Source organism: Aristolochia californica, unplaced genomic scaffold (genome assembly GCF_029961685.1).
Source record: "Aristolochia californica isolate CCGP_79_NKW_82.1479 unplaced genomic scaffold, dmAriCali1.0.hap1 SCAF_1, whole genome shotgun sequence".
Lineage (NCBI taxonomy): Eukaryota > Viridiplantae > Streptophyta > Magnoliopsida > Piperales > Aristolochiaceae > Aristolochia > Aristolochia californica.
The window spans coordinates 52,221,069-52,282,016 of record NW_027181770.1 but is presented as its reverse complement, the minus strand read 5'-3'; the positions used below and the strand labels follow the sequence as shown (position 1 = coordinate 52,282,016).

General features: G+C 37.4%; 4 protein-coding genes across 8 annotated transcripts; 3 read left to right on the top strand and 1 right to left on the bottom strand.

Moving 5' to 3' along the window:
- Positions 1 to 2,553: 2,553 nt before the first annotated feature.
- On the top strand, positions 2,554 to 13,584 carry LOC137960045 (adenosine kinase 2). Its single transcript, XM_068807513.1, has 13 exons — positions 2,554 to 2,742; positions 4,302 to 4,355; positions 4,620 to 4,666; positions 4,772 to 4,803; positions 4,887 to 4,988; positions 5,080 to 5,147; positions 12,076 to 12,152; positions 12,298 to 12,395; positions 12,473 to 12,543; positions 12,622 to 12,688; positions 12,801 to 12,923; positions 13,035 to 13,095; positions 13,220 to 13,584. Exons 1-13 carry the CDS (start codon positions 2,660 to 2,662, stop codon positions 13,360 to 13,362), a joined length of 1,026 nt encoding a protein of 341 aa, XP_068663614.1. The 5' UTR covers positions 2,554 to 2,659; the 3' UTR covers positions 13,363 to 13,584.
- Positions 13,585 to 15,495: 1,911 nt separating this feature from the next.
- LOC137950539 (uncharacterized) lies at positions 15,496 to 17,543 on the top strand. The gene has a single exon (XM_068797072.1). The coding sequence runs from the start codon at positions 15,904 to 15,906 to the stop codon at positions 17,278 to 17,280; it is 1,377 nt and encodes a 458-aa protein (XP_068653173.1). The 5' UTR covers positions 15,496 to 15,903; the 3' UTR covers positions 17,281 to 17,543.
- A 24,162-nt stretch (positions 17,544 to 41,705) lies between these two features.
- On the top strand, positions 41,706 to 42,077 carry LOC137948597 (auxin-induced protein 15A-like). The gene has a single exon (XM_068794694.1). The coding sequence runs from the start codon at positions 41,706 to 41,708 to the stop codon at positions 42,075 to 42,077; it is 372 nt and encodes a 123-aa protein (XP_068650795.1).
- Positions 42,078 to 45,271: 3,194 nt separating this feature from the next.
- LOC137960018 (uncharacterized) lies at positions 45,272 to 54,646 on the bottom strand. 5 transcript variants are annotated; one of them, XM_068807470.1, is made up of 11 exons: positions 54,487 to 54,646; positions 53,848 to 53,916; positions 49,533 to 49,775; positions 48,760 to 49,176; positions 48,531 to 48,671; positions 48,333 to 48,418; positions 48,015 to 48,227; positions 47,053 to 47,547; positions 46,180 to 46,616; positions 45,776 to 45,869; positions 45,272 to 45,689 (listed from the first exon to the last, which is right to left on the bottom strand). In XM_068807470.1, exons 3-11 carry the CDS (start codon positions 49,707 to 49,709, stop codon positions 45,533 to 45,535), a joined length of 2,217 nt encoding a protein of 738 aa, XP_068663571.1. In that variant the 5' UTR covers positions 49,710 to 49,775; positions 53,848 to 53,916; positions 54,487 to 54,646; the 3' UTR covers positions 45,272 to 45,532. The 5 variants fall into 5 exon arrangements, with proteins under 5 accessions (XP_068663571.1, XP_068663594.1, XP_068663579.1 ...); XM_068807493.1 differs by lacking the exon at positions 47,053 to 47,547; XM_068807478.1 differs by lacking the exon at positions 53,848 to 53,916.
- Between the last annotated feature and the right edge of the window lie 6,302 nt (positions 54,647 to 60,948).

Below are 60,948 nucleotides of genomic sequence, written 5' to 3'. Positions count from 1 at the left end.
TGTTTTGCATATTAGTGACTCACATATTAATTATTTGGACCAATCTCTCTCTCTCTCTCTCTCTCTCTCTCTCTCTCTCTCTCTCTCTCTCTCTCTCTCTCTCTCTTTCTGTTTGTTTCTTTTGAGCAGTCGTGATTTAACACCTGGTTTTTCTTTGAAACCTTTGTACAAGTTGTTAGGAGTTTGAGGTTCAAAGAAATGTAGAGTGTTGCTATCTGTTTTTTTTTGGATTCACAATGAGATTTTATCTCAAGCACAAGAGGCCTTTTCTTTTGTTGAAATACTATGCTAGATGATCAGTGGAGGCCTCACCATTTTTTGTTATTTCTGGATGATTTATTTTTCAATGATTGTTTTTACCTTTATGTGAGTAAGTATGGGGTATTTTACTTCATTGTAGTTACTACCTTTTAAAAGTGAATTAGATAAAGAGATCTCATTGTGCTCAATCCACCTTTTTGATCTCTCTCTCGCAGCTCATCTCTCTCTCTCTCTCTCTCTCTCTCTCTCTCTTTTACACATACACACACCTCCTTTCCTTCTTCTTTCTTCTCAATCTCACTTTTTTTTGTCTTAGTATTCTCTTCTCATAAATAGTAATAGGATTTCATGGGGTTAATGTAGAAATTTCAAGGGTTTGATACCGACTTTATAAACTTTCAGATAAGGTAGAGTCCAAAGTATAGGTCAATGAACACCCTCATTTGCCAAATATCTGGCTTCATGTTGGTCTCTATCACTTGGACTGACAGTTACTGAGAGAGTATTTTTATTGATGATTAATTCAATTTGAAAGTTAAAACAGTTTCAAGCTTCTCAAACAGCATGAGATGGAGAAAGGTGTGTCAAGCTATCTCTTTCCACCAGATCCAAGGCTGATTTAGTTGTCCTGACAACATGTTAATCTAACTATTGAAGCTAAGAAAATTTAATTCAATGATCCAACTATATGCCATGAGTGGATCAAGCTTTGAGGTTTGTTTAAACTGCATATCTCTTACCTGCTTTATTGATACATTTTCATCTTTCCTGCTTGCTCCTAAGTTATTTTGTATACATTGTATCATATCTCAATAATTACTACTGTTGTCTCTATTGTCATCTTGTTTTGTTAATAGTATAAACATAACATTAGCAAGTAAATGACCTGGTGAGCTAATCTCCCGTACATAGCTTTAATCTCTTTACTGCTCAAGTAGAAACTTGTATGTACCTCCTTATCAAAACAGATACAGAGCACTATCTCCCCCACTTCTGTTGTGCCCGAGGCTCTCAACGATGTGGTTTGATCTTTGAAAGCACCAGAATTTCCCCCTTGAAAAGGTGAGGAAACACGCAGAGTTGGTGAGTTAAAACATTAATGCAAAATAATTAAAACGCAAAACACAATAGAACGGTAAGAACTAAAACAATAAAAATCAACAATAGGGGAGAATGAAATTACATTTGAAAAATAAGTTGGAAGGATCTCCTAAAACACACATCAGCATGAGGCATTTGTCCGATCGAAGATAAATAATGTAATACAAAAGATAAAAATGAAAAGAAAATCAGTGTTAGGTTGGCGATGAAAAAAAAACCTAGAAGATTAAGAATAAAATAACTTACCTCTTTCTGTCACTTCCGTCAGCGAGGAAGAAGTTTGAAGGAAGAAATCGAAGAGGAAGAATATTCAAGAGGAAGGAATTGAGGAGGAAAAAATTGGAGCCTGAGACTAAGATTGAAAACAAGGAATCGAAGAGGGAGAATGAAGAATAAGAAAAAGAAATCCCCCTATTTTTGCTGAATCCGCCTGACGAGTGACGAAGGGTGATCTTTATTCCCTAATTCTTGCCAAAAGAACGAGAGCGGAGGAAACGAAGTCAAAATCATTTGACCTCCTGCTCGACGCTTCTGCTCAGACAGAGCTCTTGAATCCCCGATTTCCTGAAGTCCGCCTCCCGCCTCCTGTCTCCCTCCCCAAATCCTGGGCCGGTTCGCAAGCTTTCGAACTGAACTATGGTTTGGTCGAACTCGACTCGTTAACTTAAACAAACTTTATCTGGATCCAAATAAGTCGAATCGAACCGAGCTGAACTCAAGCCGCTCGTGAACCGGCTCGGTTCGATGCTAACCCCTAGAGACCACCACCTTCTTGCATGGGAGACCAATTAGCCCAGTTGAATTGGCTAGTTTATTGATTGCACCTAGAAAATACTATGTTTAAATCATTTGCAATTATAGTAAAAGGGTCCTAACTTATTCTATAATACTTTAAAGGAATAAAGTTCACATTGCTTTGCACCTAAAACTTTATTTTTAGATAGCCATTAATAGTGATAAAAACACTAGCAAGCGGAAGGGTTGGGTCATAGCCATCGTATTTCTTCCTATGGTGGTTCGTTATCTTTGTAGCCTTATTAGTTATTGTCTAACATCAACATAAATAGAGCAGCCGCAAGTTGCAAGTTCCATTAAAAAACAGCATTTCGCTACTGCGGGTAAAAAATGTCTTAGCGCAATTTGGACGGGAAAGACTTTTGTACCCACCAGATTTTCCCCGGCCAGTTGGAGTTGGTGAGAGACGTGACAGGGAAAGACCCTAGAACGGCAGCTTATAAAGACGATTTCATTACTTTTGCATCGCAGTGCAATTTTTTTTTCCATCACGCTGCTGCCAATGGCTTCCGAAGGTGTTCTTCTCGGAATGGGAAATCCCCTGCTGGACATTTCAGCAGTAGTGGACGATGAATTCCTAAAAAAGTAAGTGGATTGGCTCCCAGATCTGAGCTACTAGATGCACACATCTCGTTTGTAGATCTTTGTTATGTTGCAAATCTGATTTGCCTTCTTCTCCTTGCCGCTTTTACGTAGAGCTTGCTTTGCAATTTTTGTTTTTTTGATACTTGTATTGTCTAAATTCGTTATTGGCTTTTGCGTTTACTACTGGATTTTCACTCAACTCTTTCGTCATGATCTTTAGATTCATATCCACTCGTGCTCATTCTGTGTCTATTTTCTCCGGCATGCTGACTATAGTGTGGTTTTTTTTTTTTTCCCTAGAAAAGAAGTGCTGTAGGTGTGGCTTGTTTCGTTTTCCTATGGATTTCTACGAGTAGATCTCTCCTTTCAAAGACTAGATCTAGATATTTTCTTCCTTCACTTTTTGGATCCAAGATCATCCGTGGCTACGGTTCTCCTTTATTTTTAACGTGTCTATTATAAGAGTTAGAAGATATTGGTAATTTCACTGTAGAACTACCAACTGGGAAAGAAGATAATCAGTCTGCCATGAAAGCTGGTATTAGCAATAGATTTACTTTACCCAAATGGGCTGCTTTGACCTGCTTAGACACATCTCTACTGTCTGAATTTGTATGCTTTGTGAGACCTCTCTTAGCTGGAAGGAGCCAGGTATTTTGCTGCTAGCCTGTTTTTAGCCCGCATATAGATAGTAATTTAAGTTTTTATTTATCAGTTGTGAATATTGTTCTATTTTATGTACTTGACTTTTCGTTGGTGGTTGATACGTATGTACTGTCTATTAGCCATTAATGAAAAACCAAAAACATGTCTATTCAATTCATGCCCTACTGGAAAGTGCCCTTACAGTTGTTTCTTTTGAAATATATACCTACTTTCAGCAGTTGTTTCTGATTGTGAGAGAACTGCCGAGAGACATGCCTTTTGATTTTTCATGTACTACCCTTATTTCCTTTGTTGATTTCATCTGTATTTAATCACTTGTTGTTCATCATAGTTTTTTTTTATGGAAATAAAATAAAATTGCATTTTCTCTTAATTCACTGCTACAGATGCTAGTATTGGATTCATTTTCTCTATGAACTCGAGAGAACTTACGATAAAATTGTCTTTCGTTGCTCTAAATTGCTCTAAATTTTATGATCTATTTATGGAGTTGCTTTACCTCGTGGATAAAGAGAGGCCAGTACGTTCTGCAGACTGTAAGTATGTCGGCGTGGTGGCAATGAGTTCTTTTACTCTTGGTGTATGAAACTGTAATCTCACCGACTTTTTGTGGATTGGGTCATTCAAATCAATATTTATGTACTTTTTTATATTATATGTTTTGTCCACTGTTATGTTGTTATATTTTCTCTCTTTCTATTCCTATGTACAAGTATATTAAGTTCATTATTGCTACTGAAATTTTTTCCACTCATCTAGATGTTTTTTGAGGTTTTCTATTGGTTTTTTATTTCAGTGGTTTGGTTGAGTTTATATATTTTTGAGATTTGGCATACATTTTTAGGCAATCATTATTTCATCAGACAGTAATTTAAGTTCATGGTACACTGCAGATATGACATCAAGTTGAACAATGCTATTCTCGCAGAAGATAAACATCTGCCAATGTGAGTATTTGTTTTGTATTTGAAGTTTCTGTATCATCTAGTGAGTTTTTTCATCATACTAGATGCATGTTTGCGTGGAGCCCTTCAGTTTTATTCACTAGAGTGTGGATGTTCCCTGTTGATGTTGGATAACTGAACCATTGAATCAATTATTGCCATTTTTAGTATATCATATGCCTTACTAGATGTTCCAGGATAGGCAATCTGAGCCATTAGTCGTTGTTCATATCTGTATCCAAGCTAACTTTGTTTGTTTGTTTTTAGGTATGATGAGATGACATCAAAGTACAAGGTGGATTACATTGCTGGTGGTAATGGCTGATGCTGCTTCCTATACAGGGCTATTTTTTTATTCTACCACATTGTTGCAATGCCAAGTATGTTTAGAATGATTGTATTATTGTTTCCCTTTTCAGGCGCCACTCAAAATTCCATTAGGGTTGCTCAGGTGTGCTATCTTGCCACTGTCCTTTGCATGTAATATGGATTCACTCTATCTTATATCAATTGGTTTCTTCTCGGTAATTGTAGTGGCTGCTTCAAGTACCTGGTGCCACCAGTTACATGGGTTGCATTGGCAAAGATAAATTTGGGGAGGAGATGAAGAAAAATGCTACCAGTGCGGGTGTTAATGTAAAGTCATCTCTGTTAACTATTCTCTTATGGCCGTCTGTAGTATTTGTTGGTATAAAATTAATTCAAGCATTGGTTTTTCTCCTTATAGGTTCATTACTATGAGGATGAATCTGCACCAACTGGTACTTGTGCTGTTTGTGTTGTTGGTGGTGAAAGGTCAGTATTACAGTTCTGTTGCATCCTCTTTGTGTAATGATGGTTTCTTGTCTTTGTTTTATAAATGATTCTCACCATGTTTTTCGACTTGGTCACTTGGGAAATCTGAGTTGGATTGGGGTGCCCGAGTCCAAGGCAGGACTTAGGCCAATTTGTAAGGGAATTGCCCAAAAGGAGTGATTCCACCCCCCTAACCCGACTTGGCGGCCTTAAAAGGCGAGTCGACTTGCCGAGTCAGAAAACCATGATTCTGACATGCATAGGCAAATCGACAGATTACTGGACAGTGTATCCATCTGGCTTTTCACTTGGTTTGAGTTGTCTTTCGAAAGAGGCAGTGAGTGGGATGATTCCAACTGCCGTGCTCTTTAGTGCATTTATTAAGGGTGTCAAATCAAGATATGTCTACCATATGGATTCCTAGTTTGTTGATCAGGTTCAGGATAAAGACACCTTCAAAAGGAGAGTGGAACTCTATGACAGTGGACATTAAATGTCGTAGCTCACCTTATATCGATTGGATTATGCATACTTGATATTAGCCTCTCCTAGCAGTTCATTCTAACTTACTGAAGCATTTGAAACAGCTAAGTTGTTTATAAAAACAACTTGATGCACTATTGCATGTAAGCATTCAGTGTAATCACATTTAAGTTTTGTAAGTGTAAAACACCATAAAAGTGTCATTTCTTGGAGCCCATCACACTCATACTAGTTGTATATTAAATGTTTGAAATTTTAGACCTCTGATCTATATCAGCGTATTTCACACTTCCTGTAAAAGTAAGAATCCAATGGTTTTTCATTTAAGTTCCACCCTGTTTAAGGGAAGAAGCCTAAAAGATCTAGATGCTGTTTAGTGATAAATTTTTTGCTCTTTTTTCTTTTTCTTTTTAAGAACGATGAGATAAAAACATTCATAAGAGGGGGCTTAAAAGAGCAGAGATACATGAGATGATACAAGACGGCCAAGGCTAAGCCCAAAGCAAAACAAAGAACAACAGCAGTCACAGGAAAAGAATCATAATGGAAATGAGCTGCTCATAGTGAAGTGTTGTTGAGCAGGCTCGAGAGTCCGCTATTTTATTGGCAGACCTTGGACTATGCTGCAAAATAATGGTCAAGTGACTACATATGTTCTCTATTTCATCAAAGTATGTAAACAATTTCCAGGGTGGTATGCTTTTTCTTAAGGCCCATGCTATAACAACCGATAATTCTTCTTCCACAAGCAAAGAGGAAGAGCAGTGCTCCCTCTACAATCTGAGACCCTGAAGGAGGGCTTGTACCTTACTTATTTCTCAGTTTGAAAACAGGTGAAAGCCATCCGAGTGTGACCCTGAGGTGATTGAGACGTATTTGTCATTGGTTCTTCACTCTATACCTTTTTAACTCTTTAAAAAAGTAATGAAATGCACAAAAATTACATACTTTTTGTTAGCCATCCGAGTGTGACCCTGAGGTGATTGAGACGTATTTGTCATTGGTTCTTCACTCTATACCTTTTTAACTCTTTAAAAAAGTAATGAAATGCACAAAAATTACATACTTTTTGTTACATTTAGTTGGTTGGCCATTCAATTTGTTAGAAAAGGTAAATGGGCATGAATTATTAATACATTGTAGAAAGAAAGCGAAGGTAGAAGATGTTGAAATTAAATTAATCCATTAGAGCTAAATTTGGTTACTAAATTAGAAAATGAGGGCATTTAACAGTTCTATATCCATGCAAGTTATGCATGTCCAATTCTTAATTTAGGTATAAGATTTGGCTATGATGGCTTTTCTCTATAGCTTTTTTCCTTTTTCGATAAAGAACATTCTTGTTCTTCTTATGTATTTTTGTATGTTTTCTTTGTTTTGCTAAAAAATGTTCTCTTTGTAGTGGTTTAAATTTTTGTTTGTTCCTCGTGTACATTTTATCTTTTCTTCATGGTTGATGTTCCCTAGATCCTGTTTTTAATTCTGCCACAAGATTTAGATTTACTGGCTTTTCTTGAATGACTTTAATATTTTCTGAAAATATCTTCATTGTACTTTTTTTATTCATCGTTGTATGTTTTCTTGGGTGCAATGCTTTTTTTTTTTTTTTTTTGAAAAGCTTATGGCTTAAATTTTTGTTTGCTCCTCTTCAGCATTTTATCATTTCTTTATGGATGGTGTGTTTTTTTCCCTTTTTTTAATGATAAAATAGACCAAATGGAGTTGTTGTATAATTGAAGTGGCAATCATTTAAATTACATGACTTTCAAAGAATAAGAAAGTCGAGTCCAACCCCCTCTCCTTCTTTCTCTCTCTCTGCTGCAAGAGTAGGTGGCAGTCTGTTGAGTCAGGGTTTTCCACTAAAAACTGTCTGGTTCATTGCAGTTAGGGTTCAACTTGAGGGGGCTTATCCATTGTACAAGAATTTCAAATGTGGAATTAGAGATTTGAGACTCTTTTTTTTTTGAGTAAAAGGTGTAAATGAAAATCCCTAATCTTCTAGAATGAAGTGTCTAAAATGGAGAATAAGGCTCCGTTGTAAATGTGATGGTATAAGTGACAATAAGAGCGAAATAGCTGGATGCAACCAATCTTTGTTGGACTCAGCTATACTTCTTATCTTCAAACATGGTTTTCCCATACCTTGATTGATTTGTTAGCAAGAGTAAATGTGTACCAAACTATACATTGACATGGGACGAGAATCAGGCAGTTGTAGCAAAGGGGAATTGGAGGAAATAGAAGAAGAAGAAGAAGAAGAAGAAAGGAAGAGAGAAGGAAAAAGAGAAACCAGTGGGAGAGGAAGAAAATCAGTGAGAGAAGGATTTTTTTTAATTCATTCAATCAATAATACTCAATTACATGCATAACGGGTTTAGATAGCTACCCAAAACCGTAGAACATATCAAAATGACCAAAATACCCCTGATAGTAAAGATATCCCTAAAGACCAAAATACCCCTAAACAAATAAAATAATTACTCCTAAGAACAATATGAAATATAGATAATTAAGATAACAATTAATCTATCCTAAACGCTTTACTTCCCAATGAGAAAGTAGTGGGTCTTGTTGTAGTCTAGTGTCTTTGAGTGTAGACTTGTGCAATTGGTGCACATGAGGGATGTTCCCATCAACTCTCTTGGGCTGGGAAAAACTTGACCTTGTTGAGTCGGATTCTTGCTGACTTTTGTCGTACTCGAACAAATCTAGATTGAACTACTGTAGTGTGTCCCTGGTAATCCATGTGTCGTCACAATCTAGTCGCCCTATCCATCGCACTAGGAAAGGTTGTGCCGTGCCACTCCTGGTAAAAACAACTTGTCCATCCAAAATAGCATCAATATGTTCTTTATGTGCTGGTGCTACAGTTAATGGAATAGGATCCAAAGGGATATCAGGCAAGGAAGGAGGGGGTGTGTCCAACGATGGAGTGGAGTCAGAAGGTGAGGAAAAAGGGTCATCCGGAATGGAGGGGTGGCCCCTGTATGCCATCAAATCTTTAATGTCAATAGTGGAGCTAATGCTCGAATATGATGGCAAATCCACAACATAAGCATTTTGACCAACCCTTTTCAGCACTTTAAAAAGGTTTTGCACTATGAGATTGCAACTTCTGGGCAGGTCTAGTAGGAAACCGCTCAGGCCTAATCCGAATCATGATATTGTCACCCACTTTAAATTGTTTATGATGTTTATGCATATCGGCCTAAAGTTTGTATTGGGCATTGCTTGTTTGGAGTTGTTTAGCGATTTCAACATGCATGTCTTGAATTCTACATACAAATTTTGTGGTAGACTTCGAAACCTAGCATGAGGTGACACAAATATGAGATCTAATGGTTTCATAAGCTGATAGCTGTGGTCAACTTGGAATGGACTCATGCCAATGGACTTATTGACTGTGAGATTGTAAGCAAATTGTGCTATTGGGAGAACTAGATCCCAAGTACAGTGGTGCTCTCCTACGAGGCAGTGAAGGAGGTTTCCTAAGTTCCGATTAACAACTTCGGTTTGATCATCGGTTTAGAGGTGGTAGGTAGTGGGTTTAAGGTTGATGGTCTTTTTGTCAAACAAGAAGGAGAAAATATTTGAAGGCCCATAAATGGTAACATCTCGCTCATACAACCAGGGCTTGCCCAAGATGATGTGACCCACATCCATGGTAATTACATCACACAAAATGTCTTCTTTGTATTTGAGGAATTGAATGGGGACCAAACACCTACCCTCGACTGAAATAGAAGTGTCATCAACCCACGAAACTCGATAGGGCTTGGGATGTGGAACTATCTTTAGGTCGAAGTGGGTAACTGTGCAAGATGAAATGACATTGATGCAACTGCCGCTATCAATGATGACCTTGCAACACTTATCTCCATACTTGATGAAGTGGGAAAAATAGTAGTTCAACGCTAGTCGTTAGTTTCCTTGGGCTAAGTTAATGCACATTAGACAACATTCAGCCAGTTAATGGGAGTGTGAGCGGGCTTGATGCAATTCACAGTGGTTGTGTTTTTCTCACGTCTCATCTAGGAGATAAAAAATGGCAGGATTAGGCTCGTACTCCACGTTTTCCTGATCTTCCTTTAGGTATTCTTGATCCTTGACAAGAATTGGATGTGATGTGCCCAAATCCTCAACACTATGACACTGAATCCTCGAATTGAATTTGGACCATTCTTTTCTAGCCCTTGATGGAGGGGTGTCCAAATTACGACTCGGGTTTTAGGGGGGAGCTCCTAAAATTGACTTTCCCTAAAACTTGAGGATTGATGGTGGAAGACCTAAAAGGCATTGTACGGGTGTCTGACCCTTGTGTGGGTGTAAATTTGGAGGCTAACTTGTAATTATGTGCAAGTGTGTAAGCGTCCTCCATGGTGGTGACATCTTGAAGCATCATCTCTCATCTAAGGTCATCATTTAGACCCTTTTGGAACTTGCTTAAAGTGATGACCTTGTCTTCCATAACAGAACACCGCATTCGGAACTCGTCAAATTGAGCAATGTACTTGGCGACTGATTGGTTCCCTTGTGTAAGATTGCACCACTAATCTAGAAGGGTGCTCCTATAGGAAAGGGGAACACAAAATAGGTAGTGAGCTGGAGTTGAACAGGAAGCAAACAATTTTTTTTTATTTTTTTGGTACCCTTCTTTTTTTGTTGGTACATTTTTAAAAATAAAATCAAATAAATTACTCTTATCATGTGCGGGACACTTAAATCACATGTGCGATAATCACTTGTGTGTGTCTGGCCCTTCTTTAAGGCTTTGATTAATAAAAGATTTCTGATTAATCAAAGCTCAACAGAGCAGAAGCCTTGTGACGCCGAGGGAGAAGAAGGCACTACGGTTGGCCCAAAGGCCTGATTCCGGTGAAGGTGGTTAACAAAGGTTGTGGCAGATCTCTTCTGCGACAACGGTGATGTTTCGAGGGTGGTTGAGCCAAGGGTTGTGGCGCGACGGAAACTAGAGGGTGTCAACTGGGCTCGGGTTGCCCCAGCGGTCGGTTAGTTGGTGAAGCATGGGTTGTCGATGAGCCGTTTGAAGACCAACGACGGAAGGAGGGGAAATGGGAGAAAGTTCAACAGAAGTTCAAAGGGTGGTTGCGTTTTTTTTGTTTTCTTTTGCGCGGAGACGACTTGAGGGATCTGGGTGTGTGGATGACGGAGAAAGGGGACGTCGGCTACCTAAAGAAGAAAGGGGAAAGAAGAGGGAGGTTTCCCTTACCTGGAAACTCTGCTATCTGTCCCGGAGGGTTTCTAGCGACGCAACAAACTTCGACGAGGACAAGGAGCAGGTTTCGTTGTTGGTTGTCGTGACAGGAAGTTGCGTGTTGAAGGATTTTTTGGCTCTAATACCAAATCTAACTCGGGATGAGGGTCGGGCAATTGCAGAGAAGGGGAATTGGAGGAAATAGGAGGAGGAAGGAAGAAAGGAGGAAAATCAGCGAGAGAAGGAAAATTTTTAATTCATTCAATCAATAATATTCAATTACCTGCATAATGGGTTTAATAGCTACCTGAAACCCTATAACATTTCAAAATGACCAAAATACCCCTGATAGTAAAAATACACTTAAAGACCAAAATATCTCCAAACAAATAAAATAATTACTTCTAATGACAATGCAAAATATAGATAAATAAGATAACAATTAATCTGTCCTAACCAACCACAACGTAGTGGGTCTTGTCATAGTGGTCTTCGAGTACAGACTTGTGTAATCGGTGGTACACGAGGGATATCCCCATCATACATATTTACTCCCAAGTGTTATTAAGTTTTTGCAATATGTCCTAGTATAAAATGGCCAGATTACTTTTTATTATCTTGTTGCAAAGAAAAACAGAATTAAGCACTCTGTGGGTCCTATGTTGTGGGGTTTTTATGATGATGACCAACTGCCATAATTAGATTAATCCAAGTTCAGTTACCTGTTCAGTCCACTTTTGGGAGTTCCTTAGACATTTAAAAAACAAGTAGATGCCTAAATATCCATTTAGGTCTTAATGGAATCCTCTTTCTCATTATTATAAAAAAAATCATGTCGGTCACTGAGGATCTTCTTCTATGAAGAGTATATGGTTGGTTTATTGAAAAACAAGGAGATTAATCTGTGGTTGGTTTATTTAAAAAAGAGACGGTGGCTGGGTTTGCAACAAATTAAAACAGTGATAATCACTGGCATTAACTAAACATACATGGGTCATGCAACTAGCAGAATCTTTTATTTCAATGTCTATTACACACACACACCACACTCTTTTCTCCTCCAGTGAGATTTGAACCCAAGACATCACACTAGACATGCAACACCCATCTCCTTGGTACAGTGAAATATTGAAAATCTTTGGATTAAGTTTCATATCTTAAATCTTTCATGTATTATTTGCTTCAGGATGAGTATCTAAACATGACGTTCATGCATTCAACTGTAAACAGGTCTTTGATTGCCAACTTATCAGCTGCAAACTGCTATAAGTCTGAACATCTGAAGAGACCAGAAAACTGGGAGCTAGGTACTTGTTCTTTCCCATTGTTCATTCAGTTAAATGTTGATTAATTCTTTCCGGTTAACTGGGTTTAGACTTTCTGTTTGAACTGTTGATTACTGAGGAATATAGTTCAGTCCATTAACTAGGTGTGGACCTTCTGTATTAACAGTTGAAAAGGCCAAATACTTCTATATTGCGGGATTTTTCCTCACAGTGTCCCCGGAATCCATTCTTCTTGTAGCAGAGCATGCTGCAGCTAAAAACAAGGTAGTTTTAATGCTTTTGTATTTCAATGTTGGCAGAGCATGAACTTAAGTACTTACTATACTTGCTGTTCTCTCTAGGTATTTATGATGAACCTTTCTGCCCCTTTTATCTGCGAATTCTTCAAAGATGCACAGGAGAAAGTGCTGCCGTAAGTTTGTTTTCCTCTTCTTCTATCCTAGTATCTTACTCTCTTTAGTTGCTAGTGAAACTCATTTCTTAAATTCAGGTTCATGGATTATATATTTGGCAATGAGACCGAAGCAAGAACCTTTTCTAGAGTCCATGGTTGGGAGGTAACTTTCTCGTAATGTAAAATTTGTGACATCTTAAGCTTATGGTTGCTTAATAATGCCGATATATACAGTTAGGATGCAATGATTCTGACCCATGATTTTCGTTATGTAGACTGATAATGTTGAGGAGATCGCCTTGAAGATTTCTCAATTGCCCAAGGCTTCAGGAGCACACAAGCGGATCACAGTAATCACTCAAGGTGCTGACCCCGTTGTGGTTGCTGAGGATGGAAAGGTTTGTTTCATATAATACCCTTTTTTTTTTTTTTGAGAAGCTTGAAGTTCAACTGTTTCAGGGTTTTTAATCAACTTATGTATTTATTTATTTCTACAATACTGGTACCAGGTAAAGTTGTTCCCAGTCATCTTGTTACCCAAGGAGAAGCTTGTTGATACAAATGGTGCTGGTAAGTGATCATTTTACACTTGAGGAGTCTGTTATGATTAAAGCATTTCTGGATTTATAATGCATCCACGGGAATAGTGTCCTTTCAATATTAATTTGTTGTGGTTATAATCAATCTTTTGCAGGAGATGCATTTGTCGGAGGATTCTTATCTCAGTTGGTTCAAGAAAAGCCCATAGAGGAGTGTGTTAGAGCAGGATGTTATGCAGCAAACGCAGTCATCCAAAGGTCCGGCTGCACCTACCCGGAGAAGCCTGATTATAATTAGGAGGTCCATATTATAATATTGTATTTTCAGTGGCTTAAAAATATTTATTGCCGGTAATTTTGTTCCTTAATAATTTCGTTCCATCTTTTTCAACGCTGAGCTTCACCTGATTTTGGACATTTTAAGTTATCGCTTTGTAGTTTGAGCTTCTCCCGCGTTGACCCTTCTTCTCGGAGGGTATTAAAGCTTCAGTTACTATATATTCCCGGCCATGTTCTATTATTCGTTGGTAGTTACTACAATTGTGCAACGAATGGTTGTTCAGTTGCGTAGCCTGTCAATTTTCCCGGTGACCTATCTTGTGGTGCTCGTTGTCGATGATTTCCTTGGAGCTCTTCTATGAGAACAATTCTGAACAAAACAGAGTCACAGACCCAGCATTTCATTCTCGGCAATATGGATTTGGTTGTAAAAGTTCACGCGATCTATTTATAGCAAAGTTGTGAACGAGCAGAAGATTTTGTTTTGTTATTATATATTACGTTTAAGACAGGTTTTCTGACTCAGTGGTATGAGGTAAGTTCTATCCCTGATTTTTTATAAGACGAGTTGAGTTGTAGGAAGGGATTTGATTGTTTTGTTCTGTCAAATTTTTTCTAATTTGCCCTGGGTTTTCACCGGACCTGATCAGGATTTCCTGTTTTGAGTCCGAAAACCCTGTATGGAACTAATGCCCGTTGGATGCCACTCGTTTGTCATTTGGATTGGGTGCAGCAGTTGTTCTGATCACGTGGTTAGCAGTTGTATAATAATTGTATGAAGAGATAGTTTTTAAGTGCATGACGCGATATGTAGACAGTGACAGTTACAGAGCCTCCATGGTTTCCAGATATTTTTAAATACCGAAAAGAGATTTTTCCTTCGAATTTATTAAAAGAGGTTAGTGCACCTCAAAAGTGGATAGATTTAGGAAAGTGAATATAAGTTTCAAAGGAGATTGTAGTTTTTGGTGTTAGTGTATCTTGGAATGTATTTTTGTCTATCATGGAAAATATTTGAAGATTAATTTGTAATATTTTTATTTAATTGATATATATTTTCGGAATGAGATAATTAGAAAAAAATAAAAAACTTATGTAAATGTTGGCTCCAAGTCTCTAAGTTATAAAATATTTTTTAATGTAACAACTTTAGATTAATTTTTTTTAAATAACTAAGAATCAAATTAATTATAAAGTAAAATAAAAATATTACATGCCTAAAAGTTTATATTGATGTTAAATTAAATTACTATTATATAATATAATTTTGAATTTAATTTGTAATATTTTTATTTAATTTATATAATTAGAAATAAAAAAAATCACACATTTTCCAAATGAATTAATTCAGCTGATAATTTTTTATTGCATTGTGTGCTTCTCAAATATTCCAATATAATAAATTTATATATTTAACCAATGCTTGAAGTGAGTATAAAATGGATTGTCCATCATTTTGTTTTCAAAATCATACTCAAAATCATCATAAAAAATATTTTTCTAAAGGTTTAAAATCACATAAAAGATTTTCAAAAAAAAATTTATTTTGATTTAAAATCAAAAGATTTATTTTTTAGTTATTAGACTAATGAAGAAAGATCTTGGGCTTATTAATTAAGAAAGAGTAACTTGACTAATTATTTTTCAGGAATGTATGGACCCAATTTCACATGATATAAGAGAAGTGCTCCTACACACTGGTCCTTCGATGCAACCTGGTTGGTTCCCATAATAAACCTCATCCCCTTCCTGTCACCACATTATTTCCGATCAAATGTTTCTCATAAGTGGTCCCTACTAAATAAAATTGGGGTTTTTAAAATTTTTGGATTTAAATTCGATTCCTTTAAGCAGAGTGGGATCATGTTTCTATTGTGGCGTGGGATCGTACTTCCTCCTCGGAGTGATCTCAACTAGTCGAAAAGAATGATTGAGTGGCATAGCATTTTGGGTATTTATATCGAATTGTTCAAAATCTGAAACGTAGCAGACATTATGCATTATATAATATATGGTGCGTCCCGTCAACAAAAATTTCCTTTCAGCTGACTTTTCTCCTCTGTCATTTGTGTCAAAATAAAAGCCATGACCCGATTCCAGGGATTGCTTCTCTACAAGGTTACCGCTTTTACTCGATTTGGTGGGCGGTAATTTGTGTTTCGCCTTGTTGGATACTTGGATCGCCCCCGGCGTCGGAGGGGGAATGGTCAAGGCAGGCGGCCGTGGGCGTTTTGAGTCCCGACGATGCTCCATCGGTTAAAATATAAAATGGTGATGGAAGTTAAAAGGTCTGATACAAACCTCTCACTATACTCTGGTTGGACAAAAACAGTCATTGAGTAAACGCCCTCCACTTTCCACAGAATTACTCTTAACAGTTTTGAGTTCAGAGCCAGTTCAACGCCCGAGCCAAAGGGAAAGAGGCCAAAGAGTTACTCGCTAAAAGGTATCTGTCCCTCATCCTCACCGGAGTTCTTGCGAAAGCAAAGATCCTCATCATTGCAGACTTACAGTCGCAGAAATTTCACAGACGAGCTTCCAAATTCTCGGTTCGCCCCCCATGGAACCCCCTCCGGCCGCTCTTAACCTACGCACAACAAGGCAGATTATCAGGCAATCCTCCGTCTCCTTCCTTTCGAACCTCCATATCTTCCTCTTTCTTGCTCTCCTCCTTTTCTCTTTCCGTAACGCTGTCGATGGCGGAACCCTTTTCCTCACTTCCTTTATCGAGAGAGATCCCTCCGTGCAAGCTCTCATATCACGCCTCTCCGCCGATCCCCCGCGTCAGCTTCTCGCCACAAAGGCCTCCAACTTGCCGGAATCCGTCAGATCCACCGCTGCATGGAACCATAATCGCCACCACCGGAGACGAAGACCCTTTCTTCATCTGAGCCGTGTTGGAACATTGGACGATGATTTCTTTTCCGATGACATCGATGACGACCGAAGCCTCTTTGCTTTCTCTCATCAAGGCAAGTACAGGTCCAACGGCAGTTTCATTAGGTTCGCCCCTTTCATGCCACCGGGAAAGGTAGACGGATTTAGGGTTTTGGAAATCGGCGGGCCTGGATTTGTTTTCTTTGCCGACGATGATGTTGGTGAAAGCAACAATCCAGACGATGAAGATCGGCGCTTGGACTTGCGATTATTTGGCCGTGGCTTCAACCTTGATCGACACGAATCTGCCACGCTTCTCTATTTAGTGAGTCTCCTCACTGCCGCATACGGCGGGATAATTCTAGGGTTTTTCTTCACCTACTGCTTTGTCTATGGAACTGTGTTCTTGGCAGTAGTTAATTCCATCTTGCAAAGGTATCCTTCAGCAATCATCACCATTCGTGACGGCTGCCGTCTTGGTCTTCGTAGGCTTTTGGGTTTCGTTCTACTGCGATGGGCTGTGCGTGACGCCTTGACTCAGTTTCTTGGCATTTGGTTCTTCTCCGATATCCATGATCAGCACTCATTATTCAAACTGTTCGTTCGATTAAAATTGATGCCTTTCTCTGTAGCATCTTCTTCCCCTTGGACCGGTCCTTCGGGTTTTAACACGGATATCTCGGGGTTTCTGTTCACTTGGGTAATATCAGATATGTTTATTTCTTTGGTCTTTGCGGTTAATTGTTGGGTTGCGATTATGGATATACGGAGGGGCGGGCAGGACATTCTCAGGGAAGGGTGTTACTTGATCTCAATAATGGTCAAGCATGCTATCCGAATCAAATGGTTCGAATCAATCTTTTGTGGGTCTTTGGTGAGGATGGGTCTCTCTCAGGTTGGTGGGAATTTGTTTGCCATGTTTTTCCAGTCTGTGGCTGAAGTATACTTCATGGTCGTTTGGTTGGTTTTCTACTTCTCTGCAAGGGCAAAAGAGGCTGAGTCAGATGGAAGGAGGTTTGGAAGGAGAGAGCTGGAGGATAGTATCAGTAGCGTCCGATGAAGGAAGTTGACAACTGCTGCAGTTCAGCTGTACAACATAAAACTATGTTTTTGAAACAAATCTCACATTTTCTATATTTGTTGCGATTGACCTGAATTGGCAGTTTTGTGAAATCCTGTGATTTGTTGTAAGTAGTTCCTATGAGAAAAAAACGAAAAACAAAACCAAGTTCATGTATAGTTTTTCTCATGATCTGTACTCTTTGATTTTTTTTGCGAATGAATGCCCAATCAAACTAAGTGTGATCATCATTTCTGATTCTAGTGCATGTTGTTGTGGAATTGCAGCCCAGCTACTGGTTTATTTTTAAACTTCATTCTGCTGTTATTTCCAGGAGGTGTCTCCAGACATTGTCTGCAAGTTTTATATGCTTGTATGACATATACAAAAGAGTCAGGCCTTTTTCAGCCATCAAAAGTCCAAAATCCTTTATTAGATATGCTAGAAATCCTGTTTAATGAAAAAATTAAGCAGATATAAATCAGAAGTGCACAATCTGCCACTTACTAGTCTTTTATGTGCGAATTGAACTTATTGAAGCATCTCCGTGGGCATTGTCCTTGTCTGTTCTACATCATTAGGTAATCTTGAAATAAACTAGCTACAGAGAAGTCCTGCTTTTCTGTTTTCTCTTTATGTCCCCTTTTTGTTGATGTTTGCAGCCCATTTTCATTTCATATAGAAGTTTCTCTTGATTGCAATGCTTGTGCTGATGGAAATTACTGTGATCAGGATTCTTTAAATCTCTGCTAATTATCTGTTTATTATGCTCTCTTCATCTACTTGTCAACTTGTCCATTTGTCATCAATTTTGGGAGCTAGGGGAATTTTGTGTATGGAAAGTGTATCAATGCTATGCCAAGTCTTTGTGTTTGGCTTTTGAGGGATTGGGACATTGGTATGCTATGTTCCATCCAATCTGTTAGCTTGAGTTTTGCTTCTACTTTTTTGAATGCATTAAATAAGAGTTTATTACTGGTAATTGTCCATTCATGGTTATATTTGGGGCTTGTTATTGACTTTAGGTTGCTTATCCTTTGTGACCATTGGGATTTTGTGGACATGAACAATACCAAAAATAACAATTTCATCTCTGAAGGAAGCAACCATGCTGCTTGGTGCTTACAGTGGTTGACACAGTTATTTCATTTTTTGCATCTTGAGTTGACTTGGCAGGCTTTATAGCATGCTTAATTTCTATCCAGAGTAGCTTTTGTTATTTGAATATGGGCAAAGATTGGGAAAGGAACTGTAGTTTTCTTGAAAGAATTGTAAATCCTTGAGAAGATTGATAATTGGAAGATACATAATGTGGCACTGTCTTGGGTTTTGGGAAAGTGGTCCTCTGGTGAACACGGTCAGTTTAACCGAATGTTTTTTTGCATGTGATGGGAGTGATCCTTCTTCATCATTACTGGAGATATGAAGTGGATTGATTCTTCTTTGGGGCACAGTTACCTCAGATTCAAATAATTGTGGTGATTGCAGGAAGCATATCCGACTCTGGAAAGCATGGAAGTTGCTGATGTTTACCTTCAGATTGTAGCATTTGGGGACCACTTGTGCAGATTTGTGAACATATTCAGTGCGCCTGCAAGAAATTCCAATGTTCCTGCCAGAGTGTGATTGAGCTTTATTGCACTGGTTCGATCCTACAAATACAGTTTTTTTTTCATTGGTTAGTGGAAGGTTTGCTGTTTGTAGAATGATGTGTAAGAGCCCGTGGGTAAGTGGATCGGCAACACAGTAAAAGTAGTCTGTGAATGGCCATTGAGCTGCCAACCATGGATGAAGTCCAGGAAGGATATATCATAATGACTCTCTTCTTAGGTGACTAATTAAGTCTAGTTTACCTACTAGATACCATAAATATTTGAAATGGAAATAAGAAGCTAGTCCCGTTGCACATGAAGTACATGTGTTGTTCCGAACTTGTAGTTGAATGATCTTATGTGGGGTTTATTCAGTTGGCCTTACTGAACGGTCTCGAACAAATAAAAGATCTTCACTTTGACACTGCAAGATGAAACATTACACAACGAGCTTGCTGTGTACTATATGGATACTCATCTATTTATTTGATTTCTTGACTTGGGTAGGATCACCTTTTGGTGGGTACTTTGACCATGCAAAAGACTCGAGCAATTTGGAGGTTACTAATAGCAGATATTTCAATACCAATTTAATCAAAAGGATATTACTGCTGTTTATGATTTAGAATAGAGAGATGTTCATTTGTTCAGTTCCATTCTTGACAATTTCTATTTGGAGATTGACTCTTGACTGCATGCTGTGTTGTTTCAGTGGGTGGGCCGGTCCTATTTTCTGGCGGGGAAGACGAAGCAGCACTCTAATGAAACACCTTCCCTTCGTCATTTGGTTGGACTGAGAACGTAAAAGAGCCTTTTCTTCCTTGCTACTCCCCTTAACAGGTTGCAACGCTTAATTTCTGTTGGTTATCTCGACAAAAAGGAAAAGGAGGTCTGAGAGTTTGGTGACTTATAATGTAGCCTAAATTGGTTTAATTTTCACCAAGGGATACGAGGTGCTGTGTCGCACAAAGAAGGGGATATGAATTCATGATGATCACATAAAGATTGGGGAACCAGCAAAAATTAGAAGTCTGGCATGGGTGTTAAAGATGATTTAACCAAGGCTATCTGGAAAGGTAATTAATAAACGATACGAGTCGAGGAGACCAATGGAGCTGACTCAAAGGGAGGACAAGTTTTATACCGCATGGCTTTGGTGATGACAAAACCCCATGATAAAGGCTGCTACGGATTCTCACTTGTTACAATAATTTTAAGGGTGTTAGTTTAGGGTACCTTATAAAATCCTGAAATAATTTTTAGAAGGATAGATTTTTGTATTGAAAATTGAGATTACATAGCTATTTATTGAACTAACCTATCCGTTTTCTTTTATTTTGGGTTCAAATCAATAATAATTTGACGAAGAATCCATGAATTTTATGTAGAGAGAAGCTAACGTTCATTCAACCTTCTCTAGCAGATGCCATCCTCAACTCCCAATTCTTTTGACAAATTCACACCCATTGATTGGAGCGACTCTGATGCTCGTCTCTTGGCTTTTTTGGAGAACATCTATATGTACCATTTGTACATTAGTGCATTTTGCTCCATTTGAATCTTTCAATTTTTTGCGGTATATCTCAAATTTGAGTTGTTTTTTTTTATTTACATTTTCTGCCTCAACTGGGTATTTTTAAGATGTTCATGTTTACCTTGTTATGCTATCTCTTATGAAATTAATCCCTTAATTATTTTAATACATTTTTGTATTCTTAATAAATTATTAATTTTTTTTGGATATATGTTCTTAGTGATAGGATTCTGTGTGTTTTATGTTCCATTAGACGGATAAACAATGTATGAGTTTGGTGAAGAAAATGGTGAAGTTGCAAGTGTTAGGGTTATATACAATCTCTGTTTCATTATTACTATGGGTGGAGATATGCATAACAAATCTAATTCAAAGAATGAGAGAAGATCTCAAACCAAATTTCAATACTTATTTGTTTTCCATATGTATATGCTTTTTGATATAGTAATTTAGAATATATGGGTCATGCTAAAGAATGAATACTACTAATTGAGAAGCGACACTGAGCCATTGCAAGGAAGAACAAGAAGAACTTGTAAGAACACTTATATCTTCTTATTAAAATGAAGGAAACTTACAACACTTTCTCCAAGGAGAGTAAAATAATTCTCTTACAGAAGAAGATACTACTAAATAAAAGAACTTACTTTGAAGATTGATGCTTCTAATAAGAAATTATTGTAGTGAGGGAGCAGTATCTTGGTTCATCTTGAAAATGCCTATGTTATGCTTTGAAGTTGCCCAATTTTATCCATCATGTGAAAATTATGAATCTATGCATTGTTGAACTTGAGGAGCTTTCAAATTGGTATTGCTATGTATATCATCTCCATAGATTTCCTGGTACAAAGTTGATAACTAAGTTGCTCAAAGTATGCATGTTTTCTAGGAACTCGTTGTTTAATGCTGGATACCATCATGTGTGGATAGGAATATCATACCACTAAACTGTTGCCATAGGATCATGAAAATAAAGTTGTTTTCTTATCAGCCCTTGAGGTGGCATTCGTTAATTAGGAATGTAATCTAGTGGCATGTGGAATGTGATTAACAAATATTTTCCTTTCTTCGGCTAGATTATGTTTTTCCATTCAGATAGAAGGTAGAGCCACTTTAAGACTTTTGTCAAGTTGTTGTGCTTTGCCTTTGAAATTGATGAAGAGTTTCTAAGCCATGTGTTCAAGCAGTTGACCAAATATTGGGTTTTGATGTGTTTGACTTAAATTCCAATTGAGAGAACCAATTTGCCCATCTCAGTAGTTGCGGGTTTGGCGACATCTTATTTTTGAAATGTAGCATTTTGGCAAATGATGTCATGTCCATTTCCACTAGAATTTGTGGCCAATTAAGTGTAGCTTTAAAATTCCAATTCCTCTTTTCATTGTGAGTATTTTTTTGAATGTTGCATGATTTGCTTCCATAGCCTCAAAAAGTTCTTTCTGCCATTTACTTCTCTCGGTCGCATGATATCTACAATGTCCTTTTTTCCATTTTTTGGTAGTTCGATTGAGGGGAGTGATGTTGAGACTTTTTTTGAGATTTTATACTATTTTTGTATGCACATATGATCAATCTGAGGGGTTCTTTAGTGGATCGTACATTGGAACTGTATGGGATGCTAGATGTGGGATGAAAGGTGCCATGTAGTTCAAGAGCCTCATAAATTCCTGACATTGTTTTATTGAGGGGCACATTTGGAAACTCTTGGAGAGACTTGGATATATGAGGTTGGGGTGTATATGCTCCTTTGTCTATTCCTAGGAAATTAATTGATGTTTGGGTCATATGCATCTTTGATTTGAAGAGCATAAACCCATATTTTCAGAAAGTGGATGGAATTATTGTAGATGGTCCAAATGTTTGGTTCTATAGAAGATAAGATGAATGTTGACCATAGCTTGACTCCCATATTGCTTTTGATGATAAAAAAACTTAATTGATTTACCAACTTGAAAATCTAAGTATTTCAGATATGTTACTTTCTAGAGTAAATGTATATCAAAGTCTAAAACTTCAAGCCAAAACTCTAGACCTCAAGCACATTTGAAGAATGTCTCTTAAAGAAGTACCTACAAGGAATAAGGCAACGAGAAGACTAGAGTTCAAGTGTAATAGATAAATGTCTAAACTTAGTCACTTTTGTAAGAAAATATTCTAAACTCCCTTTTTTTAAATACATATGTGAAATCGGTGTTTTATGTATAATTTGCACTTAAACATGTTTAGAATTATCATAAACATCATTTAGAACATGCTAGAGCACTTAGAGAAAAAAAATCTCATGCTTTAAAAATCTACACTTTTGAACTGGTACCGGAATGGTCAATCAACTACTGGTAATGATCGATCATCCAAAATTGTGTAATCTAAAAATATAAAGCATGATTGATTAGCTATGATAGACTGATCAATGATCCAAGACATGACCATTTCATGCTTTAACACATGATCAATAATCCCACCAGATTGATTGATTATCTCTACCCAGGCAAGCTAATTTCTCATGGAATGATCGATCATCCCACTTGATTGATCAATCAACTAGAACCTTGCCAATAGGGGATTTAAAACAAGATCGATCATAGAAAAATACATCAATCGATCATACTTGTATTGCACAACCAGAGGGAATCTCGATTGATCTATCATCCTTTGATAATGATTGATCAACTTAAATTTTCTGGACCAATGGTAACATATTGATTGATAAATCCATCGACCAATAAGGCACTTTCTAACAGAAAAGTAGCTATTATGATCGATTGATTGATCAATAGCTTTACAATGATCGATTAATCAATGTAATGATTTGTGCAAACGAGCAAATAACGATTAGTTAGAGTTGGAGAAGCTATAGATACCCCACCAAACTGTGAGTAAAAAAGTGAATGAGCATTTATTGACAAATCTTTAAGCCATTACTATTTATCTTGCAATTTTCCATCAAATGTGCTTTAGAGATAAAGAGAGAGAGCCACATACTTTAAAATCCCTATTCTCTTGCATTCATATAGTTCAAGTTCCTTGATCATTTTACAATATGCTAAAAAGGATGAGGCAACTTGAATCTCTCTAGGAGAAACCTCTCTCTAAGTAAGGGTGTAACTTTTTTTTTTTCTTTTTGTGTAGTAGTGAAAAGTTCATCTAAAACCTGTTAATCTAGATAAAAAGGCCTATCTAGACCTATAATCTAGCATCCATTTTTTTGGGGAGATTAGTGTTGTATAAATAGTGTATTGAGCTACATGTAGCCATAGAGATCCGAAATCTCTTTTGTATTTTTCTAGCTGTTAGAGCATATAGTGGAAAATTTTAAAACATGGGTTTTTGGGTAATGACTACCACTAGGGGAACATTAATAACAAATGAATCTATTTGCCCTTGTGGTGTGTGCATATTATACTTTATATTAAATTACTTTTATGCATGAATTTTTAATCACACACATAACTCGTTTTTAATTTGAATATCTCAATTCACTCTTTTGAGAAATCACCAAGGCCAACGATTGGTATCAGAGCAGGCCAAGAACTTAATTGAATTCAAAATCCCCTTGATTTGGAAAATGATAATTGACATGACAAGACAAATTACTCATTTCTGAAGGACAATCTGCCACTCATCTACTTTTGTTCAATAGAACAAACTATGGATGTTGGAAGGTAAGAATAGAATTCTTCCCTAAGTCCATCGATTGGGATATATGACATGTAACAAAGAATGACCCTTTTGAGCCTCAAAATCTTGAAAATGGGTTTCCAGTTGCAAAAGAATTTAGTGAGTTGATTAGGAAAGACAAGAGCAGTTCAAAACAAACTCCAATGCCATAAACCTCTTGTTATGTGCCTTAGGAAAAAATAAGTTCAACAGGGTTTCCACAAGTAAGATCACTAAAGAAATTTGGGAAAAACTTGAGGTCACACATGAAGGAACCACTAGAGTTAAAGACTCTAGAGTTAGTTTATTGATATCCCGATATGATGAATTCAAAATGAAACTGGGTGAGTCAATTGCTGAAATCAACTCAAAGTTCACTTATATAATAAATGAGTTGAATATCTTAGGATAAGAGATTTCCTTATATAGGCAAAATGATAAGCTTCTCAAGGCACTTCCAAGGTCATGGGACATGAGGAATGCAAACTTTAGAACTATAAGCTCGGAAGAGGTATTAAAAATCCTTCTCACATATGAGATGGAACCAAAAAGTGTAGAGGAAGAGCATCCTAGGAAGAAGAACATTGTTCTTAAGGCCAAGACATGTGCGGAGAGTAATTCTAGTGAAGAAAACTCATATGAAGTAAGTTTCATCACTGGACATCTTCAAAGAATCTACATGAAGAAGAGAAACTTTAGAAAAGGCCAGATTAGAACTCAAAATGACAAATTTCATAAGAAAATTGATGTTTGTTTTGAGTGTGGTAAATTAGGACATAGAAAGGACAAATGTCCTAAGTTAGTAGAAAGAACCCCATCCTCAAACAAATATCCCAAGAATAAAAAAGAATAAAGTATTGATCTCAGCTTGGGATATAATGGAAGAAGAGTCTAGCCACTCAGATGAAGAAGAAATCGACGTCAGACTCATGACTTTTGAAGACATTGATAATGAGTCTACAACTTCTGAACTAGTAAGTGACTTCGACTATGAACATGAACTTGTATTACTTTTGGAAACATCAATTCATAGTCTAATTAAATATAAAGAAAAATACAATGCTCAATCTCACGAGATTGAAAAGCTCAAAGAAGAACTAATTGTCTTGAATCAGGCTGTTAAATTTAGGACCTCATGCTTAGAACCTCGAGCAAAATAAGAGATAGAGAAGAGAAGGAAGAGATAAGAGAAGAAAAGAGGAGACCAAAGAGGGAACTCAGGTAGAGAAGTAGGAAAGGAAAAGAGAAAGGGAAAGTCTTTAGGCTATAAGAGAGAGAGCTTCCACGAATTGAGTGAAGAAGAGAGAGTTTGATACTCTACCCCAAGCCAAGGGCCTCTATTTATAGTTTTTAAGAGGATTTTAAAATGTCTATAATGCCCTTAGGGCTACAAGCTTTACTTGAGAAAAAAACATAAGTAGACGTGTTCACCTTGACTAATTACACCTTTGTGTCATCTTATGGGATGACACCTTATTTATAATCATGCCATCCCTCTTGAATGAGTGGGTTTTCTCCATACTCGTGTGGGCTTGGGCACATCGTCTAACAGAGGCAAATGAAAGTCAATAACAAATGCCTCAAGACAAAGTGGATTGATAGATAAGCTATCATGAGATAAAGTTGCTTTTGAGAAAAAAAAGAGCTTAGACTTAGAACAACAAGTCAAACTTCTATCTCTCAAATCCACACCCAAAAGGAAAATTGGGAAGAACAAAACAAAGCAAAATAAGAAGCTCTCTTCCATTCCTGACTTTAGATGCCACTATTGCAATGAATTGGGTCACTATGCCACATGTGCAAAATAAAGAATGAAAATGGCATAAAACAAACTTGGGTACCCAAATCAACTGAAAAGATTGTGGTAACCAAAAGAACTTGAGCGAACAAGTTTGGAAGCCCAAATCACCTAGCACCTGAAATGTCATCCTAAAGGAAACCAACCTCAAAGGGATCTCTAAGGGTCAATTCATTCATGGTATAAGTATGTCTCCAAGCCAAGGCATCGAAAAATGTTTGGATTTTGGATAACGGTTGCTCGAGGCACATGACTGGTGACAAGAAGAAGTTTTTTGAATTCAATCCAAAAGATGAAGGTAATGTAACTTTTGAAGACAATAAGAATGGTACATAAAGGGAATTGGTTCTCAAGCTCTTTCATATCTGATGTATATTACATAGAAGAGGTGATGCATGATTTACTTAACATAGTTAATCTGTGATAAAGGAAACAAAGTTTCATTTGAAAAGGATAAATACTTAGTAAAGAATGAATATGACGAACTAGTTCTAGAGGTACATAGAAAAAGGAATCCCTATGTAGCTAACATAGTCAATATACCCTCAACTAGTACCATTTGTTTGGGTGCAAAAATTGATGAATCTTGGTTAGAGCATAAAAGACTAGGACATATAGGAATATATTCTTTGAACAAATTAGTGAAAAAGAACCTAGTGAGAGGACTACCGGATAAAATTTTTGTAAAGATCTTGTGATGCTTGCCAAATTGGAAAGCAACAAAAAATTTCTTTCATGAGTAAGAATGTAGTTTCAACCTCTTGTCCTCTTCTACTGATCCACATGGATATAATTGGTGATAGTGCCTAGCCAATATAACCCAATATACCGATCTGTTAGGTGTGGAAAACTATCACCTACAAGAGTGGACGAAACCACTCTGACACCCACCCCGCCCATTCTTGACCGTCTCTCATGGTATTCGAACGCGGGATGTGCCGTGCCCAACTCTGATACCAGTCAAACACCTAGCCAATACAACCCAAAAGACCGGTCTGTTAAGTGCGGAAAGCCAAGTACCTAACCCAAGTGGACCAGGGGTGGATGAAACCTAACTCAGGTGGACCGGAACCACCTAGATTTCACACTCATCGTCCCGTTTCCTACTGCTTCCGCCGGGATTTGAACGCGGAACGCAATGCCTAGCTTTGATACTATGTCAGCGGCTAGCCAATACAACCCAACAGACCGATCTATTGGGTGCGAAAAGCTACCGCCTACAAGAGTGGACGAAACCACTCTGACACACATCCCGCCCATTCTTGACCGCCTCTCACGGGATTCGCACGTGGGACATGGCGTGCCTAGACATCGCCTGACCAATACAACCCAACAGATCGATCTGTTAGGTGCGGAAAGCTATCGACTACAAGAGTGGACGGAACCACTCTGACAGTTGAACCTACGTGAACCTTAAGCCTAAATGGGAAACATTTCACCCTAGTGGTGGTAGATGACTATTCAAGGTTGACATGGGTATATTTCCTAGCCCACAAAGATGATATTTTTCCAGCCTTCACTAAGTTATGTGAAAAAGATAAAAACAGTAAGGCTATAACATTGTCAAAATTAGGAGTGACCATGGAGGAGAATTTGAAAATTTACACTTCGAGGAATATAGCACAAAACATGGTATATACCATACATTCTTAGTTTCACGAACTCCTCAATAAAACGGTGTTGTTGAGAGAAGAAACCAGACCTTAATTGAAATAGCTAGAGATATGCTTGATGCTTATAACATGCCACGTAGGTTTTAGGCCGAAGTTGTAAACACCACATGTTATATCATTAACCGAATTAGCATAAGGCCACTTCTCAAAAAAACTTCATATGAGTTGTACACAAGCCCCCTTCCCAACATTACTTATTTTAGAACCTTTGGATGCAAAGTATTCATAGTGAAAGTCCCAGGGGAAATATTAGGGAAATTTGACTCTAGATATGATATTGGAATGTTCTTGGGTTATTCTACTCATAACAATGCTTATGGAGTTTATAACATGACATCTATGAGAGTAGACAAGTCGGTTCATGTTGACTTTGATGAATTTGATTCACCAAATCCAACTCCAACTCCAACTCCAATTTTTGATGACGAAAAGGAAAACCCTTTCGATTCATCCCCGAGATCTCAACCTCATGACCAAACTCTTGAAGAGAACCCAAATGACTTGAATAACCAAGAAAAATCACCTATGGAGCCAAAGAACAGTAGGTTTATGGCTAATCATCCTCTAGAACAAATTATTGGTGATCCTCAAGGTAAGATTGCAACTAGAAGAGCAACTCATGAGACTATGGCAAATAGTGCTTTCGTTTCTCAAATAGAGCCCAAAAACTTTTTCGAAGCCGAAAATGAAGATTTTTGGATAATGACATTTCAAAAAGAATAGAATCAATTGGAAAAAATTAAAGTTTGGACTCTCGTACCTAGACCAAAAAATCAATAAATCATCAAAATGAAATGGGTCTTTAGGAACAAAACAAATGAATAAAATCAAGTAGTTAGAAAAAAAACTAGGTTAGTAGCCAAAGGATATAACCAAGAAGAAAGTATCGATTTTAAAGAAACTTATGCACCCATGGCTAGACTAGAGGCAATTTGAATCCTCCTAGCAAAAACCAAATTGAGCAAAAATGGTTAGGATGAAGGTCATTTCCAAGAAGAAGACTGCAAGAAGGGAGAATGATGCTTGTGAGGAAAGGCCCAATTGGAGGGTACATTTCCAAACATGGCTTCATAGAGATAAGTATTTCCATTATTTTGCTTCCAAGAGCATAGTTGAGGATCTCTCCTTTTGTAAATGAGTGATTGTTGATTTTGAAAGAATATGTAGATCTTACATGGGCAATGAAGAAGAAATTTATGCACTCTTGGTAAAAGTCTTCTACGGTAACCTTGAGGTAGAAGATCTCTCCTCATGAAACCTAAGGCTCACAAGGTACGTCAAAAACATGAACATCAAGACAAGTGAGCTCCATGCATGGCTTGGGAGGACGTCAATGGGATTTTCCAAATTTATAAAGGAGAGCTGGCCTATGGATGTCCATAAGGATTCTGTTTAGAATATCCAAGATGCCATTCAAATGTCGTTTGGTCAAACATGTGGAAGATCCTACGAAGTAAAGATCACATAATTGAGCATGGAACATCGAGTCTTCATGGAGATTGTGACACATTTCCTCAATCCAAGGAAAAACACATTCGCTCACCTCACCACTACTGATATCTTTTGACTTTGGGCTATCATCAAGAGAGTTCCACTCGATTATGGCTACATTATGGCAAGCTGCATGATAGATATAACCACCAGTTCTCGAGCTGATGACCTTCCTTTTTCCAGAGAGATCACTGCTATCCTCCGCCAGAGTGGTGTCGAGCTCTCAGATGAGGTGTCAGTGCATGACTAAGAAGACGTCTGTCATGAAAATCAAGGTTGGAAATTTCGGCTTCGCCAAGTGGCGAGGTTAATGGATTCAAAAGGAGAAGATACCCAAAGATTCAACTTCTCAGCCTACAACTAGGGGTGGCTTCGAACCGAGCCGACTCGGTTTGATTCCGTATCCCTGGATCTCAAGCCGAGTTCGAGATCCGGGATTGGCTCGTTTAAATTAACGAGCCCAGCTCGATTGAATCCAAGTTCGGCTCGACGGCTCGTTAATAAGGTGAGTCAGGATCAGGACCGGGAACGAAAACGAGAGCGAGGGGGGGGGGGGGGGGGATTCTTCCTCCCCTCGTCATCACCGAGTTCCTCCCATTGGCTGTTGTCGCCGCCTCTGTTGCCATCGACAACTGCTTCGGCCGCCTCTATGGCCGTCCGTTCAATTTCTTCCTCCCCTCACCTTTGCCTTTGTTTTCGTCGCCGTCCCTTCCGTCACCGTCGTCGCCTCCGTTGTAGCCATCATCCCCGATGACAGGTCCTCACCAGCGCCGTAACCTTCTTCCCTCCTCATCATGTCGGCATAAGAACATGGGATAAATAATCCCCTGCAAAGATGATTTCGCGCGTGCGAGATCATAAAGTGAAATTTTTTTTTCCTGAAACTCTCCTTCCTCATGGCTCTTGAAGTAATTGAAAATGTATTTTAGTAGAAATAAGTTTATAGGGATTATTAGTGTCTCATGTTTTTTGTAAACATTTTTCTAATTGAAAATTCTTATTAAAAAATCATATAATTTTCTAATTAAGATTTTCCTGCCAAGATGGGCAAAAAACTGTATAGAAAATTTTTCAATAGGTATTTGACAGTTGATACTATAATACTTTTAGCATAAGGCAATTTCATTGTAATTTTTTGTTTGACATTTTATTTGATTAAAAATTTATTAATAAGTGTAGTAATATATTAGATTGATTATTATTTTTTATTAGAAGAGGCAATAAGAGGTCCATTTAACTTTCCTAAGAAAATTTTAAAATATTTCTTTTAATTTTCTAATAAGTCACTAATAGTAATAGGATTTTATCTAAAGGTTTTTTTGGAAATATGTATCATAGGAAAAACATTTCTAGTTTTTCCTAGAATATAAATTTTCAACCAAGGTCAATAAGGAGACCATAGTAAATTTGGAGTAAAAAAGATTAATATTGGTGAGTTTTAATCCATTATTGAAATTCAATCCTGAATTTTCCCTATCATTTTTTTTTAAAATGCATGCATAATTTTATATATAATTTATTTGACATATATTTTATATAGAGTATTAAATATAGGTTAAGAGCGAACTCGGCTAGTGCTCAAGCTCAAACTCAGTCAAAATTATTAGGCTCGAGTTTGATTACAATTTTAGGTTCGAGGATAGGGTCGGCTCGAGCTCGAGTTCAAAATATTTAAATCAAACTCGGCTTGAACAAGGTTCGGACTCTTGGATTCGATGTCACCCTTATGCTTAATTTTAAGTAGAGGTCATTCCCAATTTTATGTAAAATGTATGCATAATTTTATATACAATTTATTTGCCATGTATTTTTTGAAAAGTTTAAATGTATGTTAGAGCACAAACTCGAGACATGTATTTTTTGAAAAGTTTTAAATGAATGTTGAAGCTCGAGCTTGGCTCAAACTCGGTTAAAATTATTAGGCTCGAGCTCGATTACAATTTTAGGCTCGAGCCTAGGCTCGGTTCGAGCTCGAGTTCGAAATATTTAAATCAAGCTGGGCTTGAACATAGGCAGGTTCGGGCTCGGCTCGATACCACCCCTACCTACAACGTCTGGAGATGAGCTAAGTCCGAAGCTTCCCATGGATCAATTTGAGTTTGCAAAGAGGAGAAGAACGGAAGAAGGCAACTCCTCACCCAATGATCGACTATTAGCATTAGATGATGTCGTGGATGATGTCAAGGCTACCCAGGTAGTTATACTATATACTTTGGAAGAGTTGAAGGAAAGACAATAGAGGATAGAGCTTCCACCTAGAGACCATCCTCTGCCGACTCCCGCCTACAGTTGTTGACCTAGGATCCACCCATCGTTTTGACTCCTTGTGTACATGTTTTGATGATATATTTGTATGTACTTTTATATTGTGTATACACTGTTTTGTGAAGCATTGAAAATTTTATAATACGGAATTTGAACCACCTTTTGTTATATCATGTGCATTTCATTGCTTATCTTTTTGAGTATGACAAAAATGAGAAGAAAAATTGGGATGTTGGATAAAAATGACAGCGGCTAGCCAATACAACCCAACAGACCGATCTGTTAGATGCGGAAAGCTACTGCCTACAAGAGTGGACGAAACCACTCTAACAAAAAAGACCTAGGCACTCACAAGATTACGAAGCATACGATTTGTCTTAAAAGGACTAAAATGCACTATGCAAAGAAGCTTACGTTAAAATTGTATTATTTACTTAAACTCCAACCCTTAAGGAAGTGTACTGTTTATTTTTCTAAGTTAGTTTTTTTCATCATAAAAATTGGGGAGATTGTTGACGATAGGTTGACTTCCATAGTGCTTTTGATGATAACAAAACTCATTTGATCTAACAACTTGAAAACCTAAATATTTTAGATACATTACCTTTAAGAGTAAATGCATCTCAGAATCTAAATCTTCAAGCCAAAACTCAAGACCTCAAGCACATTTGAAGAACGTCTCTTGAAGAAGTCCCCACAAAGAAGAAGACAACATGAAGACTAGAGTTCAAGTGTAATAGACAAATGTGTAAACTCAATCACTTTTGTAAGAGAGCATTCTAAACTCCATTTCCTTGAGTATATATGTGAAATCGGACTTTTAGGTTATAATTTACACTTAGACATTGTTGAAAATCAAATATTGAAGAGTCTTACATGACTCTCACAATAAGAAGCCTTACAAAGCCAAAGTTATTATGGAAGGAAGTCTCACAAAAGAGTCTCAGTTTAAAGGTGTTTTAGTTATGTTACTCTTTTATTTTTATTAAGTTATTTAACTAAGCTTGGACTTATCTTTAAGTATTAGAGTTTGGGTGTAATTGGGACAAGGGTAGTTTATTTGTTAGACTCTACTACTTTCCTCTATTATAAATAAGGGTTCATGTACTCTAATTACAAACAAGTCAATGAAGTATTTTTCTTTTCCATAAATTCAACATGGTATCAGAGCAGGTTCAGTGAATTGACTCAATCAACCCAGACAGATAATGTGATCCTTTTTCTGATCTATTATCTCTAACAGTTTAGGTTCGTATCTACCTTTTTTTTCTCTTTTCAGTCCCTATACCAATTGTTTGCTTTATGTTTTTACCTCTATATCGAGCTTTTAATATTGCATATTATATATTGACAAAATTTTATTCTGAGAATCAACTTTGGAAATCTTGCCTGATGTCTTTGATCTTCTAAAAAATCTCCTACCGTGATTGCCGTCCGAGATTGCTCATTGTTGCCTCTTTGAGTATATATTTGTTGTTCAGAATTCTAACAAGACTTGCTGCTGCCTTGTTGGAAATCAAGATACGATAGTATTTGCTAAGAGAATTTCATAATCCAGAAAGTGATATAAGAATCAAGAGCCCCTCCTGCTGGATGAAGCAAGTGATTTAGAAACTAATCATTGGTTCTTTCGTGATTCAGAAAGGAAGTTTTCAGCACGCTGCTGGTTTTCAAGAGAAGTTCTAGCACGCAACAATCATTCTGGAAAGTTTATAGCAAGATGCGTGTTTGTATCCAGTAGGTCACATTGCTGAATTAAGGAAAATCTTACCGATTGATATTGGGAGGTTGTTTTTTTATGTTTTTTTTTTCAGAAAGTTATTGATGATTTCTAGTATGCAGCTGCTATTCAGATTATGGAATGGTTTTTTCTTGGTTATCTCTGCCTCGTCTCCTCTGCTACCTTTCAAAGATAGAATCGTATCTTCTTTGCTGTCAGCCTGATTGAAAAGTTATTCGGAAGTCGTATTGCTCATCTTCTAGATTTTTTCGATTCTCATTCCTATTTTCGGAAGTCTCTGTCTCTTTGTTGGTTAACAACATATTTCTGAAATTTCTTGCTTGGAAAGTTTTCGTTTCTGTCTTCAAGATCTCTCTGCTAGATTGTTTTGATGCCACTTGAAACCAAACCACACCAGTCTACCAATTTTTTTTTTTTTTGCTGTCCTGCACTGTTCAGGAGCCAGCGTTGCAGAGAAGAAGATGGTTGCTCTATTCGGCACCGTGGGGAAGAAGAATATCTGTTGCTGAATATCAAGTTTCCTAAGTAAATCGAGCGCTAGGTTGAGTGCTTGCTGAGCAACCCGGACCGGGCCCAGTTAACGCAACAACTTGAGGCTACTTACTGGTTCTGTTCATGATAGAGTCAACTCGGGACAACTCGGACTGGGTCAACTTGACTCGGTCCACTTGTTTTTTTGTCTCGGTATACGGGTCTAGGTCCCAAGTTCTATGCCGATTCCTCACGAGACTCGATGATATAGGTCAGACATTTGAGTCGGCTCGACTCGATTCTCTATCTCCGGTTGGATTATTACTCGGTTTTGACATATTATTTGGTGAAACTTTCTTATTTACTGATGAATCCCTGCAGACTATTTCATGTATCTTTATTACCCTTAAGGACTTTCATTATTTACCAGTTATCCGCTTCTATACAACTGCACATGTGATGCATGTTATTTGGGCATTGGCCCATTTTTTCTACTACTATTGTGTCTATTTGATTGAGACATTATTTTTGAAGGAGAACTCCTCGGTTGTTTGCCTTGGGTTCATTATTTACTGACTGTTGTCAGCATTGGTTTGTCTGATGCAGAATTTGAATTTTTTATAAAAATAAAGCACATGGTGGCCTCAACATCTTATCTTCCTATTTTCCCATTACCCATTGGTTATTTGGTAGCCTTTCTCCTACCATTTGACTCTCACATACTCAATTGGGCCAACCTCTTGTGTGTTGCTTCAGTTGATTTGCCTTTATATAATAACATATATATATATATATATATAGGTGTTGTAAGTCCATTGAGACGTTTTATATGTATCCGTGGGTCTTTTATCATCGTCTTGTGAATGACTGGCATTACCCACTTATCACCCATTTCTACCTTTGTGAGTCGGTGCCCGAGTTGGGACACTGTGATGGAGGAGCTTATTACTATGTCTATGTTATTTGGTTCAAATTGGGATCACTGCAATTACCTCCCAGTTTGAGGGGGAGAAGTAGAGGAAGACGTAGAAGAAAGAAGTATTTTATTCTATATCTTGTGGTACAAATAGGGGCGGCATCGAACAGAGCCGGTCTTCGAGTAGCTCAAGCTTGATTCGGTTTGATTTGAGTTATCTCGATCTCGAATCGAATTCGAGATCAAGTTTAGGTTCATTTACGTTAACGAGCCGAGCTCGAGTGAACCATGCTTAGGTTCAGAAGCTCGCAAGCTGGCTCATTAACTTAACGAGGGCCCAACAAAAATCAGCAATGCGGGAGGGAGGGATTATGCGCAGCGGCAACACCGAGCTCGGGAATAAGAGAAATGGGAATTTCGGGATCGGGAAGATTGGAGGGAAATCAACTGATGTTGGTGAGAAAAATCAGACTGAAATCTACTTGTTTTGGTTTTTAAATCGATTGCATTTATTTTTTCTTCAATGTTTTCTCCGATTTCTTCCGCTCTGGTCTTCTTCCTCTCCGAGCGTTGAAAGTGGAAGTACCAAAACAGAGGTAAGATCTTTATCTATTGTCTGCTGGTGTTCATGTTCATATGTTATGTTTTGTTTCATCGCCCACAGAAGTGACGAAACAGTCGAACAAAGGTAATCGAATTGATTTTTTTTATTTTTATCTATTAAGTTCTTTGCATTTTTATCAACTGGGTTTTGCATTTTTTGCATTTAAAATTGTTGTAAGAGCTTCTTTCGATCTTCTTCCTCTCCAATTTCTTCCTTTGATCTTCTCCCTCGCCGACGGAAGTAACGAAACAGAGGTAAGTTTTTTTATTCTTTATCTTCTATTTTTTCTTTGCCGACAGAACTATGTTTTTTTCTGTTTCTTTTTTTGTAGTTTTCTAATTCCGTTTTCTTCTCAACATGTATTATTTTATACAGTTTCTAAAAAAAAAGTACTATTTTATACATTTTCATTCATAATCTTCCTTGTTTCTAGTTTTCTTTTTTTTCTTCTATTTACCTGGAAGAAGTTTGTTTCAAATTTTTATTTTATTTCTTAGCACAAATTTTTTATTAGTTGTTATTCATAATCTTGATCTTTTTCAATTACCTATGTAATTTTACAGGTTCTTATGTAACCTTGCTTGTGCTAATTTCTTCGTAGTACAATTTTACCAGTATCCATTATTATCCTTTTGGGAACTTTTTTCAATTTTTTTTGGAAATAGTGATGGATTTCTAACTAGTGATAACAAGTTATTCAAAAACAGTCTCTGCCCCCACTTCCTCCTCAACCAAATATTACGAGGGAAGCTCCTACTGCGTGGAGAGCCCCATCTTCGACCAATTTATTGATACGTTGTTGGCAGATCTGAGTACATGTTGTCATGAAGCTGTTCAGGAAGAACTTAAGTTTTATTTTGTCAAATAGGTAAGCTAGTCGCCACTCGCCATGAAGGATCTGAGTTGTTTGTCATTATCATCGGCCAATTTTATGTAGAGGTCATGTATTTTATGCAAAGTTTTAAATGTAGGTTGAGCTCGAACTCGATTAAAATTATTGGGTTTGAGCTCGATTATAATTTTAGGCTCAAGACCAGGCTTAACTGGTGCTTGAGTTCGAAATAATTAAATCAAGTCCAACTCGAACATAGGTAGGTTCCGGCTCGGCTCGATTCGATGCCACCCTAGCGACTAGTCATTTTGGGATGGATTCTAGCTCAACCTAAAAATACAACATGGTATGATAGTGGAGTTTGTTTTTTACTATAATATTTTATACTAGCCTAGTCGTACGACTAGGAGTGATTTCCTTCTCCCACATTTGTTTTGTCTAAGTTGGGTCTCTATGTTCTTTTTATTCCCTAGCTTGAGGGGAAAAGTAGAGGAATAAGTAAAAGAAAGATGTATTTTTATTCCATTCCACATGTTGTGCTAAATTTTTATGTGACCAAGAGTATCTAAATAAGGGCCACACAAAAAAAAGATGAATTTTTTTTGCATCTTTTAAGAATTTTTTCATCCAAAGAAGATTGAAGACCAATAATCTTTTTCCTTACAAGTTGAAGTTATAAACTTCAGTTTGAGGGGAAGTTTGAAGAGTAGGCATGGAAGAGTCTTACATGACTTCATAAAAAGATGTCTCATATATCAGTAAACAATATAAGAAAATCTTATGAGAGTCTCATGGGAGTAAGTTTCACATAAGTGTTTCAGTTAAAATATATTTTTGTTATTTTAACCTTCTATTTATGTTTAGTGTTGAAGAGCAGGTATGGAAGAGTCTCATATGGCTCTGATAATAAGAAATCTTACAAAGCCAAAATTATGATGGAAGGAGGTCTCACAAAAGAGTTTAATTGTAATTGGACTCTACTACTTTTCTATATTATAAATAGAGGTTCATGTACTCAAATTAAAATAAGTTAGTGAAGTTTTTCCTTTTTTTCATAAATTCAATATGGTATCAGAGCAGGTTTTGTGAGTTGACTCGGTCAACCCACAAAGATAATATGATCCTTTTCTGATATGTCATCTCTAGTAGTTTAGGTTTGTATTCCTTTTTTTTTTCTTTCTTTTCTATACCTTCATTTTCTTGGCATTCACACATCCATACTAAACTTTTCATATTATGAAATAGATACTGATGGAAATATCTTTGAGTCTATTTTCCAATGCAAAAATAACTTTGTCAATTGGAGTTTTTTATAAAGAGAAATCTATATTCGAAGGAGCAAAGGTTAGGCTGCAATTTGTCTTTGTTATTGTCATTATTAATTATAAAACATATATATATATATATATTTATTTAAATGTCTAAAACAATTAAAATTTAATTTTTTTTTATTGGTAGAACATTTCACCGACAAATAAAAGTGATATTAAATGGTAAAAAATAATAATATTTTTATATAGAATATTTATCTGTAAAATATATACCAGTGAAAAACTTTCCAAATATTTTTTTGTAAAATAAAAAATAATAGTTGGCGGAGTTGTCATAAATATTTTTTAAAAAGTTAAAAGTATTTTTAAGGGGAAATTTTAATTAAGAATTGCCTTATTATCAGCAAAATGTCTTTTTGATCTAAAAACCTTTGTTGATCAAATATAACTATGGCAGAATATATAGGGAAAATACCATCGAAATTTTTTTATCGATGACTTTTAATATTTTTCGGTGGGTTTTTGCCAAAAAATTATTTTTTTGTATTGCATCTCAACTTGAGATAGCTTTAAAAGGCAAGTACTTATGTTTTTTAATTTTTAATTAATATTTTGTATTTTATTTTTCGTCTCTTATAATTTATGTGATATCGTGTAACTGTGAGAGGGAGTTGCAACATGAAGGTAAGAGAGTGGTGTCCCTAATTCCTATTTTCCATTCCTCACTTAAGTTGGTTAGCGCAAATTAAAGTAGGGCTCCCCAAGTACAATAAAACGAAATCTCACATCTTTAGGAGTTTCATTTCCTGCAAAACTTTCTTTGTCTCTCTCTTCAGTTCTCCTTCTTTCTCTTCCAAATGCTTACCTTCACTACATGATTTACTCATTTATGGTTATTAGTAGGGGGTGGGTTACGCTCGAACTCAGGCATGAATCGGAGCCTACACATGAACCTGGGCTTGGCTTAAGCAAAACTCATAAAGATCAAGCTTTGATTTGAGCTCATCTCAGGCTTTTTGGTCATTAACAACCTTTAGTTCCTTTAGGATAGAAAAATTGAGTGATTGAGAAATGTCGAAAGTGGAAGCACAAATATTTTTTGTACTTGTTAGGTAAGACTCTCTCTCTCTCTCTCTCTCCCACTTTATATATATATATATATATATATATATATATATATAAATTAAAGAAACATATGTAGGGACCTTGTTATTGACAGCAGCTAGCCAGTACACCCAAAAGATCGATTTGTTAGGTGCGAAAAGCTACCGCCTACAAGAGTGGACTGAACCACTCTGACACCACCCCGCCCATTCTTGATCGCCTCTCACGGGATTCGAATGCGGGACGTGGCGTGCCCAGCTTTGATACCATGACAGCGGCTAGCCAATACACCCAAAAGACCGATCTGTTAGGTACGAAAAGCTATCGCCTACAAGAGTGGACGGAACCACTCTGACAGTTATGTGGGTTGTTATATGATTTTTTACTATCTTCGGATATTATAAACATGTTATTAGTTTTTTTTAAAAAAAATATGTACTTTTTTATTTACCTATTTACCATTTTACTAACACCTGGGTAAATAAACGGAACCAAAATGCCTTAAAATAATTGAACAAAATAGATGCAGAGTACCAAAATGGTAATTAAAATTGTGCATTGAATTCCATTTCATCTCTATACCATTTACAACCCTAAATTCACTAAGTGGACAAGACCATCAACATTTGAATTGTGCATTCAAATAATGTGGAGAACAAAAAAATGGAAAACTAAAAATGTTTAAAAGGTTCATATCAGTTCGTACTTCATTAATTCTAGGAAGAGACACCATTTGAATTGCAGATAATCACCATTCAAATTGTTCAACCCAAACACATGCATAGGAAGATTTTGAGCTTAATTTTGGCCATATTAGGTCTAAAAAAAATTAAAAAGTGACCTACCTTGTGATCAATAGCTCAAAATAAAGATATTGACTCTTTTTAATAATGTTTAGCTACATTTTGATCGATTTTTACTTGTGAACAATTTTTTTTTTTTTGTGTGGGTAAAATGACTATTTTTTGAACATTTGAAAACCTCTATTTAAGTGATTTCTCATCCTATTAATTAGCAACAATTGCTACAATTATTTTGAACAGTCTCAAACACTCTCACTTTGAAACCAATTTGACAGATTTGATCTCAAGCAAAAAGAGCCTTCCTTAGTTTTTCAAAGAGAGATAAGTATTGAGCAACTTCCCAATTGCATGACCAAGCACTACAACCACAAATTACTTGACACACTCTTTCTCTATAAAAAAAAAATCATCTTTATAGGATAAGTACCCTAGGGTTTATCCCACTTTTTTTTTTTTTTTTTTTTTTTTTGCCTTTTGCTCTCTCAAACTTAGACAACTGTCCCCTTCTAACTACCTCTGATTTCACAATTTAATAAAAAAGATCACAAGGATCACATTTTTACTTTAAAAGAAAACCCTAAAAAACTTTTGCAAGTATCTTTGAATAGGAAGGATCATAAGGTTTGATGGGAGGCTAGCAGCGAGTTTGCCGGCTACCCCCACAAAATGGGGCAGCACACTTGCAGTTGGTGTGAGACCGGGTCAGAGCGGGCAAGAAGGTATGTGAGGAAGCATGGGAGCGCATTGAACCCCAGGCGCTCAACAAGCTCACGGGTGGTTGGGACCCGTTTAATGCGCCAGCTACGTGCACGTGCAATCAGTTGGTGCCTGCAGGCCTCAGCGGGGCCGCCGAACCCCCTCCTTGTCGATCCATGGACCCCGGTCAGGTTCTCTATCCATCACGCGGTGGCCAGCTCTTCTTCACTTTCGTCCTCCGCGGAATATTAGTTGTCTACTACTCGTTGTGCATGTATCCTCCCATCTCTTCGTCTTCCTCGCCTTTCTTGTCGGCGACGGAGAGTTTTTTTTATCCAATATTGGATCCATGGCCCCAGTTCGATCATTGCTTTTTATCTTTTTCGTCCACAACGGAAAAAGTTAATTTTTTTATTGGTTTGTTGAAACTCAAAAAAGATGGAAGTCTTGCTTGTTATACCGTTTCACTGTTCTGGATCATACACAAAAAGTATCTAATGTTTTGCGAGATTTTGCACACATGCTGCTGAGCCTTTATTATTATTATTTTTTGGTTTGATCTCTCTCCGGCCAACAGTCTCGAAGCTCTTAAAAAGTTCTCGGGGCGGTTTGGTCGGTTGGGGAGGGAAAAAGAACACAAAGTTGAATGCATGATTGGAGAAGAAACTCAGAAAGATATTCCAATTAGTACACATGATTGGAGAAGAAGCCCTCAGATTAGTAGATATATATTTCCTTGTAAGATTCTTCTGTTGGCCTCCGAATTCTTTTGACATGTGTTTGCATCCATTCTGTTCACTGCAGTCCGACGGGAAACTCAAATCTGGAGATTTTTGAGTATTAAAAAGCTTCTACTATCCCTACTCTTTTAATTAATTAACTGTGTTCTTGACTGGAAGTGCTTCTCCAAGCGCCCCAGAGACCAGAATGCTTATCGACGACTCCTTTTCTCGTCCGCTGCTTTATGGTGTTCGGCAATCATAGCCACTTTTCACATTATTACGAAGTGCATACTAAAAATGTCGCCGTTGATGTTCATTAAAAAACTGTTGAGATCTCAAAACTGGTTTATATATATATTTTTTAATAATTTGGATTACTTCAAGAGCAAGACGATGTCTAAAAGAAAGATTTCTTCTAGCCTTGAAAGCTTAGATTGTTACAGCTGGACCTCTTTCTCCAACATTAGACAGATTAGTTAACGCTCTCCCATCGTTTTCCTCGACTCCAAACCCGCCAGCAAATCGCCTCTAAATTGTGAAAGTTGACCCCTGAACATCCAGATGACTGTAATAAATAACAGCTTCTAGGCTTTTAATGTCGAAGACTTCAACGAAGGTCACTGAGACATTTCTATTTTTCGAGTACAAGATGCTTCTGATTCGGTCTCGTCCTTGCACTGCTGCTATCTCATTTGAATGCAGTAAGTCCATGGAAGGGAATCAAAACCTGCTGAACGAAAGAAAGTGTATCCCACATTTCAAATTGCTCAACTCTCTATCTCCTTACGAGCAGAGCAGCTACTTTACTATTCGTCTTCATAATTCACATTCAGATGAAAGTTATACTGTTGGTGTCCTCTGCAGCAATTCAGAACTGAATCTTGCGCTGTACCCAAGGAGCCCTATCCATCCCGTCCCTTATTTGATATCTTATCCTCCCTTCCCCTCTGCGCGTGGGACCCCTACATGGTGACAACTTCGAAAGCGCGGCTATGCCCACTCTCACATGGAAGAGACAGAGAAAGAGAGAGTTTACACCATGTAGTGTTGCCTCTCTCTCTCTTTGCCCCATTATAATGTAAATGCATATTTCGTACAAGATGCACGGCCTTGCAGCCTATCATTTCAACCCTTGAATGCTAGCTCGTTTCCACTGGGTTTACACCTGTATAAAAAGGCCTCATTCGACTCTGCTTTCGCTTTCGTTCGACTCGTCAACTTCGTTCATCTCCTTCACCGTGTTTCCACCGCGAAGATGAAGGTTAGCAAGGGAAGGTTCCTGACGGCATTTCTCTACAAATTAAGAAAACCGGGCAGAGAAGAAGCAGCGTGGGAATACTGCTGGTGGGCACAGTGGTCGTGCTTCCGAGCGGAGGATGCCATCCCCCGAGACGTCCCCAAGGGTCACCTGGTAGTTTACGTAGGCGAGAAGCATAAGCGGTTTGTCATCAGAGTCGCCTTTCTGGACCACCCACTTTTCAAAGCGTTACTCGAACGAGCTCGAGAGGAGTACAACTTCTCCTCTCACGATTCCAGGCTTTGCATCCCATGCGACGAAAGTATATTTCTTAACATCGTTCGTTGCGTAAGCACACAGCAAGACGGAGGGATCTGGCTACCTTTTTAAGCTAGAAATTAAGCATGGAAGACCTCCTTTTCATCCATCATCTAACAAGAAGCTGCTTCCACGATGGAGAAACTCTAGAGTTTATGTGCTATATACTATGCAAAATGTAGTTGATATTTCTAAGCTTAACATAATTTAATTCATGTGTTTTACCTTTTAACATTCTATATGTTCCTATTTTTTTTTTTTTTTAGAGATTTATTTTCTTGGTCTTGGCTATGGATAGTGGATAGGACTGTGTTTCCTTATCCTTTGTATCACTTGGTAGCAGACCTTCCTTTAGTCTTGTTTCTCTCACATGATTTGAGTTATAAAGCAGGAATTGCATTTTATTCTGTCACAATATACTGAAAGTTGGAGGACAATGTAAGTTCTCTAGAGAAAATGTCTCAAATTCAAAAGTTTGGATGGAAATCACTATACCTAGAATCAAAAAGTGAATCATGTTGTTGGCAATATAGAGAGAGTGAATTACCATCTTAAAGGGTGTAACTTTATTTTCTATGCAGATGTTTAAGTTGGACGATGTCATCTTCTATTTGTCAACCACGTTTTTAAAAATAAAATATTCAAGTGTCCCTCCCTACCTTTTCTTTCATACTTTTGGTTTGTTTACTTCAAAAAAGAAATAAAACATTCTTTTAGAAATATGAATTATTTAAGAATGGACTTTCTGTAGCATTTCATTGGTTTAATTCTGGTAAGCCTCTGTACTTTGTTGTTGTTGTGAGTGTTGGTTCTTTCCGTATTTTTTATGTCAATTAGGATATCATCCTGGCATTACGTCATTACGTCTTGGTATTACTGTTGATCGTATTATGCTGGAAGTCTTCCATATTGATGGTATTTATTAAATTGGGTCCAAGACCTATCCCTAAATGATTAGTCACTTAGGAATCATCTTCTGCCAACTAATAAACTCAAGATCTTTGATCTCACTAATCCATGTAGGACTATTCGTTAACAGTATTTGATACCCAATGATCTAGCCCGATGATTCTACTGCTGATGATTTGAGTATCAAACAGCTGGACTTTGCTGTTTGATTTCTAGACAATCTAACATTCCTGCTAAACCTTGTTGATTGCTCACTGATTGTTGGCATCATTATTCTTTGGAAGACACTGATTTATCTGATTTATTTGCTCTCCGCTGGCAAGTTAAAGCTATCTTGGCAAAATTACTGGATTAACGACATTACGTCCTGATGCTTCTTAGTTGGCTATCTTAACCCAGGATATTGTCGATTCCATTTGTTCTCTGTGTCAATCTCGTTGATTGGTTCACCGTTGTTCGTTCTTGTTTTTGGTTCATCGTTGTTCTCTGTTCTTTACGCTACTCATCATCCTGATTATCTGTTCATTAGTTGCTGTTTCGAATTAATTCCACCATTCCAGCCATTGTGCCAGCTTCATTGTTGTTTCTAGAGGACGAAGACTCTATTGTTTCCACTAATTTATCTCTCTGTTGCATTTAATCTGTCGGGTTTAATCTTCTTCCTTATCATGCTATGGGTTATATTTCAGCTTATTTAATCTATCGGGTTCAAACAAGCGACTTGAGAACCATATTGATTCTATTTCGTTGGGGATAACTCGCGTCAATTCAGACTCAACTCGGTCTTGACTCAGTTAAACTCAGATCCATGCCTCTAGTATATTGGTCTAGGTCCCAAGTTCTATACCAATTCCTCCATTCACTAGGTTATATTGGTTTGACACCGACTCGGCATAACTTAGGCTTTTAACATGGGCTTACTCACTCTTGTCTTGGATCCTTGACTTCTGCGATTATTATCTTAGATTATTGGCAGCTTATTACTTGGTGCACAACTTCCTTATGGACTCGCTTGGGATTATTTCATGTGTCCTTATTACTCTTAAGGACTTCCATTTTTTTGTATGATTTATTTAGGCATTGGCCCATTTCCACTGATGTTATTGTGTTTCTTTGATTGAAACATTATTACTAAAGAAGAATTCCTCGGTTGCTTGCCTTGGGTTCATTATTTACTGACTGTTGTCGGCGTTAGTTCATAAGTTTGAGATTTGAGTTAGGAAAATAAAGCACATGGTGACCTCGACTTCTTCATCTTATCTTCTTCATTACCCATTACCCTTTTATTTGGTAGTCTTTCTCCTATCGTCTTTTTTTTTTACTCTCACTTACCCCTTTAGCCAACCCTTTTGGAACGTTGCTTTGGTTGGTCCCTTTTTATTTATATGGACGTTTTTAAGTCATTTGAGACTTTTTATTGGGTTCCCGTCGTCTTGTGAATGATAGACATTACCCTTTTTAATGATTAATATCATTATATTTGTTCGAAATAATTTGAGGTCGGTTTCAACTTATTACTTATTTCTACCATTTGAGAGTCTATGTCTAGTAACGTACATATCCTTGGGATATCATGATAAAGTAACTTATTACTACGTCTATGTTATTTGTTTCAAGATGGCATCACTTCCATTACTTCCCAACTTGAGGGGAAGTGTTAGAAAATATGATATAATTAAAGTATCATTAATATAATTAATTTATGTTTCTTGTCTTTTCTTTACTTTTACTAAGATGAAATGTATAATTATAATATTATACTTTTATCAATTATAAATAAAACTTAAGGAAAAAGATTTGGACGAACTCCATAACCCTATTCTCCTTATTTTTCTCCAAACGTGTGTTCTTCTTTCACCATGATATAATCCATAAAGTCCAGAAAATGAACAGGAAAGTACTAGCCCTAAAAGTTAAAAAACTGAAGGCAAACTCAATTCTGGTAAGCCTCTATACCTTCATCTCCATTAGTCTAGAATGCAATAAGAAGACCTTTCCTAGAACAGCTTTTCTCTTTTAGCGGATTCGAGCCTAGCCTTGCATGGCTACAAGGACTAAATTCTTGCCATGAGGTGCGAGGAGTCTATTCAGAAGGGTCATAGATAAAAAGATAAAAGTCATCTCATACAAGAACACTTGATACCAAAATAAAGTACAAAAGATGAAAAGTATTAATTCCACGAAGCATTGGGTTCTTCCCTAGTGGCTCCCTTCAGTGGTTTCTACTCAGGTCTATGCCGACAATTTCTGCTCATTGCCGCAGGTATAATATAATGCTGTGAAATGAACAGTACATTGATTTTTGGGAGTAGATATTGTCTTCTACCAACTCAACTTACTAGTACTAGTCTGTTGGGTAAAAGCAGCATTCCTTGACTTGATTTAAATCCTTACAGTCGTTAAAACCCAAATCTTGACATTTGAAAACAGGGGCAGGAATTCACAAATAAATTTGGAGATTTTGACTATATGGCAACTGGATTCTAATTGGTTTAGGACAGTTTGATGCAAGAAGCTAAACAGTCCATTAACATGCAATGTAGTGACAAAATTGCTATTTTCGTGAGAACTAATACATGAAGATATTGAATCAAGATGCAGGCAGAAATGATGTTGAGTTAGTAGGTCGGACGAGTAGATGATTCAAATAATCCTTGGCTGTTTCCCAGTCCACAAGCGAGCACCAAATCATGGCACAGCCACCAATAGTGGTCGTAGCGCATGTGAATCCAAGGCATTGGTGGGGGCAGACGAGTATGCAAAGCAGAAGGTACACTGCAGAGCAAAAGCTGCAATTTAGTTTCATAACTATTAATCGACTGTATATACCACTTGAAACACAGAAAGAACAGTAATTTCACCTTTTCCCACTAAATATACCATATGCCCATGAAGCACCTGAAGAAAGAGAAACTCCTTGGAAGACTTTTCTGTAGTATGGCAGAATGATTTGCTCTGCAAGATTCCAAATAGGTGCAGTTAGAGCTTTCTGAATTAGATACATACACAATCAACTGTACAGAAGCAATGACTAGAGTCCAGCAGCCATACATGGTTGATTTTTATCCATAAAGCAGAACAAAAACTATGGACAAGTCAGACATTCATTGGAGATATATAAGGAAAAACCTAGTCTTTTGCCTACTACATTGGTAGGTATTATCATTTTTCCCCCTCCTGCTATGCAGACAGATTCACAAGAAATGTCCTCAAGTAATAATATGCAAAGAGCGGAGTTACCACAAGAATGGCAGGATTGATTTACCTATATTTGCAAAGTTGCTTTGAAGAATAGAAACCACTATCCCTGAAACTTCACTGCTTTGTTGTATTGGCATCACTGTCACCGAATCAGAAGGTGAATGTCCATCACCAACAAACACATGCTCAGGAGAAGTGGGTGGCTCCATACTTTGAGCAGATAATATTTTAAACCACACACCAGAAGGAAATCTTTGAGGCCTCGCCATCCAAAGGAAGATTTCAGTATAGGGTGTAGCATGAAGGATAGAAATGGCAACCTCAACCAGAATACAGATACAACTCATGGTGGTTTTCATAATAGTGAAGAAAATGTAAAAAACTGAAGTAGTCGGTAGCATCAGTAGGACAGGTGTAAAGAGGAGTGACCCCATAACATGCTGTTCCACGGTGTAATCATAACTATCGAGCCTCTGCCGAAGGGGATTCCACTTTCGACCTCTGTCATGCAGTTCATAAGGAATGTCAACTCATATGATTAACTAAGCCACTAAAGTATCAAGGTCTTCCTTGTTTCAAAATGGAGTGATTCTTGTCCTATTCTCTAATTTCTTAAATATAGTTTTCTGCAAGATAGCTTAATTCATCATTATCTAAATGTTTGTGGATAAGTAACATGTTTTACTCAGTGTATCAGCACATGAATGAGTGTACAACACTGCAAATAGGTTAACAAGTTTTCTTAAATACCTTTATAAGGAAAAAACAGAGGAGAGAAAATAAAATTCAATCAGATGGTGCTACATAATTTTCAATAGTAGACTCCACATTTGTGGTATGACCACAAGACTGTATATTCCTACTTCCTCATTTGTGTGCTTTGGTTTTTAGGACTTGACTGAATTCAGTTTTACATCCGAGTTGAGCAACACACTACCTGAAAAGGCGCCATAGAGATGTCAAAGCTTGGATCTGAAGTGAATACAGAAGCGAGATAAACCAATGAAGAGCTGAAAGATGCAATGTTACAAATTTAAGCACATCTATAAGAAGAGCGGCTGGCACAGTCGCCCCCAACATGATTCCAGAAATGGCAACCCCTTTAATGAAATAAGGGAGGAGGAAACTCATAAAGAACCAAATTGTTGACCAGATTTGAATTACATTAAGTGATATCATCCCAAGGACCGTAGCAAGTTCATTATTGAGCTTAAAGCCAGCAGGGACCCCCATCAGCCATGCACACCCCGAACGCAATATGCTATTAGTAATTTCACAGGTTAGGTGCAAGATACAGTTGTATATAGCCTCTGTATAGATATACAAAGTCACACCAACAACATTCCCCAGCAGAATGTCAACAGCAATGCTCGACCACATGGCATGCTTACGAATAGCAGCATGGTGTGCATGCTCCACACTTGATTCAGACCTACAAGTCAGGCACATGTTACAGAACCTAACAAAGAGTTTCACTGATAAGCTGCACAGACAATTTAAAACCCAAAAGTCTATCAATCCACATTGACTGAGCTTCCTTTCATGATAGAGTCACTATGTTGTACCACCATATGCAATGGCTTCAACTTAAAATCTCATCTAGTATACTCATCTATAGCTTCAATAAACAAAGAAAAGGTTACTCTTATGGCAATACAACCCAAAATATTTCATATATGAAAAGGGGGTCATATTGTACTAGAATTATCACGAGCCCCCACTCAAAGTACGCATAACACAGTATCGGCCCTAATCACATAAACAAGCTAAACATTGATGACAGGACCATGAGACAATAGTTTTCCTTACTCTCATGACTTACATGACAGAATGAAAAGAGATCCAAAGGCAGTACCTATCAGAACTTCAGAACACATTTAATTACCATAACTGAATTACCTGGAACAGCTACTTTGAAGGAATATTGGCCAATACACTAGCTGACAACAACGGATATGTACATTTTTCCATGTGTGGCAAACCCTCATTGCTAATGCTTTGTAAATCAACCTTTGTGATCCATAACTCAGACACTTATGACAAAACTGAAGTATGAAGTAAAGCAGAGTGGAAATTGAAGCGACAAAAATGGCCACAGAACTCCATATCAACCTGCACAAACAGAATGCACCTTCACCAATCATCAACAGAAGTCAACTAAAAACAAAGTCACTCTGGCAAAGTCAACTACTGTCAAATGGAGATCTAATACCCAACTGTTTATATGTAGATGGTAAGACTTGGTAACCATTGAAGATCATCTTCGCAGCATCTGCACTATTAAGAGCCAGAAACACCATATCCTGCATTAATGATTTTTCTTAATTTTTTATGAATGTTAAACCATTTTCAAATAGCACCAAACAGTAACCTGAAGTTACAAGACAATTAGACAAACTTGTTGTATTATATTACCAAGTCAGAGAGTTGCTGCCTTCTGAGTAGCTCATCAACCCACTTGGGCCTCTTCAAAGTGCTTTGCTGTTGCTCAGAGTAATTCCAGGATGTTGATGAAAAATGATGAGCACCAAAATTTGGTTGCTCATAGATTATCACCTGAGGAAAGCATCCAGAAGAGTTCAAAAGAGGCTCATGACAGGGCTTAGAAATAGAAGAGGAATGCAAGTATTATTGACTTACATACGTGAGCATCGCAGCAAGAAAGAAGTTGGCCTTCAAAATGAATGTGATGCAACTTAGGGATCCAGCTGACCTCTTTAGAGATGTTTATGGGACTAGAAGTAAACTGGATCCAGTTACCAGAAGTAATAGAAGATTCTTTGTATGATTTCAAAAATCCATCAAGCTTTTGGCAACCACACCACCATGTTTCATGGCTTTTGATACAATTTGCATCTTCATGAATTTTCTGGCTGTTTGGCGGTGAAGCAAAGCTACAGTCGGTTGCCTTTGTGGTAGCAACTTCCTCCATTAGAACACTTGTTAACCTCCCATTAAGCATTTCATAGTCACTGCCAGGTCTGCAGTATCCAAGAGTAGTATAAATAGCATGGTCCTGTAGTAGCATTGATATTTCTCCATTTACAGAATGAAGGGACCTCTGATCAATAAAGAGAGGAAAAGAATGTTAGTAAAAGAACTTTCTGTCAAAATTAAAACCTTCTCAGTTTCTTGTTATCTGGTACACCAAGCCAAAGCACTTCATTACACTAGGTTTTTCCTTATGATAGAGGAAATTACTTGGGCGGGTCATATTTCTCCATATACCATTATATGTATATATATATATATTCTCCATGTACCACTAAAACCAAAATAGGTATATAGCCATGCTAAAAAGTGCCTCGGCATCCCAATTTTTACATACACATCAAATTCAAAAGCTAGCGTCAAGAGGTTGTGCCACTAACTAGTCATCAACAACCACAAAGAAATAGGGCCTAAAACAATTCTTACCTGAAGATCAGATACAGAAAAAGAACATAAGGTACGATGCACAGGAACTGCATTTGCTACAACGACATCAAGAGAAGAAAAGGAAGAGCGGACAAACCACCCAAAGAGAATGAGGGATTTGTCAGGTTCAGAAGATAAGAGTTGTCTGGGCCACCACACCCTACATTTCAAATTCATTGTCCTTAAGTCACGACCATTGCTTGTTTCTTCTCCCCGTATAACATGCTCAAATGCCAACTCAATCTGCAGTATGACATCATCAAAAGAGCATATAACATTCACAAAAAGCAAAAATAATTGAAGGATACAGTAACTACAAGAATAAACCTAGAATACAGAAACAAAAGTTGCACAACTAAAAGTAGGTTACTAAGTTGACCAAATAAGATGAAGAAAAGTGTTGAATTTATGGAAAAGTGAAATATTTCATTAACATCAGTAACTTGTTGTAATCAGAGTACATGAACCTCTATTTATAATAGAGGAAGGTAGTAGAGTCCAATTACAATAAAACTACCCTTGTCCCAATTACACCCAAACTCTAACACTTAAGGTAAGTCCTAACATAATTAGGTAACTCAATATTGATAAAAGACAAATATAACTTAAACTAAAACTCTTATTGGTTGTGACCCTAAGATAAAGATACTTTTGTGAGTCCTTCTTGATCTTCCAACTGATGTGATAAGGATGCCGGCTCTTGGTAATCATTATGGGTCCTACTTCTTATGGGCTTGGGCCCATCTTGTGGGCCTTCCTTGGTCATGTAGTCCATCTTATAATAATCTTACATATGTGGGCCTTCCTTGGTCGTTTGGGCTTGACCTTATCTTCCAACAAAAAGAAAAAAAATTCTAACTAGGGAATGGTTGTGTCAATAGGAAAATCATGTAGTAAATTTTTTGTTTGACTAAAATTTTATGATGCATATGCTGGTTATAGGGGATGGGAAAACTCTCAACCCAATTCCTCTTATTCCACGAATAATTAAAGGGATTAGGAAAATAAATTTTTATTGTGAAGTTGGGTCCAAGGCCCACTCCAAAATGACTAACCAACTTAAGAAGCTTCTTTCCAAACTAATAAACTCAAGATCTTTGTACTCTCTAATCCATGTGGGACTATTCTTTAACACTCCCCCTCATGTGTAGGCCATCTTTCGTGGCTCTACAAGTGGATAATTTAGGTGTAGGCCCTCTTTTGTGGCTCTACAAGTTGATAACTTAGGAATAGACCCCTTTTTGTGGCTCTAAAAGTGGATAATTTTAGGTGTCCCTCTTTTGTGGCTCTACAAGTGGATAATTTTAGGTGTCCCTCTTTTGTGGCTCTACAAGTGGATAATTTAGGTGTAAGCCCTCTTTTGTGGTTCTACAAGTGGATAATTTAGGTGTAGGCCCTCTTTTGTGGCTCTAAAAGTGAATAATTTATGTGTAGGCCCACATATGAGTACCTACTCTGATACTATGTGAAGTAGGGTCCAAGGCCCATTCTAAAATGACTAGCCAACTTAGGAAGTCTTTTTCCCAACTAATAAACTCAAGATCTTTGTACTCACTAATCCATGTGGGACTATTCCTTAACACATATTGCTCCTATAAGAAATGATGAGAAAAATAAATTGAGAAAGCAAAAATGCAAGAAATTTGTCAAAGGATATTTACATTTTTTAAAAGGAAAATTTTCCAATGATATTTTTTTTTGACAAAAATAAGAGATTCATTAAAGAGGAGAGTAGAAGAAGGCTGGTGGCTTTCAATAGATATAGAAACACCTAGGCTAATGAAACTTTAAAACAAAACCTAGGCCAATCAAATAAATGAGTACAAACAAAATCTGAAATGAAATGATCATCCTGGATTAACAATATGGTAAGTATTGCCTTCAACAATGTGGAGAGGGGAAACCCCCATCTTAACCAAGGAATCACCCATCCCATTTGCTCTTCTAACCATGTGACACCAATCCACCTGAAGGCCATAAAAAATATCTACAATCTTGCCATAAGCCAACCAGAATCCTCCAATGGGGAGAGCTATGCGAAGAAAAAACCAACGGATGACCACTTTAGAATTTCCTCTATAACAAGAGGGCAAACATAATTCCGCTTAAATATTCCCAACCCATACAGCAAAGCTCAGGTTGCACTTTAGTAGAATGACATACACCTAATAGAATATAGTACACCCGTAACACATGTCCTGAGAAAAGTCATGAAAGATGGCCCCCACCTCCTGCAAGGCCTGGACTTCCCCTTGAGTGACCATCAAAGTTCAATTTGGGCCACCCTTACTCCGGATGCTTCCATGGTACAATTGAAGTACTTCTAATGTCACTGAAAATGCGATCACATCCCACCCATGCATCCTCAAAATTGCACTTGTCATATGCTGAAAAGAAGAGCACTTCCTGATCTGGAGATGCATATAATGAACCTTACACTCAACAACTCCCCGAATTGATAGGAATATATTGTCAAAGGTTTATGATTTGTCTCCATCCATAAGGCCCAAATGGTGTCTACAAAAGCCAACAACCACAAAGTTTTCACCTATTTTGATAAACATCTACCCAAAACAACTAAATTAGAAAGTTTGTGAAGGAGCTAGGGACATGAAAATGTAGGCCAAATACTTGCAAAATGATGCTCCATGTTAGGAATTAGATGCCCTAATTCCAAACTAACGAGAGCAATAATAATAATCACGGAAGAAAAGGAAAGTAAACATGAAAATACAACAAGATTTATACAGGTTCGCCTCAAGGTGAGACTATGTCCTGTCATTCGTTGCTGCAGTAATCCACTTTAAAGATGAAATAGTTTACAAGAGAAATCGCACATACTTACAGGTGTTTTCTCTAACCTCTCTCGAGCTACAACTCCAGCTCCTTATCGGTGATGATAAAACCCTAATAGCGGTGCCCCTCAATTATATAAAGAGAAAACTAGGGCAACCGCGATACAAGAGTAAAATTTCCAAACTGCCCTTAGTGAAACAACAGTTAATATATCGTGGACCAGGCGGGGACTCCACCCCCACACCCCAGGGAAGGGGGGCTTCCCGCCCCCCCTTCCAACCCCCACGACGACCTTACCGCGAAGGTCGATCCACATACCAACTCAGCATAGGGCGCTGATTAGGCTCCACAACTTAACACTCCAAACAGCAAAGGCAAATGGGAAATGAATTAAGAGTGACTTTCATACTCATCAAATCTATAGAAAAATTGCATCTCGTGTCATCTATGATCTGACCTTGACAGATATGGGGATCAGCGGTCAGAATCCTATACTTTGAAGCACACCAGCACTTTTTATGGAGCTGGAATTTTCCATACTATTGTTGAAAATTTTATATAGTCAAGAGAATTATTTGAAATAAAGGGTTTGAATGAGAGGGACCTAGTGGACTTCGGCCTTCAGTTGGAAGCCCAGAGACTTTAACGGTCGAGTGGGACGTGTGGCACCGATAACTTTTTGGTTTGGGAAAGTGACCCACCTCTCCTGCACGCAGGTTGTCCAACTATTAATGGTGTTGGAAAGCTATGTAGCTATGTGGTAACTTGGAAGAATAAAAAAACCAGATTTTGATGCATTGTTATTTTTGCTCTGCCGTTTTAAGTGTCATCTGTAATAAATTTGGCATCTAGTCTGCCTACCAAACTCATTTTCAAGCTTCATTCTCAGCCATGGCCCATCCCCAAGCTTTGGAACTTATTTTGGGGTTTTGTGTTAGCAGCAGTCTAGTGGTGTATTTGGAGAAAGGCTCCAATCAATCTCCAGTTCTCTTGGTGGCACAATTGAGATAGTCATCCTTAGTTTTTTTACAATGGGCAAGGCTACAGTGAATGCTGGAAATCAATACCATACTTTCAAGCCTGCCCAGAAGCAACCAAAAACAGGGCAGAACTGAATTACAAAGGGAGGAAGCCCCTCCACTGAGAACATATTTGGACAGTTTTGACAGTAAAGAAAGTGCGGAATCTTCTTCAAAGAAGCAGCATTCGATATGAACTTCAATCCACATTGAAGTGCTATATAAGAGCACAAATACTCTCTGGCAGAGAAATTCAACTTAGAGAAAACAAATGAAAATACGAGTAGAGCATGGATAACATATAAAATATGCATGGATATTTCAAGTTTCAACGTTCTCGACTAAAAACAGAGTACCCAGATACTCATGCATCAGACAAACCAAAACTAAAGAATAATGTCTCAACAGAGCAAAAATAGTGAAAGAAAGAAAACACAGCTCTGCTTAAAAACAATCTGCACCAAATTAAGGATATAACATGCTGGATCGAAGCAATAAACCTTCAGGATCAGCACACTGAAGACCCAGATAGATGAGATAAGCTTCAACTGGATGCAACTCACCAAAATCTGCAATCAATAGAATCTTCAATCAAGAGACCCAAGCGAGTATAAGAACCGCAAATGTACATTTTCAGGGTAAGGGAGGAAGGAGCTGAAATACAGATGAGAAGACCTACAATTATATTATAAAAGGTTTGTCAGTGCTATGGGTCGTGTACCAGAGGTTATATATATAAATATATATAAAGCGGTTTGGGGGACTCCAGAAGAAAACTGTTGTAATGTCACATGGGCTAAACAGTTCGAGAAAACTGTGGAAGGCGTTATGCTCTCATCTTCTCATGCATATTTCCCCCTTCCGACACCATTAAAAAGCCGGTTTTGACTGCCTAGTCATGAAACTATTCTTCAAGGGGCAGCATCGTAGCTAGTTAAATGTAAAGTAAGAGAGAACAGGAAAGACCAAAAAGAGCTTCATACATGGAGGAAGATGGAGAAGAAAAAGACAGAAACATTCACTCCAGAGCGAAGATCTTTGGTAGAAATTCAAAATGCACAAACGGATTATTCTTGTGTCTCCCGGAAGAAGCAAACAACTGAAAGATTTCAAAACGAAATCACTAGTTAAGAGCTTACATTGATAAAATGAAGAATAGAACGGCTTTAAAATCCGATCTCGAAGAAGAAAAGGCGTCTTTCTCGTCCAAAGGTGAAGAATAGCAGCAACGACGGAACGGTGCAGGGGACGATGCTGGGGTTAGACCGGATTGGAGCGAGATTTCATCAGTTGTGTTGAGACCCGACAGCACGAGGGTGAAACATACATGACTTCGAGTGATTCACTAAAAAACCCCCAACCCAGTTGGGTTTAACTGATACGTGTATAGGGAAAATACAAAATTACAGCAGCAGCCTATCTCCTAAAACGAAGGGAAAATAATCTCTTTACCCGTTTTTCGATTTTTTTTTGTTATTCATTAAATAATAGGTAAATACTTATTTATTGTTTAATAAATTATAGGAGATAATAGATATTTTACCTGATTAACCAATTTATAATTTATTAAATTAAATAAATAAGTAAGGATTGTTTGTGCCTAATTAACTGATTACCTGATTATATATAAGAGTAGTTCAGTAAAAACAATTATTTGAGTGAATATATGTTTGAGATAGAACATGATTGAACTGTATTTTTCCAAAAGAATATTTTTTTTTTAAAAAAATAAGTGTTTTATAATACCGATAAGAGTAAATAGATTAATCTTATTACTTTTTAATAGAAGAGGTTAGCTCCCTCTCTCATTGCTTTTTTGGCAAGGACATTTTCTCTAGAGCTAGAGAAACCCCCACCCACCATATAAAATAGAGAGAATATGGGATTGCCCTATTCTCTAGCACCCTATTTCAAAGCGCAATGACACTAGTTCAGTGTTCTCGACTAAGTATAATTAATAAAATTAAAAGTATTGTGTGTAGATATTTGGATTTTGAAATTCTATTTCCAAATTTAATATTATGCAAAAGCCTTGTCAAATTCGAGTGCTAGAGAACATACTTTGATTTCGAAGTACAGGATAAAACCTCTACTACAAGAGATGCTAAGTAAATAAAATTTTTAAAGTAGAAGCACATGAATACTTGATTCAATAAAAAAAAACTTCAAATTTTACTTCCTTTGTAGTTTTGGAGGTCACACCAATTCCAAAATCGTGTGTGACGGCTTAAGGAGCTTACATTATACTATGGAGTAGAAAATTCAATGTTTGAGGCAAGTTTGGCTAGTTAGAAAGCACTTCCAACAATTAAAAAAAAAAAAAAAACACTAGTCATTAGAGCTTGAAAGAGATGTTTTTGCCATTTATCAAAGCTTGGTCAAAATAGGTCTAATTTCTGAAAAAAAATATGTTTTTAATCTTATTTTTGTTGTATGGGTTGTTCAAACGGTCTTTTACAAATTGAATGGATACGCTATCTAAATTTTAAATTTTCCTTTGAGGATTTTTTTAGCTCCATGATATACTTAATACATATCATTCGTAACTTAAATGTTTATTATTATCAAAATGATATTAATAGGAGTTTTTGAGACCGATATATGGGATAATCTCCTACATTACTCATTAGAGAAGAAATTTTGAGTTAGTAAGTGTTTTAAGCCAAGTAGGACGTTTTCTTCCCTATTACTAGTAAGAAGTGTTAAGGCAAGTTTCCTTTGTTAGGTGTAACTTATGATTTCTCTTATAAATGGAAGAAAGGACATGGGGACAAGTTTTTCTCCTGTATCACCTTCTCTCATCCTTAAAGCAATTCTCTCTCTCTCTCTCTCTCTATTGGACGAGTATTATTTTTTTAGTGACAACCTTGGTCTATCTAATGCACTTAATCCTTATTTGTTGGAACTATCCAAGAGTAAGAGATAAAGAGGAGAGAAGAAAAAAAACACACAAAGGAAATTTGAAAAAAATCGGATTGTATGTTTTTGTCTATTGATTATAATAAAAACCAACCATAATATATAAGCAATTGCCTTACAACTTAAGAAACACAATCTTAACTAAACTAGATGTTAGGTAACTTCGACATGAATCCACTAAGATACCCACTAAAAATAAACTTTAAAGTGAACAAAGGAAACTTGCACATCTTAGGTCACTACTCTATCAGCCTCCCTTGAGCTAAGGCAATTACACAAAAGTAACTTGCTACCTAAACAAGAAAGCCTAGTTAGCTCCCGGCTTCAATAACCTTTGTTAAGCTAAGTCTCCTAATTAGATTGAGACATGAATCTCCTAATTAAATTGAAATATAAATATCCTAATTATTGTAGGTTTTGGCAAATCTTCTTAGTTTATAACTTGAACAACCTCCCTTAAATGAAGCATGTCATACAAAACTCTATAGCAAAGCTTGCTCAAAGTTGTTTCCTTGGTCATTGGATCTAGTAAATTTTGCATCTTGATGGAAACTTTGCCCTTCTAACTCAAATACTAGAACTTGTAATGGTCATAATGCTTGTACTTGAAGCACTAGATGTCAAATTTCTCTTTTCCTTGTTGTACTTCATTCAATGTGCTTGTTGGGCCATTTGATTGTTTGCCCTGTGAAATTAGGGAAGTGTATTTTTTTCGTGTGTTTATTTCTATTGAATGGAGAAGTAATTTATACAAGAGTTTTACAATCTATAATCGTGAATCTCGCGATTTTATACAATCCATTTACAATGGTTGATAACTTCAACCTTGAGCTTATTGTTGATTTCAACCGTGATTTTCTCAACTCTCCCCCTCAAGTTTGAGAATGAATGTCAAAAACTCCCAACTTGTATCATAGTTGAGAGAGCTTCCTTTCCCAATGGCTTGGTGAACACATCCACAAGTCGATTTGCTGAAGCAAAATATTTGGTTACAATTAAACCATCTTGTATTTTGTCACGAATAAAATGACAATCCATCTCTATATGTCTAGTTCATTCATGAAAAACGGAATTGGCTGCTATGTGTAAGACAGTTGTGTTATTAAAATATAATAGTGTTGGCTTTGGATGTAATATTCTCAATTGACAGTAGCCAGGATAATTTACAACAAGTACCTGTCATGGATCTATATTCAACTTCTGCTAAGGAGAGAGATACGGTTTTCTTCCTCTTTGTTCTCCACGAAATAAGAGAAGATCCCATAAAAACATAATAATTCGTATGGATCTATGAGATATTAGACAACGAGCCCAATCTGAAGCAGAAAAAGCTTGCAAGGATAAATTGTTCTGAGAAGGAAAAAAGAACCCTTTGACAAAGATTTCTAGGTGAATAAAGGCTGATGAGAACAACCAACGAAGTAGCTCGAGAGAGCAGCAACGGCCACGACTGAAGACTGACAGAACAACCAAGAACAAGAGCTCCAAGCTCTGAGTTTGCGTGGACAGAAACACTACCAAAGGAGGCTGACGACACAACCAAGAACAAGAGCTCCAAGCTCTGAGTTCCGTGGACAGAAGCACCACCACAAGAGGCTGACAGAACAGCCAAGGACAAGTGCTCCAAGCTCTGAGTTCACCGTGAACAAGAAGACACGAGAGAGGCTGGAAAAAAGGGAAGAAAGAAAAACGAGAGTGTTGCTTCCCTCTCATTATTTTTTATTTAAACTTAGGGTTAGGTCAATTACAATACAACCCATGAGCTAAATACAATACAACCCAACCCAACTAATCCCTTTCTAATTAACCTATATACATGTAATTATCTATACAAAAAATGTTAACATAAATCCTATCTTATATAAATTCCAACTTATGGTAACATCCCCCCTCAAATTGATGCTGGGAAGTCAACTAGGAATAATTTGCCAACCAGAAAATTATGCCGGGGTTGAAACATTGCATTAGTGAAGACATCAACCACTTGAAGATCCGAAGAGATGTACGAAATAGATATTACCTGACGCTCCAAGGTATCGCTGATAGAATGACAATTAACCTCAATGTGCTTGGTGCGCCCATGGAAAATAGGGTTGGTAGCAATATGAATATCACTTGTGTTATCCGCATGGAGAGGTGTAGAGGTAGTCAGAGGAAACTGAAGCTCAGCAAGAAGACAACATAGCCACATAATTTCATAACACATAGTAGACATGGCACAATACTCGGCCTTAGTAGAGGACTTGGACACCCGATCTTGTTTCTTACATTTCTAAGAAATCCATGCATCCCCTAAAAACATACACCAAACTGTAGTAGAATGACGGGTATCGGGGCACCCAAGCCAATCAGCATCACTATAGGCAACTAGTTGATGGGCGGAGCCTGTAGGAAAGAATAATCCACGAGTAGGAGAACCTCGCAGATAGCGGTTGATGCACCGAACTAGTACAAGATGAAGATGTCGATGAGAAGACATAAACTGACTTACCTGATGAACGACATAGGAGATATCGGGGCGAGTCGTGGTCAAGTATATGAGACTCCCGACCAGGCATTGATAGATAGTAGGATCATCAAGAAGAGCCCCTTCATCTTTCCTGTATTTGACATTTACCTCCATAGGAGTAGCAACCAAAGAAGTGTCCTCCAAACCAGCTAAGGTAATAATATCTTGAATATACTTATGCTGGTTTAAGAAAATACCATTGGGTCGATGATGTACTTCCAGTTCTAAGAAGTATGTGAACTGGCCAAGATCTTTCATATGCAAAGTTGCATGCAACAACTGTTGAAGCTTAATCATCAGGCTAGAGTCAGTGCCAGTAATGATAATGTCATCCACATAAACCATGAGAATGACCATGCCTGCAGCAGACTTGTGATAGAAGATAGATGAATCATACTGACTTTGTGTAAAACTGTAGAGAATAAGTGTACCACAAAACTTCTCAAACCAAGCACGGGGAGCTTGCTTAAGCCCATACAGAAGACGGCGTAGCTTGCAGACAACATCAGGAGAAGTAGTCATACCAGAGGGAAGCTTCGTGTAGATATCTTCTTGTAGATCACCACGGAGAAATACATTCTTCTCATCCATTTGATGCAGTGGTCGTGACTGTGAGGCTGAAATAGCTAATATGGTTTGAACTGTGGTCATCTTGGCAATTGGAGTAAATGTATCCTCATAATCAATCCCATATTCATGCTTGTTCCATAGGCTACGAATCGGGATCCAAAGAGCCATCCAAACGCAATTTTACAAAGAAAACCCATTTACTCCCAAGAGGCCTTATAGCAAGGGGGCAAGTAACAATATCCCAAGTGTGATTCTCCTTAAGAGCTTGTAATTCTGTTTACATTACCTTTTGCCAACACTCATGTGCCATTGCTTGTTTGTAGCAAGAGGGAATGGAAATAGATGATAAAGTACCCGCAAGAGAGATAGTGGAGGAGAAACCATACCTATAAGGGGGCGAGAAGGGCGAGTAGACTAGCGAAGAGTTATGGAAGCAAGAGCAGATGGAGGATCAGGATCAGGAGCAGGCGCCAAGTCAGGATCATGAGGGGGCACATATGAAATGGAATGGGACTCATCAAAGCTAGGTAGAATAGATAAAGATGCAGATGGCAACGCAACATGAGATTGAAAGAAATATTGATTTTCAAAGAAAACCACATTCCTAGAAACACGGATACCACAAGCATGCGAATCATAACAAACATAACCTTTTTGAGAAATAGCATAACCAAGAAAATCACACGTAACTGATTGGGTTGTAAGTTTATGTCGTTCATGAGCAAGTAGATGCATAAAACAAACACAATCGAATGTCCGAAGATCAGTATATGACAAAGAATAACCAAATAACTTAAAGAATGGAGAAACATGATGCAGCGTAGGAGAGGGCAGGCGGTTGATTAAATGAACCGAAGTAGAAAGCCCTTCACACCAAAAAGTGGAGGAACAGATGATTCAAGTAAAAGAGTTCGGACCATATCAAGAAGATGACGATTTTTCCACTCATCAACTCCATTTTGTTGCGATGTCAAGGGACAAGAATGTTGAGAGATGATACCTTTGCTCTGAAGAAAATCCTGGAACTCATTAGACATGTATTGACCTCCAAAATCATAGTGTAGTACCTTAATGTAGGCAGAGAATTGAGTCTCAAAAAGTGCAAGAAAGTGCTTAAATACTACGAAAACTTTAGACTTAGTTCGTAGGAAGTAGACCGAAGTAAAACAACTAAAGTCATCTATAAATGTAACAAAGTACTTATAATGCACATGAGAGACAACAGGAGCAATTCCCCAAACATCACTATGAATAATATCAAAACAGTGGGAGGCATGAGATGCATAATGAGGAAAACGTAGAGCCTTACTTTTGCCAAGTTTTCATGATGAACAATCAAAAGAAATATCAAGAGAAGTGCATGTTGTATTTCCTAATATACCAGAATTAAACATTGTACGAAGAACATCAGAATTTGGGTGGCCTAGATGTCTATGCCACATCTTAGTGCCAGAACCAACAACATTACATGCAAAGGAAAGTAAAGGAGCACGAGGAATAATGGTAAAGAGAAAGTCTTTAAGTGGAAATAGTCGTCCCACTTTAGGCCCCTTCGCCGTCACCTTCCCTGATGCTTGATCCTGCACAACACAACTAGAGCGAG

Excerpts from the sequence above, each read along its gene's own strand:
- LOC137960045 (XM_068807513.1), top strand. The coding sequence starts at position 2,660 with ATGGCTTCCGAAGGTGTTCTTCTCGGAATGGGAAATCCCCTGCTGGAC. Across the intron at positions 4,989-5,079 it reads CTACCAGTGCGGGTGTTAAT|GTTCATTACTATGAGGATGA; the intron begins GTAAAGTCATCT and ends TTCTCCTTATAG. Across the intron at positions 12,396-12,472 it reads ATGCTGCAGCTAAAAACAAG|GTATTTATGATGAACCTTTC; the intron begins GTAGTTTTAATG and ends TGTTCTCTCTAG.
- LOC137950539 (XM_068797072.1), top strand. The coding sequence starts at position 15,904 with ATGGAACCCCCTCCGGCCGCTCTTAACCTACGCACAACAAGGCAGATT.
- LOC137948597 (XM_068794694.1), top strand. The coding sequence starts at position 41,706 with ATGAAGGTTAGCAAGGGAAGGTTCCTGACGGCATTTCTCTACAAATTA.
- LOC137960018 (XM_068807470.1), bottom strand. The coding sequence starts at position 49,709 with ATGAATTTGAAATGTAGGGTGTGGTGGCCCAGACAACTCTTATCTTCT. Across the intron at positions 48,419-48,530 it reads GGCAGCAACTCTCTGACTTG|GATATGGTGTTTCTGGCTCT; the intron begins GTAATATAATAC and ends TCATTAATGCAG. Across the intron at positions 48,228-48,332 it reads TTACCATCTACATATAAACA|GTTGATATGGAGTTCTGTGG; the intron begins GTTGGGTATTAG and ends CTGTTTGTGCAG.